Source organism: Pinus tabuliformis, chromosome 9, assembly GCF_031772625.1.
Source record: "Pinus tabuliformis cultivar Carrire ecotype Pingquan chromosome 9, CPIR1, whole genome shotgun sequence".
NCBI lineage: Eukaryota > Viridiplantae > Streptophyta > Pinopsida > Pinales > Pinaceae > Pinus > Pinus tabuliformis.
In genome coordinates, this window is record NC_142307.1 from 405,382,571 (window position 1) to 405,454,659 (window position 72,089).

At 36.9% G+C, this 72,089-nt stretch overlaps 1 protein-coding gene and 1 pseudogene across 1 annotated transcript; both read right to left on the bottom strand.

Annotated features, from left to right (window-relative positions):
* Positions 1 to 20,717: 20,717 nt before the first annotated feature.
* Positions 20,718 to 21,445, bottom strand: LOC149148867 (CMP-sialic acid transporter 3 pseudogene; annotated as a pseudogene).
* A 17,257-nt stretch (positions 21,446 to 38,702) lies between these two features.
* On the bottom strand, positions 38,703 to 42,965 carry LOC149148868 (cyclin-dependent kinase B2-2-like). The gene is made up of 8 exons (XM_089441290.1): positions 42,528 to 42,965; positions 42,283 to 42,424; positions 42,107 to 42,168; positions 41,210 to 41,330; positions 41,013 to 41,106; positions 39,510 to 39,579; positions 39,169 to 39,307; positions 38,703 to 39,048 (listed from the first exon to the last, which is right to left on the bottom strand). The coding sequence occupies exons 1-8, from the start codon at positions 42,737 to 42,739 to the stop codon at positions 38,962 to 38,964; spliced, it is 927 nt and encodes a 308-aa protein (XP_089297416.1). The 5' UTR covers positions 42,740 to 42,965; the 3' UTR covers positions 38,703 to 38,961.
* Positions 42,966 to 72,089: the final 29,124 nt, after the last annotated feature.

Sequence of the window (72,089 nt, forward strand, 5' to 3'; positions counted from 1 at the left end):
CGAATTGAGTTTCTACACACTCTAGAAGGTGATCAAGTCAAAGATAATGAGGATTAGGGTTTTGTATTGATTGCATATTTCTTCATTGATAAAATGCCAAAGTTTGTAGTTGAAGGGGTTATACTGAGAAAGAATGTGAGCTTCAATATTGCAGATAGAGTGAAAACCATATATCATATTTGTAGTAATATTGTAGACATGTTGAGAGTATTGATGGAGAATAAATTATTAGAATTTGTATGCAGATTACAATATTAGGTTGTTTCTGATATCGAGAATAGAGTAATGCTATAGTTGTTGGAGTTGAAAATCAAAGATAATATTACTAACAATGTGTTACAGAAATGATTAGTTGAGCATGTCATATATTGTTGTAGAAATCATACGTTGTATATATTGCTTCTTGTTGTTGATGTTGTAGAGATTTATATATGCTACCATGGATGTATTTGTATGTTCCTATTATCATGTGTTGATGATGTTGTGTTGATATATTGGTTGAGTTTGTATTCCAAAGGTTGATTGTGTTGGAGAGGGTTGTGTTGTAGATGTTGGTATTTAGTTTTTAATGATCTTATTCTCTATATGGGTCTAGTATGAAAATGGGATGAAATTAGGCCCCAAATTTTGTATGAGTTTATAGAGTGGATCCAATACGAAATATTGTGAAATAAGGTCCATGAGAGGAGCTTAAAGGTTGGGGCCTTTGGTGAGGCAAGTTTTGAATTGCATATCTAGGTTATAGCAACATCCTTTAGGTAGTGGTATGAGAACTTGGGAGTGGTTATTAGGGCATCTAGCATGTGGTGGATTGAAAAGTCATGGGAGTGATGGCTTCTAGCATATGGCGGCCTACAAAGTTCATACAGATAGTGGCCTAGAGAATGTAGTGGCTCATGTGATTGACAAGTTGTGGATTGCACATTGGTGGTGGCTAATGATCATATGTAAAAGAAAGATTTTAATTAATAGAATAAAAGAGAAGAAAAACACCTGACGACAATTTTGTCCCTTTGGATTTCCACCTAACATTTGGTGTCTCTATGTGTGGAGATGTGCTTTGATGTGTTGCTGATGGTTATTTATTAATTTTATATATGTTCATGTGGTTTAATTGTTTATATTTATATATTCTCTTATACTATGTTGTTAATGAATGAATGAATCAGGGTTTGGGAAAAGAAAGGAAAAATTTGGTAAAAATTGATCATAGAGTACAAATATTAAATCACCCCCCCCAGTATTGTTCACACTTCCAACATGTAATGGAGCATTCATAAAACTAATTTTTTGGTCCAATGACCAATGGCTCATTGGACTAAAGCCTTAGAAAAATCAGTGAAGATGTTATCAGAAGATATTATCGACATGTATTGTTCTAACTAAGACCTCAATCCAAAGGCATATTTTTTTCATGTCCTAATGGCCTATAAATTTTCTCCTTTATATTGGAGTTTAGTCATTGTGACAATTTATTGATTTTCTAATGGATGATGGATAGGGTTCCATTTTCACTAATGGGTGACTAGATATTTAGCCCATTTTTGTTTCAAATTACATATATCCCTCTAGTAGTATGATAAAGGAACTGTCCTTTTCTCATAAGATTTATCTAGGTATTTCTATTTAGAAAGTTGATCCCATTGACCAAACTTTGTCAATAATCCAAGAAGTAGAGTACAAAGTAGAAGATGCATTTTTTCAAAGATCAAAGTCATAAATCAACATTATTATTGTCACTGTAAACCCAAGTTCTACAAAATTATTGTAAATGTTTCTTGTATGACTATGAAACCATGTAACAACACCTAGGTAAGCCTATGATTTTTTTAAAGGATTTCATCCTATGGGGATTTTTAACCTCCCTGAATTATGTATGTTTGTAAACATGCATATTCAACATAGTTTTTCTCCTAGTTTAACCCCAAATCTCGGGTGGAATTCACTAACAAGGTCTTAGGTTAGTCCTAGTGTTTATTGAGTCTATGTATTTTTCATATTAGATCATATTATGTCATGGAATTGGGTAGTGTCTTAAGGCTCTATGTCTAAATGTGTATTTCCCCTTCTAAGGTTTGAATTAACTTGTAATATCTTGATGTAAAAATATTTTAGTGCATGGTTACCCATAACCAAACACCATGGCTAAGTGGAAAATCATCAAAAAATTCATGGGTCAAAAAGGAATTAATTTTTGTAAGTCCTCCACCAAGGGAAAAAATGATTTTTGAGGAAACTTTAACCCCTTGGGCTTCGGTGATTAAGTCAAAGTGAGTTTTTTGAGGATATTAGTCCAAAATATTATTTTTGAATTACTAAAAAAAGGGTTTTAAGAGAAATTCGAATTTTCCCTCAAAAATAAAAAATCAACAGTGGAGATAAAGTTATTTTCAAAGGAAGATCAATGGATGACATTATTTTGATGAGGATGAAGCCAATTAGTCTTTATTTCCACTTGGAGGAGTTTTTTTCTCATTTTCTATATAAGGAAGCTATGAAGCTCCTCATTTCTTCATTGGATGATGTAATTTTGTAATGCATGTGGTGAGCCTCGCTCTGCTGGAATTGTATTTCCTATAATAGAAACATTTTTGGGTTTAATTCATGGTGTTCTTTTATTTACTAATCTATGGTATGTGCTAGTAAATTTCCGTGCTCTATATTATATGTCCTTCATCATTGTTATTTCATTTGTTGCAAGGCAAAACATTTATTGGTATATGTATCTTACCTTAGGTGTTGGGTTTATATTTACACCCATGGATCTGAATCTCTCATGATATAACAATTCATATTTTAAGTTTGAATAGAGATTTACAAGTATGCTAGCCCTTAGTCTCCAAGTTCACAAACTATGGGAAAGAATCGACCATGTTTGGATTCTAAGCTTTCATTTTGTAGGAGGGTTTGGGTTGGTGACCCATTTACATACATCGTTCATTTTAAAATATCTCAAAACATTAATCTATTTCTCTTGTGCTATAATGGAATTTACATGTTATTAAGGGTAACCTTTATTTTGTAAATATTGTAATTATTTGTAAATAGTTTTTCTAATCCTTGTTTTTTTTCTTTCAAATATAACCCATTCATTTTTGCATAGAATTTGGAGTTTGGGGCTTTAAATTTTTATTTTATATATTGGGTCTTTGGGATCTCCATTTTTTCATTTATGCAAGTGATAGGTCAAGAGTTTGAAGCAATGATTGATTTTTGGGATATGCATTCAAGAGCAGAAGGTTGATCTAGGCCCTAGAGGGTAAGATGTAGCCTTCTAGCTCCCAAAAACCCAATGTCCAGCTGAATAAAGGAATACAAAACCATTGTAGGATGGTTTCATCAAATTTTTGAGGGGTTTTCTTTGTTTCCAAGGACCTAAGTCCCTTTTAGGGTAGCCACAAGCCCTAGGAGGGCTTTTCTCCCTTAACCACAGACTCTAGGAGCCTTGTTGGCCTAGTGGCAACATTTTAGGTCTAGTCGCAACCCTTTGGGTCCTCCAAACCCTAGTGACAACCTTATTTGGGCTTCTAGACCCTCAACGTAGACCTTATTGGTCTTTATTTCTTAGCCGCAATGATTTTTTGGCATATTTGTGGGGTTTTCACATCTAATTTAACACTAATATTTATGGTTGAAGGCATACAATAATTTTGGAAAATATTTGTAAATGTTTTCTATCATCTTGAGCCATAAATATTGGGTTTCCTTACTAACTATTTGTTTTTTGGACTTACTAGCCTCTGTGGCAAGGGTTTCAAGGCTTATAAGTGCTCAACAATCCATCAACCGACCATTTAATCCCTAGCTTCAGTCATAAGAGGGATGATCTATTTCATTTCAAGGATAATCATTATGTTTTAGGTGTTTCAAGGTGTTCTAGCCCATTGGAAGGTCAACTAGCCATCAAACTAGGCCTCTAGCCTCTAGCCACCAAACTAGGCCTCATACCCTCCTCACTATTTTGCAATCAAATATGAAGCATTCAATTTAATAGTGGTAAAATATGGTCCAAACACTTTAATAATCTCTAAAATACATTGACATAATTATATAATCATTTCAAAATTTACCTCAAGTAATAAGGAAGACTTGTGTCATTTATCCTAGGGTGTCTAAAGTGATTTTCAAGGTATGATATATAATTTTCTGAGTCTGATATGCATGCTACAACAATAAGGGAATACCTTAAGAAGCATCAAAAATCCATAAGAATTAATTCTCTTAGCTCAAGGTGTTCCTTAATTTAATTTTTTCCTCGTATGCAAATGATAAGTGGGTTTCTCTTGTAATTTTTGTTGGGTTGATCAACAAGCATAAAAGATCATTGTACTTCTAGCATTTTATATCCTCTTGCATTTACATAGTGCATTTCACTTCTATAAGTCGTTATTGGTAACCTCGTCTCAAGAAGATTAACTTGACATTGGCATTGTATTGATATCACTTATTTGGTAATGCTCTTGTGAAGTAATTAGAATACTCTTATATCCTATTTTTTCTAATTGATACGTGACATAAGGAATTGGTTGCTCATTGGACAAGAATATCATCTTTCTTAACATCATTGTGATCAAAAGACAATTTTGTGATATCACCTCCTTTAGGTAATGTTGTAATCAAAATTGTGATATTCACAATTACTAATTTTGTTGTGAAATCATCTTGCTCCATTGGTGTAGTTAATCATTTGGTTTTAATTTACATATCAATTTGTTAAAGGATTGATTTGAGCACTTGTTATCCCAATATTTCTAATAAAGTGATTTATATTTGGGCACTCTAGTGATCTTGTTTCATTAGCACATTGTTTTGATTTAGATTGTTCCTTATATTGATCTCTAAGAACTTTGCTTATGCTCCTGTATTAAACATTATAGCATCTAATACTAATTAATTTAACTTAAAATGCTTATGAGGCAATTTGATAATATCATTTAAGTAAAGCACACATAACTTGCACTTCATCATGGGATTGTGCATTAATTAATTTACCTCCAAGCATAAGCTTGGTTTAAAGAAGATATGACTACCTTTCTCACACAACTTGCGAAGTTTAGACCCTCAGTTTTGCTTAACACGGTGACCTTGCATTAGCAGTGCCATAGCCCTTGCAACACTAGAGGCATTCGGGTGGTTAGAACTCTAGGGCAGGTATTGTTAATAAGGCCATAGCCTTCTTCCCTTGGGTTTCTCTCCATAACCTACATTTGAGACCGACTTCAAAATAATTGAGAGAAATGATTTACTTAGAATAGACATTCAATCTAAAATTAAATAATATCTTGCATTTCACTTATTCCTAGGTGTCACATCTCATATGTGATAGTTTTCATCCTAGTAAAAATTGTTCATCTGGTAACTTGGAAATTAATCTATATTGTGCAAGTAATTTGACTCTTAAGACACCAGTCTCTAATCAATAATTTTGATAAATCTAATAAAGTTGTGCTAAATAATTAAACTTGCCAATAATATTTAGTGAAGTTGTTAGGCCATTCAGTTCTATCTTTTGAAATCATCATTTCATCCATAGGGACTACCCCTCTTAGCCTTCTGTAGGGAAACAACTTAAATGAAGAGGCTTGGGATCAAAGTGACAAACCCTACCCTAAGCATTATCATATTCATGTATACAATTTGAGTGACAACAAATCCTTTAGAAAAACTGTTCTATCATTGCTAGTTTGGGTTTCAACTTCCTAGATAGGAGTTTATACTTCTTCTATTTGAATTTCCTCATCAACATACATAATTTCCTCTTTAACGATATATTGGTGTTTCAACATCCTTGTAAGTGACCTGTGAGGGTGTTGTAAATCGCTCATATTCTTCTAGATATTTATCCACTTGTGCTAAATTTTCTAAGTGCTTCACACTATTATCTACCTCAACCATTCCTTTTTAAATTCTAGTGAATGAAAACTTTGTGTGCCCCATTGACATTCATCCTCTAATTCAAAGGGAATAAATTGAGTTACTATTTTTGTGACCATTATATTCTCTACTAGTTTTTGTGTCACAAAAAGGGTATCTTTTCTTCCTTGCCTTTTGCTACTTTTGGTGTCACAATGGAGGTTTCTTCTTTTTCCACACTCTTTCTTGGTTCTTGTGTTTCTATATAAATTTCCTCTCTTATCCTTCTACTTGTTCTTATGTTGCAAAATGAGTATTTTCGTATTCCTTCCATTCTTCTATTTCTAGTGTTTGTTACAACCTTATCTACCACTCCACTATAGTGAGAGAGACCCTAGTTCAACTTACCTCAATTGTTGGTTAGAATGCATCCCATTTTACCCTTGATTTTACTTATATGGATCTTACATAAAAGTTATTATATGTTATAGGGATCAAACTACATAATTCAATAGTTTTTCATAATTATTTTGTTACAATTTCATAGTTATGAAATAAGAATTATTTCATGACGCAGAAGTGTTCCGAGTGAGTTGGAAAAAGATCATAATTAAGCATGAAACTTTTTCATGACTCATAGTTGGTTGACTCACATGCCATCAAGTCTTTCCATGACTTGTATCGACCCAACTCATACGTTATCAAGCCTAACTTTGTATGGACCTAAGTGTCTAGGTACATCCTCATGAGTCTAAGAAAGGCCTATATAGTGATATCCTCTCAAGAAAATAGGAGGTGATAGAGAGTATTTATCAGTTACTCTAGTGGATTTCTACTAGAAATTCCTTTAGATGTGAGATGATCATAGCCTTACAGTAAGTCAAGGGAGAAGTCATATTAAGGATTGATGATGAGAGTAGCTATATGCCAAGGTATAAAGTTTATCTCCCATTTTGATTAATAAAAACATTTATGAATTATCCCCATATCTTTTAAGTATTTTCATATATATATGTAGCTTTGATTATTGTTTGTACATGCTAATATGCCCTTTGGGGAAGAAAAAGAATGTTTGTTTGACTATGCTTGTGTTTAGGGGCTTGGATCAAGGATTTAATAGTAGCATATTCAAGTGGAATTAGGATATCTAAAGGTGTATTCAAGATCCACAATCTTTACCAACATGTGAGGGATTAGGTATGCATGCTTTTTCTCTCTCGATAAGATGTTTGGTATGTACTTGCTTTGAATGTTGGGAGTTCATGTACACTATGCCACACATTTCTTGACATATATAAGGGAAAGATCCATGGATAAATCAATTCCTTACATCCTAATAATTTGTTGATGTAACAGAACTAGAAACTCCTTTGGGATTCGTATATCCCTAGTTTTTGGTTTCTCTTTCTAGAGTATTAAGTTTTGAATTCTACCTATTCTTGAGTCTTTCTCTATCTATTTCGACCTTTTCTAGTTCGGTTACAAGATAAAAATTTCTTTATATTATTTAGGTATGAGTTTGATTTTCCTTTAGATCTCAACCTTGGGTGTTGGTCAACCCCTGTTATCCATTTATAGAGTGACCTCAAGGCTTGGTCACTTGCTAGTTATTCTCCTTCTAGAAACTGATCCCTAGTCGCCCACTATCTAGGAGCAACTGCCTATGTAGATTTATCTTTTGGTAGGGTTTCCTTCAATCCATATTACTAGGGCTCTAGATATTTAATTATATGTATATTTCTTATCTGATCTTCTTGTGATATAGTCAAATTGGATTTGTATTGGTCTGATCTATTTACTTGTTTCCAATTTTGGTTTGTTTTTTAAAGATTGCATTGTTTGTTTAATTTCTTTTGATATTGATTGTTGTTTATTTTAATTTTGTAACATTGTAAGCTTGACATGAGTGGTGAAGTGAATCTTTATGATATGTTTTCTTTTTTGGTTCATAGATAAATCCAAGTTTTGTGGCCTCTCAAGACTTATTTCCTTTGTCTAGGGTTTGGATTTCTTTCCCATGTAGTTCATTGTAGGTTTATGTTTGCTTTCTTCCTACATTTAACTATAAATTGAAACTTCCTATGGTTTTGAACTTATTGTCTATCCAAGTGTGATAAGCCATAGTTCATAAATTTTCTTTCCAAAGCCTTAGCTTCTTCCATTTGAGTGTTCATTGGTGCTCTTGCTTTAGCATTGTTTAACAGTATTTTTCCTTTTTATCACAAGTTGTTTTATGGGTTTATTATTTTTTGAATTTGGTGAATTTAAGAGTGATTATTGAGAGTGAATGTAAGGCTTTATTTATTTCTTTGAACAACGAAAATATCTCCTCTACCCTTCGTTAGATATTTTTCATTGAATTGCAAATGAAAAATTGCACTTCATTTAGCTTGCATTAGGATTTCTATTGAGTATTTTTCACACAATTTCATTTTCACTTCATACCCTTGCATAATTTACTACCATAAAATAATGCATAATAAAAATTTATTACACATTTTTTTGTTATAGAAAACCAACAATAGCTTATGGTTTTAAGCCCTAGAGTAGGGTTTGGAGAGGAAACTCTTCAAGGCTATCAAACTAAAATTAGATCTACTAAAGATTTTAAATCCAGTTTCACTTTAGATACTTGCTTAAAATATTCTCTCACAAAGGAGTTAAGCATGTGATCATATCGGGAATTGGTGGAGTGACATCCCTGCTCTCAAGCTACTGGCGTCCAGAATTGTGCGCCTTACAATGAAATGTGTTTGAGAGGTGTACAAATTGCTTTGAGAAATATCTCAAGAGGTTTCGTGCTTAGTTTTCTATTGTAGCGGCTACAACAACCCACCAATTTTTTTCCTATGCTTCATTTTGGAGCCTCCCTCCTAAATCATAACAACTTATATCGCACTGACCTAGGTACTTGTGCTTTCATTAAGCTTTATTTTTTGATTTATGGCTTGTGTTTTCTTACTGGCTTTGTTGTCTAACCACAAGCCGATCTATTGACTTGGTTTCAAGCCAGTTCGAGAATTTCCTTAGTAAGTTGCACAATCCTTGAGGGCAACCAGCCTTTCTCTCAGGAATTGTGTAGTTCGAGCCAACAATGAGCTTTCATCTCTAGAATTTCGCAGACCCAGATAATAGTCTACCTTCAGCTGGGAAACTACACAGAGTATGAGAGATGTCCAGAGCCACTCAGCCAAGAAATTGCGCAGAATATTTTCCCTCGTTAGTTGCCCGATGCATGTGATGGTGAGTTGTCCAGTTCTTCCTAGAAATGTGAATTCTCCCTGAGAATGCATGGAAGATTTTCCAAAAAAAGAAAAAAGAAAGAAAAAAATTCAAAAAAACATCCCTAGAAAATAGGGATCTATTTTTAGAAATCTAGAGGTGGCGCTTGAGTTATTTTGCAAACCACCACCAAGTGTCGTTTTTCCCTAGATTTTTTTCTTTCACGTCATAAACCCTAAATCCATCCAATATATTTAATGGAATTTGTTAGAGCTCATTTTAAAATTTGATCTTGGAGCTTTAGAATTCCCAAGGAGATCTAAGAACCTTCAACACAATCGTTGCAGCTTTTCTGGGTAAGCCTTACTTTTCTAGTCTTTTGTTGTTTTTTCTGTCACTTTTGTTTTCTTGGCTTGTGAGAATGTTTTATTGAATGACCACTGGAATTTTGATTTGTTTTAGCTTGTAGAAGTGTTTTTTAAGGTTTTCATTTCCTTTCCCAAGTATCACATGCATTACCCAATTTCTGCACTAACAATCGTCATTGTTTGCATGCATCATCATTCACTTAGATTTGTACCAACCATCACTCCCTCCTTCAAATCTACTCATATTCATGCTCCCATTGGGTAGATATGGGATTCCTTGGCTTAGATCTTTCTCCTCCTCGGCATGCGCTTCACATTTATGGATCTCAAGGCTTTGCCTTGGCTCCAAAAATTATGCAAAGGCTTCCAAGGCCTAGCTTCAACTGTGCACTAAATAGTGCCAAGATCCAATCCTGAGCCTTGGCCACTGGGATTACACAATGCACATTCCCAACTAGCCCAAGCCAAAATAAATTGCACATTGTGTAGTTCCAGTCAACAGCACCTCCCATTGGGATCTGGGACTGCACAATGCTTAGAACCAGCTGGAAGTTGGTCATCTCTGAGAGCCAGAGTTCTGCAATTCTTCCCAGCAGTTTCCTACTTTGTTTCTTGGTATGTTCTTGAAGTTATTTTGGTTTCAAGCTAACATTTGCATGCCATGAGTGTCCCCTTTGTCTCCAAGTACAACAGTTGTTGAGAAGCTCTCAAGCAATACAAGTAACATGGATTTCAAGAAAGCTTCATCAAAGGATACTGTCGAGAGTAGCACTAGAGAAGCAATTGAGCAGGTGTTAGTGAATTTTCTAGTCTATGAAGACACTCAGTTGTTCATTGAGAAGAGCATGAAGATAACATCATAGGAAATCAAGGATATATTTGTAGGGAACTTTAAGGAATATCTAGAAGATCAGTAGGTTTATGTCAATATCCATTAGTCAGGCTTACATAAGGCTGCATGTAGGTACCCCACCTTCCCATGTGAAAAAATCACCCACTGGATTATCTAACACACAAATCTTGAGGCTATGACATTGAGAAGTGCCAGTGAAACACATATTTCTACCTTCGGGATGAAGAAATATCATTATATGTATCACTTACCTCAACCAGTGAACCACATGGATGCACTTTTCTATTCCACATACAACTATGTGAACACCAGAGACATCATAAAGCATTGGGTGAAAGAGTATTTGAAGTTTAGATTGTCACCCACTCATGTTTACAAGGCCGAGTCACTCAGAAATGCCTACCAACTCTTGATCACATTTGCATGTCGATTGTACAGTCAAGAGAGCATGAATACCTTTCCACAGAATTGGGTGGTTGTGTTGGATCAGTTGGTCAATGATGGAAGGCCATTCAACTGGTCGGATCTGTTGGCTCTTCAGTTGAAAATCCATGTGACTAACACCCTAAATCCTCCTAAGGATAATCATGCAAGATACTACATGTTCGTGTATCTACTTGATGTAATCTATGCCCAACATCATTTTCCTGGCATGGGTTGGATATGGACACCGTCAAAGATTGTCCTCAACATTTAATGCAAGTTGATTTCTGATTGAAGCTACCGAGGAGTAATGGAAAGGCTAACTAAACATTTTATTATCATAATGTACAAGTTTATCTTTGAGTAGGATCCACCTTGAATGTCCCAAGAAGCGACGGAGGAAATACTCAACATTTCAAATTGGTATGCCTCACCCGATGGCACTTTCATCAGGATGTTTGGTAGAGAGAAGGCTCTGCATGTTCTACCAATGTTTTCCATGGACAACTTGGTCATGCAAGAGGTTGCATATCACATCTCCATAGGATTAGAGCTTGAAGGATGCAGATGCCAAAGCTAAGAAAATAGAAAATTTCGAGTTTGGCACCAAAGGCTATCACCCGTACAATCCCCACACTATTTGCAAGAACCACTCTCTGAAGGTGTACTTTCCGTGGATCCATGGGATATTTCATTTGGCAGAGGAGGACCCTTAGAGGAACTTTTATTACTCCTCCAAGCTTAATGAACCAAATAGTATGGCCACAACATGGAAAGTTTCTCTACAGGTAGTAGCACCACAGGAAGCAACAACAACAATATGTAGAAAAATGGCGCAGGAAAAGAGTAAGAGGAATATTTTCGAGAATCCAAAGGTTGAGAAAATCTACAAGCTCAAAGAAGATCCTCTCATTGGGAAATAAGCTTTGGCAGTGGAGGAAAATAGGAAATAGTGCATAAAGTGAACATAGCGAAGGAAGAGAGAAAACAAAAGGCTAGAGGAAGAAGAAAGGAAGTTGTAGGAAACAGAGAAGAAAATGAAAGAAGAAGAAGAGATAAGAAGGAGAGAGAGGGAAGAGAAGCAGAAACAAGAAAAAGAAGAAGGGAAAGGTGCAATTTAGAGAAAATTGCACCCATATAGGTTGAGGAGTTAGAACAACTAGCAGATGAAGAAGAGGGTGAGCAGATGTAGGATCAAGAACTTTTTCAACATATTGAGAAAATAGTTAAAGAAATGGACATGGAGTTGGCACAAGAGCCACAAGACCAAGATACATACCTCATTTCCAGAGTACCCAAGGTCACCCTGCGGTATCCACCACCTCCAGTATCAGAACCAGTCCCAAGCGACCAAGGAGAGGCTATTATCCTTGATGATGATTTGGTGATGGACGTGTACAATCTATCATTTGATTATTTGTGGCAAAAGACTGTACAGGCGCAGAGAAATAATTTCCTGGATAATCACACATCACCTGCATTTGTAAAGGAAAGGCTGATAGTGTCAGATGTTAGAAAACATCTAGCTTCAATGGTCAATGCCACTATGTCTTATGTAGGAGCCACGAGCTCAAATTTCAAGTTCTTGTTAGTAGAGAATGAATAGATGGCAAAGAACTTGCAAGAAACTAGGCAGAAGGAAGAACAATCTGCAAGATCCGCAATGGAAAAGATGAGGAAAGCGATACTTACTAAAGTATCAACTCTTGAGGCCACCATGTAGAAACTCTATGACATATTTTCCACCATGCATAAGGCGGTTGCCCATCTATATGGTTTTTGGTAGTGGAGCATAAAGATTGTCCAAACTCTCAAGGACATAGATGCTGCTATCATCCATGTGCAATAATAGACCACGAGGTACAAGGGAGCCTCGCTTCACTTTCCCAAGATGATGAAGCTGCAGGCAGATCTTAACAAAGAAAGGATCCAAAAGTTGATCAAGAAATATGAGCACCTCACCCCATTCATCAGTAGCATACAGGGTTCCTGTGCACGGTCGTATAAGAGTTTGGATGTCATGTTGACAACACATAGGATCTCGTCACTCGATTCTCTCACCAAAGCGATTGAGAAGAACAAAGTCTGGCTAGAATTTGAAAGGTGCATGGAAAATTTTATGTGAAAGGCCACCAATGATGACTTGGAGCTAAACAAAAAAAACACATAGAAGTACATTGGTGGTACTTCTGTACTCAAGACCACATTGTGCCTTCCTTAGGATGAGTTGAACAAGGGTTCCAAGACCATATACCTAGAAGCTATGGAGGCAAGAGTCTGTTTCTAGAAAGACATCACCAAGTAGTTTGGGGACACCATAGCATAGTACTGAGCTTAGTATTAATTCATCACCAAGGATCATCAAGAGGATGCTTTCTAGTTGGTATTTACCCAAAATTCCGAGTCATGGTGTTTTATCTTATTAGGATGACTCTAGCCTATTTTGTCTCGCATGGGTATATGTGGAAAATGCATATTATTTTTAAATGGTTGTAAATGAAATTCCAAGTGTCATTAGTGGAATGTGAATAGTCACTATCTAATGTAATGAGTTATTTGTAAAGAATTTGAAGAGTTATGAGGGTAGTCAAAGAGTCAAAGGGGGAACCTCAAGAGTCACCCCAACCTTCGTTATAAATAGAACCTCATAACTCATAGAAGAAGCTTTTGGGAGCCAAGATTTTGGCTAGGCTTAGGCTTAGAGAAGGCTTGGGAAATATTGTGACGAGCCTTGGCTTCTCCACAACATAGAGTGAGTATAATTCTTTGGACAAGTAGGTGTACATGATTGTATTGTTCCACTATTGGGTCTAGTGGTTGTCAATGGTGTATGTATGGATGGAACTCTCACTTATAATAATAATAACTCAGCCATCATGCTTTCATGCATATGTTTTTATTATAGATGGACTATTCTGGTTTCTTTAGAAATGTATGTTGTTTAACTTACACATTTTGTTATGAACTAATTTGTATGCAATTGTATGAATCGTGCTGAATGAATGTTGTTGGATTAACCCGTCACTTTGATTTGTGGGCTATTCCTCTTCCAGCTTGTGCTGTCATTCCACTCGTGTGTTCCTTTCAAGCTGCATATTATTACAAGATTCTAAGGGGCACACATCATATTCCCTTATGTGTGTTAAAACCCCCATGCATCTCACTTGATTTGCTGCAAGGTCACACACTTGCTTCCGACCAAAGTCATCATACTTACCTTTATGCACTACCGCGATAAAGGCACTATATTACCACCCACTACTAGGACTCCTACTCCAAACATTCTAAGGTCTAGTTGGGAATTCTTACTAGGGAGATTCCCTTTAATTTTGGTGGGTCCAACACCATCAACATTTCTAACACTAGAAGGACGGCCTGATGACAAGTTGAGCCCTTAAAGTCTATTTTGAATCATTGCACATCATTCATGACTTACATCACAATATCCACTCCAACATGTTTTCCTCATGCTCATAATTTCGAAGCGTTGGAGGATTTCATAGATGACTTGTCAGAACTTAAATGCGATGGTGAAAGTGAAGAATCCTTATTAATTCACGTAGTTTCCTTTTTGGGTTTCTGTGATAGGAATGAAGTCCCCTCAGATGACATTTCCTGTGGGTTGTTCAATACATGTTCGAAGAGCATGTTAAGCAATGGTGTCTCACATTGCATGCAACCTCTATACACTATTTCAACCACATGATCATAGAGTTACGTCATGATTTATTTCAATATGATTGTAAAGCACTTAACCATAAAATTTTGGAATTACGAAAAGCACCTGACAAATCTATTGCACGCTTTTGTGATTGTTTTTGTCATTACTGTTTTGAATTTTCGGAAGATGAAGTTGGTTGGAAATTTTTGACTGAAAGATCTCAATATCTTGTTCAGATATCAAAGAATCCACATGAGTTATAATCTTTTGAACCCCTCCCAGCATAGCTTGGTGTTAGAGCTTATAAATTTGAGGTGAACAAGGGTTTTGTCCCAAGTGAGCCTCCGTCCCCTTCTCATCAAATAGCTCTAGCTCCATAGGACGAGGTGGAAGAAGTTGTGAACCCACTTGTTGAATTGTCACCATCTCCTTTCACCCCACCTACTCTAGATTTATGCACAGATTTGGATTGCAATCCTGATGGTTGTCACGTGTTTCAAGCTAACATTTGCATGCCATGAGTGTCCCCTATATGGTTATTTTCATTAGTTGTCCATCTATATGGTTTTCAACAACGGAGAATAAATATTGTCAATACTCTAAAGGACATACATGATGTTATCTCCCATGTGCATGAATGGACCATGAGGTACAAGGGAGCCCCTCTTCACTTAGCCAAGATGATGAAGCCACAAGCAGTGCTCAACATAGAATAGATCAACTATGAGAAGCTCATCCTATTCGTTAATAGCATATAGGCTTCCTATGCATGATTATATAAGAGTTTGGATGTCATGGTGATAACACATAAGATCCTGTCAATCAGTTTTCTCACCAAAGCTATTGACAAGAACCAAGTTTGGATAGAGGTTGACAGGTACAAGGAGCAGCTAAGGAAAGAAGCCACCAATGATGACTTGGAGATAAACACAGAAAACATGCAGAATTACATTAGTGGTCTTGTTGTACTCAAGACCATGTTGTGCATGCTTCAGGATGAGTTAGACAAAGGTTCAAAGACCATATACCCAGAAGCTATGGAGGCAAGGGTCATTTTTTAGAAAGACATCACCAAGCAATTTGGGGACACCATAGTACAATACCAAGCTTGGTATCAGTTCATCACTGAGGATCATCAAGAGGATGTTGTCAAGTTGGTCTTTCCCCAAATTTCTTATTCATAGTGTTTTGTCTTGTTAGGGTGACTCTAGCCTAATTTGTCTCACATTGGTATATGTGGAAAATGTATACTATTTGTAAATATGTTGCAAGTGAAATTCCAAGTGTCATTATTGGAATGTGAACAATCACTATGTAATGTAATAAGTTATTTGTAAAGAAGTTAAAGAGTCATGAGGGTAGTCAAGGAGTCAAAGGGGGAATGTCAAGTGTCACCCCTCTTTGTTATAAATAGAACCTCATAACTCATAGAAGATGCTTTTGGGAGCCAAGCTTTTGGCTAGGCTTAGGCTTAGAGAAGGCTTGGGAGCATTGTGACGGGCGTTGGCTTCTCCACAATGTAGAGTGAGTCTACTTATTCAGAAAAGTAGGTGTCCATGACTGTAATGTTCCACTATTGAGGTTAGTGGATTTCAATGGTGTATGTATCAATAAAACCCTCACTAATAGTAATAATAATGAAGCCAACATGCTTTCATGCATATGTTGTTATTGTAGTTGGACTATTCTGGTTGCTTTAGCGATGTATGTTGTTTAACTAACACATTTTCTTATGAACTAATTTTTATGCAATTGTATGAATCATGTTCAACGAGTGTTGTTGGATTAACCCGTCACTTTGGTTTGTGGACTATTACGCTTCCATCTTGTCATGTCATTTCACTCATGTGTTCCTTTCAAGGTGTGTACTATTAAAGGCTTCTAATGGGCACACTTCCTTTTCCCCTTTGTGTGTTAGAACCCCCATGCATCTCAATTGACTCATTGCAAGGTCACACATTTGCTTCTGACCAAAGTTATCATGATTACCTATGCATGCTACTGTAGTCAATCCACTACATTACCACCCACGTTTTGGACTCCTACTCCAAATAGTCTGAGGTCTAGTTGGGAATTCTTATCGGTGAGATCCCCTTGAATGTTGGTGTGTCCAACACCATCAACATTTCCCTACCTACATGTATGGTTCTAATCACATGTATCCCCTTGTTCATTTGATTGTGAAGTAGTAACCTTCGTGGCCTATATTCTAGGGCTCTTACCTAGGTGATTGTGGGTGGGATGTCCCCATAGTACCTAAGGTAGATTTCAATCTCCATATTAATGTTCTTGGAGGGTGACACTCAGCCCCATCGAGGTCTCTTGTATTGATTAAGGTTGATATAATGAGGTCGGGGTAACTACTTCTCTAGTCCTTTGTTAGTCCAAGGTCCTTACAGGCTTCACCTCCTCAAGCATCTCAAATTTCAGGAGGTACCTATTTTAATTAGCTTGATTATTGCATCTTTTAGGGGGTTTATAATGCATGATGTTTGGTCCAAGTCTAGTTGGTCATAGGGTGTCTAAAATAAATTGATTAACTAATAAAAACATATTTACAATGGCTAACCAAATTGTCCATTGTTCTCGAATACTTTTAAACTTTTCTCATTAAGAGGAAGGTCCACCACCTAGAAGATGTAGGATAACTTCAGTATTGGAAGCCTTAGATCGACCTCAAGTTGGGGGGGATAAGCTTGGTTCTAGGGGAGAATTCTTGGTCATTATTGAGGTTATAGATGAATTTTTGTTGGCACACTTTAACCCACCTTTAACTAACCCTCTCAACCCCATGCATGTACAACTAAGTGTCTTTTTCCATGTCACCTTTACCACTGACCTATGTGATAGGGCCCATTACCTCAATTTTGACTACGTCTCTATCCTTACAGTACATTCCACCAATTTCTACTGCAATCCCAACAAGTTTTTTGAGTTTGTTTTTCTATCCTTCCACCTAGATTTGTGTTTGGAATGGGGGAAATATGTACCAATCTACGAGAGTTGGGTGTTTCCACCTAGTGCATTTATCCCTTTAGTCTCTATCTCTAGTATGGGTCATTTGTCTTCAGCAAAATTTTTGTGGGGGTCTATGTCTATCCCTGGTCCATCTAGGGGAAATCCTATTTTTAGGGAACCTTTAATCCTTGGTGTACTTATGTGTTTGGAGGAATCTAGTTATATCAAGGTTTTTAAAACTTCAGATGGGTTAATTTTCTTGGGGTTAATATTCCTGTTAGCACCACTATGCCCATGATTTTTGTAATTTACGATGATATTTTTGCACTAGGAGGTATTCCATTTAGTGCTAGGTAAAATCCCATTAGTAGTCATGCTTTACATAGTTCCTTTATCTTTAGGGGAAATCCCTTGACGGAAATCATCCTTTCATTATGATGGTTAGTCGAAGGCCTTAATACTTTAATTATGTTCAACCCTCATCTTTTGGAAACTTTTCTATGGGGAGACTACAAGGTTCATCTGGGTGTCCTTCTGTACCTTCAAATCCATTTAACCAAAATTAGCTTCCATTCTTAGCATCTCTTGATTTTCTAGACTTTGAAAAGCCAACTAACAACCCCATATACCATGATCATGTGTCATCTCTAGTGCTCGCCAAATTACTATATGAAATTCTCAAGTTTGAAGGAAACTTGGGAGAGCACGTGACTACACAAATTACCACTTATTATCTATGATTTTCTTCTAATTCCTTGGTGGATGATTTTGTGAGGTTGAATCTCTTCTAAGGAACCCTAACTGGAGATGCCACAAAATGGTATATTGAGTTGGATAAGGCATCATATAGTGACTACACTTCCTTAGTGCTAACATTATTGGACAAATTTTAATTACCTTCATGACAAGTGGTTGGAATTGATCCCTAATCTACCTTTAAGTAGGAAACCCCTACCCATATTTCTTACCAGATTAATGAGTGGAGGCATAAGAAGTGATAGATTAGGACCAATATTGCTGACTAGTTTCTCAAAATTTGGTTTACTAGATACTTGCTACTACCTATAGCCAATAATGTCACTATGGCCAAGGAAAATATTAAGGAACAAGCCATTTTACGTGCCCGACATCTTGACTTGATTTATTCTTAGTTAGGAACTTTACATGACATTAGCCCTAATGCTCCTCATCATTAAATTGACCCACATAAGCCTAAACTAGGACCAAGTTATATGGTGTAGTTGGTTTTGTATCTTTTGATGTTGTGAACTAATTTTCTGCTCAATTGGGGCAATCGGTCACCACTTCACAAGCCCCCAAAATTGTGCCCATTTATTAATAAGCCTAGTCTTCTGAGAAAAACACTAAGATTCATATGGTGTAGTCCATGCAGCCTAAGAATCCTCAACACCTAGTGGGAAAAAGAAGGAAAACAAGTAGAAAAACACTTCTAAACCTACTCAAGATACTAAAAAATCCCAACCTAATTAGGGTGGAGGCACAAATGAGTGATGCCAAAAGGTTAAATTCCCTTCCAATATTTATTGTGGGGGTCACTTAACTCATGATTTCTTGTGAATGGATGAGATTCATCATCTGCTTGTGTAACCAACTTCCACTTATTATTTGGTTATTTTGACACATTTATTCCCTGGTCAAACTCAACTAATGTTTTCACAACCTCCTCCACCTCTGCTTAGGGTGATTTAGGTATTAGAGGATAAGATCTAGGAATCATGAATGTTGAGAGAAAGGAGAGAAAATATACAGATCTACCTACACATTGAACATAAACTACACAAATAAATGCCTCACAACATAAGAAAAGAAGATAAAATTTGTATCAAATGGAGAAATCATTTATAATTATATTGTTGTAGACCATTTTGTCTTTTTACAAGGTGAGGCATGTTACTTATAGTATTACTGGTGCCTTAACTAGTTACATGATTCAATACCATGGGTAAATACCATGCGTGGATACCACCTTCCATTCAGATCAATCCTCCCCCATTAGGAAGTAGTGGTCATCATTGCATCAAGTTCCCTTCTTAGAATATTTTGTTGAATATGAGCTAATGAAGAGAAGGGTTTTGTGTGGTTGACCCATAACTGTGGGTTTGTGGATGATCCAAAACCAAGCGTTGTTGAAGACAAGGGTTTTGTGTGGTTGACCCATAATTGTGGGTTTGTGGATGACCCATAAGCATGATGAATGAAGGTTTGTGGATAGAGTTACCCTATAATTCTTGCGGGCCAATTATGACACTAACAATGTACGACTTGGAAATGGACTTCAACAGAAATGGTTTTGAGCAGTTTACTCATAACCGTGAGTTTGTGGGTGATGCATAACCATGATGAAAGAAGTTCCAAGGATAGAGATACTCTGTAATTCTTGTGGGCCAAATCTAATACTGACATTGCATGGCCTAGAAAATGGACTTCGAGATAGTGCACTTGTCGGTATGCCAATGTAGAGTATAAATATGGTGGCTTATCTCAAGACTATATTTGTAAATTCTCACTATCCAATGAGATGTTGTATAACCTTCCTCCAAGTACTCAAGTTTCACATTTTTTATTCCCATTGTTGTTATTTGATAATACTACCATGACATTACATTTGCATTGATAGGGGTATTTTTTCATAGCCATAAGTATGCTTTAATATAGTCAACAAAAATAACCCTATCACCATGGGCATCCCTATTTGATAAATGCATAGCTAGAAAGGAAAAATACAAAGCTCCAACATGTCTTGCCTAGCTTGCTTGATGCATGAGGCATGATGCTTGAAGGATGCCAAATGTCACTGCCAGCTAGCCAATTTAAAGAGAATGATTTAGATAACTATGCAATGTTAGTAACCACTTTTGAGTCTATCCTAGAAGCACCATGTACCTCCTACATAGAATTCCCATTTTCATATAAAAACAAGTTTTGAAGGTAGATACTGTTATAGCACCATTTACCACTCTTGGTAGATCTGATGCTCTAATTATGGCCTAGGGCAACCCTTCCTTCCAGACTTGGTCCAAAATTTAAAAAATAGTGTTGTATTCCCTATATGCTATCCCTATGATAAAAGCGTGTACACGCGGGTCGGAATATACCCAACCCACGTACATATGTTAAAACACTTGAAAAATAAGTAAATTTCCTTAATTTCAGATGGAGTTCACGGCTTTTACCTATTACTTGCCTCTTATTTCCCATGGTCCAATTGTTTCCAAACTGAAAAAACTAATTTAGAGAATTATAAATAAACCTCCATGGGAAGGCCTTAAGGAAGAAGAGATAAAATATTGATACTATAGTGAGATTATCCTTGATCGAGTCTGATGAAATCCCTGTGCCTCTTACACTCCCCAAAGCTTCAGGAAACCCTTGTTTCCTTGTTGGAGATATCCTTCATCTTTCTTGATTGGCTCTTTACAACATATTCATTATAAACCAAGGCCAAAGATGACATAATAAAAAAAAGTAATGTACATAGATATGCATTAGTTGCAACTGAAAGACCTAACCTAGTGGTATCCTATAGCAACGGACGAATTTGATTCATAGTGATCCTCTTCAACCAAAGAGGCAGTGCTTCCCTCGACATTATTAAGAACTCTTGGCACACGATGAATTTTAACAGCAATGCAAACTTAATTACTAACGATGGATTGGAATGAAGTTGCATGACGGACTTCATATAATATTAATAATATACAATAATGTTGGAACAGTAAGAATGTAATTTGAACGAGGTAACTGCAATATTTCGGATGGTGAGAGGATAGATTTCTCTCTGACCTTTCATCCTTAGGCCTGGCACAGAAGCATGATAATGGAAAATAGAAATTATGTTGCCTCTATGAGGAAATTAACACTTAAATGATTAAAATTGAACTTGCCATCAACTTTAGACATGTAAACCAAAATTGGTTGAAGGTTGACTAGAATGCAATCACTTGCAACCAAAATAATATTCAAAGAGCGCGACTTGGAAAATATCTTGCTATGATGCTGATCATATGCCCTCAGAATAAGGTGATAAGTTTGGGAAAAACCTAATGTGGAGTGGAAAACATTGCATTCTATCACCCCATTCTTCATATTGCTTGAGAGTGGACCCTGAGACTGACACAGTGAAAATAAAGATCAAGAGCATGATTCCAATGCCATATCTAATCATAATATTCTCCTCTTTACCGAATTTCATTTCGAGAAAAATCCTCATAATGATATGGAAGAGAATCAGGCGAGTTCCACAAGAGGAATCTCCTCCCAACCTAGTCGACCATGAACATTGAGACAAGAGCACTGAACATAATGACTGCATCTATCATGATTGCAGAGTAGAGTGAGGCATCATTCACCATACCCAGATTCTAGAATATCCGTGGTGCATAGAGCAAAAAGGAGTTGTTGAGAGAAAATTAAAATTGTTGAGAAGAGGCTTGATTATTCTCAAATTATGAATCGGTTAAATAAGATTACATTAGGGAAATCAACATTAAATGATTACAATGTGACTGAACTAAACAGGACTAACTGAAACTAGACTAGGACACATGGATGGATGGTTTTGACACCCAGTAGGTGGTTGGAATTAGATTCTCCAACACTCCCCCTTAATTACAACCACATAAAAATTTAATTAAGATGTTTGTTGGTCTATATCTTAGCAAGGCTTACAATTTAAAAAATTGACTAACTACATTTACTTTCTTCTTCTCTTCTTCTAGGTCCTATAGCCTCTAAATTGTTTTAGCTTTTTCTTCTTGTTGTTTCTTTAAACCTTAGTTTCTTCATTTGCTAGTGTAGGTCTTCTATCATTTCAAGTTGTCTAAACATGTCCCGAACTTCTGCAAAAAATGACTTATATGTGGGTTGTTGCCACATATTATCTTCTGTAGTGCACTTTTGATCATCAATTCGCTGCAACATAAGAGGAGAATAAAATTTTATTTCTTCAAAACTCTAATCCTTGAAAATTTCATTGATGTGTTCATCATGTATGTTGTCCTCAACATTCTTTCTGCAACTTCTATGCAGACATCATTTAGACATGGTGTTGCAAGCCATGCTTCAAGGAAAGTTAACTCTTCTTCATATTCATCTTGTTTACCCGCACATTGACAATCAATGGTAAATGTAAAAACATTTGTAGAACCACATTGGTTATGTTCCTTCTGCTTTACAATGAGATATTTCTACTATTGTGCTTCCTTCTCTTCTTTTGTCTCTATCTTTGTTTTCTCTTTGTGGTCTTCCTTCTTTGTCTCTACATCTGTCTCTTTGACTACTTTACTAACATGTGTTGCAAAAAACAAGTTGTTTTTCTCTTGGTTTTCATATTCAAGTGAGCTTCTCTGACCGAATAAAATCATGTTAATATGATGTTTCTGTTGCATCATCCACAACCATTCATCTTTAGGTAACAAGTCTTCATCAGAATTTACATCAACAATATTAATTGTTGGATTCAACGTAGTATTTACTACTCCAATGGAAATTTCATTGTCATTAGCAAGCTCCTTTGTTGGATTCACCAAATCGTCATTAGCGAGCTCTGTTATTGGAATGAGAATTTACGTGCTCTTTCTCTTCTTTTGGAAATTATTTAGTCATCATCCACTTGTGGCTGAGCATAGTGGGATTCACAAATTATTCATCTTCAAATGGATTACTCCCCCTTATATGAAAAATAATATTAAGGGTATCCCAAGCCTCCTTGGTTGTCTCTTCTTCATTCATTCTCACTGTTGCTTATCATCATCAATAAAAAATTCAAATATCTCTTGTTGTTGCTTCAACTTTCTTAGCCTCTTGGTTATTTCCATCAAACTTTAACCATAGCAATTGGCTTCTTTGCTACACAACTTCTGACTCTTAAAATTAATTATAGTTATTGCTTACAATGAGAGCATATAGTAATGGTGGCTCAAAAATCCCAAATAAATTTTCCTTCACTTAATTTAAAAAAATCACAAATATCAAATAAATTCACTTTTTTTATTCAAATAAACCATTCAAACACTCCACCACTCAAACATATTTTTTCCCTTTTTCATAAACGTCCCCCTTTTTAATAGACCTTTGAAACAAATATCCGTTTCTTTTAAAATTCCCTTTTTAAAAGATTTTTTTTTTTAACTCTTCTTCATAATCATCTTGTTTACCCGCACATTGACAATCAATGGTAAATGTAAAAACATTTGTAGAGCCACATTGATTATGTTCCTTCCACTTGACAATGAGATATTTCTACTATTGTGTTTCCTTCTCTACTTTTGTCTCTATATTTGTTTTCTCTTTGTGGTCTTCCTTCTTTGCCTTTGCCTCTATCCCTTTGACTACTTTACTAACATGTGTTGTTGAAAACAGGTTGCCTTGCTCTTGGTTTACATATTCAAGTGAGCTTCTCTGACCGAATAACATCATGTTAATATGATTTTTCTGTTGCATCATCCACAACCATTCATATTTAGGTAACAAGTCTTCATCAAACTTTACATCAACAATATTAATTGTTGGATTCACCATAGTATTTACTGCTCCAATGGAGATTTCATTGTAATTAACAAGCTCCATTGTTGGATTCACCATCAAGCAAGTTTTGTTGTTGGAGTCACCAAATCGTCATCAACAAGCTTTGTTATTGGAATGAGCATTTATGTGCTCTTTCTCTGCTTCTTTTGGAAAGTCTTCACTCATCATCCACTTGTGGCTGAGCATAGTGGGATTCACCAAATTCTTCATCTTCAAATGGATTACTCCCCCTTACATGAAAACTCATCTTAAGGGTATCCCAAGCCTCCTTGGTTGTCTTCTCTTCATTCATTCTGGATGTTGCTTCTCATCATCAATAAAAAAATTCAAACATCTCCTGTTGTTGCTTCAACTTTCTTAGCCTCTTGGTTATTTCCATCAAACTTTAACCATAGAAATTGGCTTCTCTACTACTCAACTTCTAACTCTAAAAATAATAGTTATAGTTATTGCTTACAGTGGGAGCATATAGTAATGGTGGCTCAAAAATCCCAAATAAATTTTCCTTCACTTAATTAAAAAAAAATCACAAATATCAAATAAATTCACTTTTATTATTCAAATAAACCATTCAAACGCTCCACCACTCAAACATATTTTTTCCCTTTTTCATAAATGTCCCCCTTTTTAATAGACCTTTGAAACAAATATTTGTTTCTTTTAAAATTCCCTTTTTAAAAGATTTAAGTTTTTGTTTAACTCTTCTTCATAGTCATCTTGTTTACCTGCATATTGAAAACCAATGGTAAATGTAAAAACATTTGTAGAACCACATTGGTTATGTTCCTTCCGCTTTACAATGAGAGATTTCTACTATTGTGCTTCCTTCTCTGCTTTTGTCTCTATCTTTATTTTCTCTTTGTGGTCTTCCTTCTTTGCCTCTACCTCTGTCTCTTCGACTACTTTACTAACATGTGTTGCTGAAAACAAGTTTTCTTGCTCTTGGTTTTCATATTCAAGTGAGCTTCTCTGACATATTAACTCTCTTATGGCATCCACTATGAACTTGATAGGAAGTGACCTGGACTTCCCCCCATCAAATGGACCACTTTCTCATTAATGTACCTATTACGAATCTCTCCTCCCCTAGGACTCTTAGAGAATGACAACTCGTCGAACCTTTTCCATGACTCGCATCATATCCATAAATATCAAGGGGCTGGGAGTTGAACCCAAATATATAGCTCTCAAAGATTTGTTCCATTTCTTACATCCATACAACATCCTCATTCAGGAAATGATGCACAGAAGTTTTGAAGTTGTTACATATTTTTGGAAAATGTTTCCTAGCTGGCACATATCTGTAACTGACTCAATTGGCCTCTCGGGAGGATCGGTGGCCTTATGGGATCCATCCTAGGTTGCAGTTAAGGCATTCTGATGTTTTGCAAGCATTCTGCTGGAAACCAGATTTCGTGGAATACCTAAAAAAATCCATATTCTCAAAGTATATTCTCCTTATAAGGACCATTTTGCTTTCTGGAATCGGGTCCTCTCTTCTGTAATGATGGAACTAGTGTCCTTGATCATTGCAAGAGATTTAAACTACACTCTAAGTAGTGATGAAGTATGGGGTTGTGGCAGGAAGATAGATCCTCTGGCTGGTCCTCTCTAAGACGCCCTACTTACATACAATTTTGTAGACATCTACCCTGCCAAAATTGCTCCCACCTAGGATAATGGCAAATCTAGAACTACATATCTGGCAAAGAGGCTGGATCATTTCTTAGTCCATGAAAAGTTGATTGAACAACTGGGAATTTTATATACCGAAATCATTAGAAACTTCACATCTGACCACAGACCCATTACTCTGCAATGGAACAACATTTCTATATTTAAGGGCTTCCCTTTTAAATTTAACAAAACTTGGCCGAAAGACCCATAATTTAATGACCTTGTACAGGAAACCTAGAAAGGACATTCACTTTTCCCAAAGTCCTCTCCCTCTAAGAATCTCCATGATAAATTAGAATCCCTTCGGGAGGCAGTAAAGCCCTGGAAAATATGGAATTAAAAAGCAAATATGAAAGACCTAGAATACATTTAGAAGGAATTGGATGGGATTTTCTTGAAGATTCTCTCAATGCCTTCCCTTGAAGGTCTGCTTTTGTATATAGGAACTTGAAATTAGAAAAATATATATATTGTCTATTGAAGAAGCCATATGGAGATTAAAAAGCAAGGCAATCTGGATCAGCGAGGATGATCTCAATACAAAATTCTTTTATCATTTTGCAAACCATTGCTGCAACATAAATACAACCTAGGAAATTAGGGACAAGGATAGGGAAACACATCAATCTCATGAGGATATAAGTAATGTGGTTGTATGGTATTTCCAGGGAACATTAAGTAGAAATGAAAATATAATGGCAGAAGATATTATATGGGGAATAAAACCTTATCCCACAATGTTCAAAGATGAGCAGAATGAAGAACTTTACAAACATGTTTCCAAAGAAGAACTTCTGTAAGTGATGAAGTCATCCAAAATGGATAAATGTCCAGGCTTGATGGATGGACAATTGAATTCTTCCTTCATTTTTTTGAACCGGTAAAGAAGGGCCTTCTGAGTATGGTCAATGAATCCAGAACTACGGGTAGAATTCACTAATACATCTCATCAACTTACATTGCCCTTATTCCAAAAAAAAATGCTAACTCTTTCTCAGATTTTAGACCTCTCCCTATGAAATTCCATCTACAAAATCATCTCTAAGATTATTGCTGGCAAAATATAGAATACTCTTTCATGCTTCATCTCATAGGAACAACATGGATTCCTAAAAGATAGGCTTATACATGATGTTGTTGCAAATACTCAAGAAAGTCTGCATTCGATCCATAAAAAAATTTAGATGCGGCCATCTTTCAAATTGATCTAAAGAAGGCATATGATTTCTTGGATTGGGGCTTTCTAAGTTGTGTTCTTACCAAAATTGGTCTCAGTCCCAGATGTTCAAATTGGATAATGGCATGTGTAGACATGGTAAATTTTTCCATCCTCACTAATGGACACCCAACTAATTTCTTTCGAGCTGCTAGAGGACCATGTTGGGTGTGGAGCCTGATTATATTCTATAGTACCGGCATATTGGACCCCAGTTCAAAATGGGGCGGTAACGCCGCCTGTAAAATAATCGCTGCCTTGGGGGTCCAGGGGGGGGGGCGGCAGCGACTTTTGGGAGCCCCCCCCTGGCGGGGGGTTTCGGGGGCAGCGCCCCCGAAGCTAAAAACAGCTGTAAAATTGCCTTGTAAAAGTATAGTAATTTCTAGTCAATCTGGGCCGTTCATTAGGCGGATGATCTGACGGTAGAACTTATGTTTAGTTTAGGGTTTTTTGCCCTAGAAGGCAACCCCTCTCTTTATATGAGGGCATTGTATTTGAGGTTGTGTGATAGATGTGTATTCTGTGAGCGAGAAATAGAGAGGTGAGACTGTGAGAGAAAACAGAGGATATTACAGCGGATTTGCTGTAGGTTGTGTCTCTTCATTTTGCTGGATAATAGAAAGGAAGGACTGGTTGTTCGGGGTGGACGTAGCCCAAACTGGGTGAACCACGTATATCTGTGTCTCTCTTGTTTTGTGCGTTTTCTGTGTTTATATTTCTGCAATATTTTATGTGTTCCATTGCTCCGTAATATATAATTTTCTAACAACTGGTATCAGAGCCGAAGGTCTATTTGGCTGATAAACTCACAGGAAAGAAGGGTTCCTGGTTCGAGGGGGAGCAATGGCGGAAGATGGTAAGTTTAGGGTCGAGAAATTTAACGGCCAAAACTTCTCGCTGTGGAAGATGCAGATGGAAGATTATCTGTATCAGAAAGATCTATACCTACCATTGGGCGGAAAAACAAAGATGCCGACGGGTATGAAAGACGAAGAATGGAACCTTCTCGATAGAAAGGCACTCGGAACAATACGGTTGTGCCTTGCTGCGTCAGTCGCCTTCAACATTTCGAAGGAAACCACGACAGAGGGTTTGATGCAGACGTTGTCGAAACTATATGAAAAACCCTCGGCCTCAAACAAGGTATTTCTTATGAAACGGTTATTTAATATGAATATGTCGGAAGGTGGATCTGTTGCAAACCATTTAAATGATTTTAATACAGTTACAAGCCAGTTAAGTTCTGTAGGGGTAAACTTTGATGATGAAGTTAGAGCTCTGTTATTCTTGTGCTCATTACCAGAAAGTTGGAATGGTTTGGTAATGGCCATTAGTAACTCCGTTTCTGGATCTAGTACTTTAAAGTTTGATGATGTTGTCGGTACTATCCTTAGCGAGGAAATGCGACGGAAAAGCTCCGGTGAGACATCGGGAAATGCTTTGAGTGCAGATTCTAGAGGAAGAAAAATGGAAAGAGGAAAGAGCTCAGGATATCGCAGTAAATCAAGGAAAGGCAGGTCCAAGTCCAGATCGGGGATAGTGTGCTGGAAATGTGGAAAGAAAGGACACCTAAAGAAAGACTGTAGATCTCAGAAGGGAAAAGAAGGAGATGCACAGCAAGAAAACAATCATGAAGCAAATGTGACAGGTGAGGTGTTACAAGATGCTTTGATTCTTTCTTTTGAAAATATTACTGATTCCTGGGTGGTAGATTCAGGGGCTTCATTCCATGCCACACCTGATAAGAAATACTTTCATGACTATGTTCAATGAGATTTTGGACAAGTTCGTTTGGGTGATGATAAACCTTGTAAAATCGTTGGAATGGGTAAGGTTCTTGTAAAACAGCAGAATGGAAACCAATGGCTATTAAAGGAGGTAAGGCATGTTCCAGATCTAAAGAAAAATCTGATTTCAATAGGGCAGTTAGGCGGTGAAGGTTGTGTGACAACTTTCACAGATAAAACTTGGAAGGTCACCAAAGGAGTCCTGGTAATAGCAAAAGGCGAAAAGGTTGGTACATTGTATTTATGCAATGGTATTTCTAACTCTGTTAATGCTTTAACTTCCAGAGGAGCAGATGCAGCATTATGGCATCATAGGCTCGGACACATGAGTGAAAAGGGGATGAAGATTCTTCACTCAAGGAATTTGTTGCCGGGTTTGAAGAATGTTGATTTGGACTTCTGTGAGAACTGCATTTATGGAAAACAGAAGAGAGTCAGATTTCTCAGAGTTGGGAAAGAAAAGAAGAACGAAAAATTAGAGCTTGTGCATACAGACGTATGGGGACCTGCTCAGGTATCATCTCTCGGTGGCTCTCGTTATTATGTTACTTTTATTGATGATGCAACTAGAAAAACTTGGATTTATTGTATTAAGAATAAATCTGATGTATTTGATACTTTCAAGAAATGGAAAGCTTTGGTTGAGATTGAGACAGGAAAGAAATTGAAGTGTCTTAGATCAGACAATGGAGGTGAATATTGCAGCAAAGAGTTTGATAGGTACTGTTCAGAGCATGGAATTCGCAGAGAGAAGACAGTTCCAAGAACACCACAAGAAAATGGTGTATCAGAAAGGATGAACAGAACAATCATGGAGTGTGCAAGGTGCATGAGATTGCATGCAGGATTGCCTTTACAGTTTTGGGCAGATGCTGTAGATACTGTTGTTTATCTAATAAATAGAGGGCCTTCAAGTTCCTTGGATGGTGGTGTTCCAGAGGAAGCATGGACAGGTAAAAAGGTAAACTACTCTATTTTAAAGCCTTTTGGTTGTGAGGCCTTTGTCCATATTGATAAAGAAAATAGAACAAAGCTTGAGGCAAAGTCAAAGAAATGTACCTTTATTGGATATGGTGTTAATGATTTTGGTTATCGCTTATATGATTACGAAAATCACAAAATCATTAGGAGCAGAGATGTAATATTCAATGAAAAGGTCTTGTATAAGAATCAGTTGCAGGAAAAGAAACAGGAAAAGGAAAACAAGGAATACGCAGTTCTTGATGAAATCACTGAAAAAGTAAAGGTGCCTGAAAATAATAATAATAACCAACCACAACAACAGCAACCACCACAACAGCAACAGACACCCCAAACACCTGAAAGTGGTGTTAGAAGATCTACCAGGATAGGTAGACCCCCTGAACGATACTCTCCTTCATTATATTATTTATTGTTGACTGATTCCGGTGAACCCGAATGTTATGAAGAAGCAATGCAGGTTGAAAGCAGGAAGAAGTGGGAGGTAGCCATGGAAGAAGATATGGACTCCTTAATGCATAATCAGACTTGGGATTTAGTCAGGTTGCCTGTAGGAAAAACTCCATTGAAGAATAAATGGGTTTACAGGCTGAAGGAAGAAGATGGAGGAAAACAGAGGTATAAAGCTAGACTTGTGGTGAAGGGGTTTGCATAGAAGAAAGGTATTGATTTTGATGAAATATTTTCTCCTGTTGTTAAAATGACTTCAATCAGAACTATTTTAAGTCTTGTAGCAGCTGAAGATTTGCATCTTGAGCAGTTAGATGTAAAGACAGCCTTTCTCCATGGGGATTTGGAGGAAGAGATATATATGCAGCAGCCACAAGGATATGAGGTGAAAGGGAAGGAGAAACTTGTGTGCAGGTTGAAGAAGAGCTTGTATGGTTTAAAACAGGCTCCAAGGCAGTGGTATCTAAAATTTGACAAGTTTATGTCTGAACAAGGTTATACTAGATGTCACTCTGATCATTGTGTTTGTCTGAAAAAGCAAAATGATGGCAGCTATATTATATTGTTATTGTATGTAGATGACATGCTTGTTGCAGGATCTAAAATGCAGGAAATAAATGTGCTCAAAAGAAAATTGGCAAATTCATTTGCAATGAAGGATTTGGGTGCTGCAAAACAAATCCTTGGTATGAGAATAACTAGAGACAGGAAAAATAGAAAATTAACATTGTCTCAGAATGAGTACATACAAAAGGTGTTGAAAAGATTTAACATGCAAAATGCAAAACCAGTTAGTACACCTTTTGCTAGCCATTTCAAACTTAGCAAAGAAATGTGCCCAAAGACCCAAGAAGACATGGATTATATGTCTAAAGTTCCATATGCATCAGCAGTTGGAAGTTTAATGTATGCAATGGTCTGCACAAGGCCTGATATTGCACATGCAGTGGGAGTTGTAAGCAGGTACATGAACAATCCAGGAAAGGAACATTGGATGGCAGTGAAATGGATTCTCAGATATTTGAGAGGTACCACAAATCAGGCATTATGCTTTGGTGGTTCAAACATATCCCTACAAGGATATGTTGATGCAGATATGGCAGGTGACAGAGATAATAGGAGGAGCACTACAGGATATGTATTTACTGTCGGAGGAACAGCTGTTAGTTGGGTTTCAAAAATCCAAAGTGTTGTTGCACTTTCAACAACAGAAGCAGAGTATGTTGCTGCTACAGAGGCTAGTAAAGAAATGATTTGGTTACAAAGGTTTATGGGTGAATTGGGTAAGGAGCATGATATGGGCACGTTATACAGTGATAGTCAAAGTGCCATTCATCTTGCAAAGAACTCAACATTTCATTCCAGGACAAAACACATACAGCTCAAGTACCATTTCATACGATCAGTGTTGGAAGATGGAGAGTTGAAGCTGGAAAAGATACACACTAGCCAGAACCCTGCAGATATGCTAACAAAAGTTGTAACTAGGGAGAAACTGAGAATATGCTCAGTTTCAGTTGGTCTTCAAGGATGATGATGAAGATGAGAAACAGCCAGGTCCAAAGAGGAGTCATTGTCCAGCAAATGGAGCAGCGGTGGAGTTGCTACAATCAGTCTCCAAGTGGGAGATTGTTGGGTGTGGAGCCTGATTATCTTCTATAGTACCGGCATATTGGACCCCAGTTCAAAATGGGGCGGCAACGCCGCCCGTAAAATAATCGCTGCCGGCGGGGGGTTTCGGGGGCAGCGCCCCCGAAGCTAAAAACAGCTGTAAAATTTCCTTGTAAAAGTATAGTAATTTCTAGTCAATCTGGGCCGTTCATTAGGCGGATGATCTGACGGTAGAACTTATGTTTAGTTTAGGGTTTTTTGCCCTAGAAGGCAACCCCTCTCTTTATATGAGGGCATTGTATTTGAGGATATGTGATAGATGTGTATTCTGTGAGCGAGAAACAGAGAGGTGAGACTGTGAGAGAAAACAGAGGATATTACAGCGGATTTGCTGTAGGTTGTGTCTCTTTATTTTGCTGGATAATAGAAAGGAAGGACTGGCTGTTCGGGGTGGACGTAGCCCAAACTGGGTGAACCACGTATATCTGTGTCTCTCTTGTTTTGTGCATTTTCTGTGTTTATATTTCTGAAATATTTTATGTGTTCCATTGCTCCATAATATATAATTTTCTAACAGACCAAGGCAAGGATGCTCATTATCCCCACTACTATTCAACCTGGCAATGGACTGCCTAAGCTTGCACATCAAAAAAGCAGTTATGGAGGGACATTTTCAGTCTACGATGATAAGCAAAAAGAACAGCATATCACATAGTCTATTTGTTGATGACATTTTGATTCTAGGTATGCTCTGTCAATTCACTTGGCTATGTCTTTATAATATCCTGAAGAAATTTACAATGGCTACAGGATTACAAATTAATGAAAGAAAATATGTAATCTATCATGGGAAATGCGATAGGGAAACCATTGACTACATTGTAGGATTATTTAATATCAAAGTTGCTCCTATCCAGGAGGGAATGAAGTATCTCGGATTCCACCTAAAGCCTGCTTCTTATAATAGAGTGGATTGGCAATGGATCATTGATCGATATTATAAAAGGATATTGGGATGGGAGTGCAAATGTCTGTCGATGGGGGGAGAGCTACTCTTGCCCAAGCAGTCTTAGCACAACTAACTGTATATTGGGCTCACCTTTTTCACACACCAACAAGCATTATTAAGGAACTAAATCGCCTCACAACAAATTTCATTTGGAGAGGCTGTCATGAAAGAAAGAAATTTCATCTTTCCAAACTGGCCAAGATTACTCTCCCAAAAGAATTGGGAGGATGGAGGATTATCGATCTACAAAAATTTGGAGGAGATTTATTGTTGAAATCAATATGGAGGGGATTATTTAGGAAAGCTACCTAGAGAAATACCATAAAAAAAAGTACATGGGCAATAAAGACTTTGATTTCTGGTATAGGAAACGTACCATTGGCATCAAACAAGGCTCAGCAGTTTGGAAAAGTTTCCAGAAAATGAATTATTTTTTTATTACAACACCTCACATGAAGATTTCAGAACAGGAACAATATTTTAATCGCAGTAGATCCAATCCTTGGAGCTGGGGAGGAATGTTATATACCTGAGGAAATAAAAAATACTTTACATGGTGTAGGAATCTTCATATGGAGCCAAGCTATTATGGGTTGGCAAGGCCCTTTACCGATCTGGAAAGAAGCACACAGTATGGGCCTATATGGCCAAGCGGCCCTACAATGGAACAAGATCTTGGAAAACATAAAAAATATTGGTATTTTCTGCACAGAGCCCAAGGATTATCTCACATGGAAAGGTAAGATGAGGATTGATAGTATAAGTGTAGCTGATACATATTTATCCTTTTCCAGAATATCAACACCTCAATCAGGTCGACAATTCCCCACAGCTTTCTGGAAAATAGGAATTCCAAGCAAAATCATAATTTTCTCTTGGCTAGTTTTTCATAACAAAAGCCTCATCTAGGAAAATCTGCAGAAGAGACAGTGGAAAGGGTCGGGTATTTTCTATATTTGCAAAGCTAAAGCTGAAAACAACAAACATATCTTCTTGTAATGCAAGCTCAACACTTAGGTATGGAAAAATTTATCTAATTTTTTTGGTTTCTGTTTTATAATAAATCCGTCCATTAAGGACTCACTGGAATGGTGGAGTGAACAGAAGTCCTCCTGGAGACCCATACCCTTAATATGTTTATGGACAATTTTGAAATGGAGGAACAACTTCTTGTTCCAAAACAAGAAAAAGGAGTTTCAGCAAGTCTTTCACAAAATTACTTCAAAATACAACGTCTTTCTTCCCCAGCCCAAACAACCAAGTAGTAATCCCTGTGGGCACAAAAACTCATTGCTATAGTATCCAATGGGTTTTTTTGATGGTGCTTCACAAAAAGACGTATGTGCTTGTGGGGTTTGGATATCCATTAATGAACAACTAAACTACAATCTCTACTAGAGTTGAGGAAATGAAACCAACAACAAAGCGGAAGCAATGGCACTTTGGGGTCTATTATGGTTCAGTAATTTCTTAAACATCCCCATCTTACATGTACATGGAGATTCCAAGATCATAATCAATCATGTATTAGGAAAGGCTTCCATTAACAACCCTCTTTTAATAGAATGGATGAAGAGAATTGAGATCTACTGGGAACTTCAAAATGGATACTCAATCTAACACATAAGAAGATCTCAAAACCAGCAAGCTAACAGATTATCAAAAAAGGTTTGTCTCAAGAACTTGGTAAATGGCATATGGACATCTTCTGGGAGAACAACGTCTATGTCATGGATGACCTTCTTCTTCCAGGGATATAGACTTCTATTGGGCAATACTGGTTTTTGTTCTTGACCCTGTTGATGGATAATCGGCTCCCTGGCCACTAGGCATAAAACAGTGTCCTCTGCAATGGGGAATTTTTTCTCCTTCATAGATTGTGCTTTTTTTTTTCAACAGGAATATAATGTAGCACTGTGGGCTGTAATCTTGTTAATTTTGCTTTCAGTTCATATTTTACAATCCCCTATACATAGTTTGTTCAATGAATAGACCACTATGTTATATCCTTATTGAGGGTAGGTGGTACCTGCATTTACAACATGTTGCTACTTCCTATGACAATTTGGTAATTGTTTTGTTGGAACAACTACTATTTTTGTAAATTCCACTGTGATAATAATATAAATTGTGCTTTTTTTCATACTAAGAAAAAAAAAAAAAAAGTGATCACTGTGTAACAGGGAGGTTTCAAAAAATGATCACCTTCTTAAATTCCTAGAGGGTGACTTATGACACCTTTGAATAAACATATACCATGGACATGGAATGTCGACCTTTCTTGTAGAGCCCGTGCATGAATGAAGTTGAGCTAATGACTCGTCTTGGAGGTAAACTTCGAGCTATGTCATGGTGACTGTGACTTGGAGGCTACACAGTGCAACGCTATTCACAATGGTATTCGTAACCTTCCTTTGGTCAACAAATTTACTCTTCCTTTAAAAATTGTTGAATAAAGGATTGTTTTCTTCAATATTACTAATCAGTTAAAGAAGATTACATTAGGGACATCATCATTAAATCACTTGAGTGACATTAAATTAAACAAGACTAATTCACAAAAACTGAACTAGGACACTTGGATGGATAGTTATGGTTGGAATTAGATTCTCCAACATTTGTTTCCTGACAGTTGTTGTTATGCCAAAATGCAAGTTCCCATAATAAGCTACAACATATTTCTCCTATTCAGAAGATTCCAAAATGAATGCTTCATAACCTGGGAAATCTCATTGACCTCAAATAGGTTATTGACTCTAAACTATTGTGATCCATATTATTATTGTAAATGTCTTTCTTATTAATCACATCATTAGTTTTTGGTCAACAATTCGAACCATCTAATGTGGTTCATCTGTAGGACGAAGGTATATTGTCAACTTTAATGTGCATGTTCTAGATAATTCTTACTAACGCATATGAAAGGTTTTAATCCTGGGATTGAATGCGTACCTGAAATCCCTGCACACCACCATTCTCTTTGTAATGCTGCTAAAATGTGACGTCAATAGCAGCTTCCTGCACAACATGGATTCCATGAGCATGTGGTTAAGTCCCTAGGCTCTCAGCTTTAGGTTTACAAATACATCTAGGCCATATAGAAATCCCTTAGCTGAGCTGAGCCCAATGGCCCCATGGTCTTCACATTCAATGCCAATTCTTTGCATTGCAAACTCCAAGTTACATCACCAACAATCAAGATGAAAATATCAAAATAATTTATGATCTGTAGGAGGGTTCTTAGGGCTTCAAAGACGAGAAAAAGGCTCTTATCCTTCATAAATTGGTCAATCATGCCCATAATTAGTTGGGCTTCCATTGACACATCATTCTTTAATTGGAAAGCAACATCGAAATCCTTAGCTAGAATGAAGAAACCTTCATCGACACCATTAATGACAATGTTGGCATTTTGCAGTGGTAGTAGGTACATATTTGTGGCATACCATCCCATTCAGTTCCAAATCAAAGTACGAAATCCTGATTTCCAATGTGCTGGTAGAAATCAAGCCACATTACAAACTTGCCAGTATTTTTGATACTACATGATCCACTGCCATTCAAGGCCACCTAGCTATTTATTGATAGATATCCAAGGAAGAAGAATTGCAAGGTCATATGGCCCAAGAAAATGAAAACCAACAACATGGAGCACGAGACTGTAGGCCAGTATTTCCAGTATGCCCTTGCGATCTTCATCTTGATCTTGTTCATTCAATCACGTTCTAGAGTCTCTAATATGGGCTTCTCTGATTTGATCATGGTTGTTGAAAGCCATCATTGTTGTCAGAAATATATATGAAATTTACCATTCATTTAGATGTATGGGTTGTCTCAACCTCTAAGATGATTGCTAGAGATATTCAAGACTTAGAGAGAATGAATCATGGATCCACCCTAGACCCTTATAAAACCTTAATTGTCATGGAGTCATAACTTGCTTTGATACCACTTATCCAGATCTTGGAGGCTAATATCCATGAACCATGAATGTTGAGAGAAAGAGGAGATAAAACTTACACATCTACCCAAATATTAAATAGAAACTACATAGTGAATGCCTCATAAGAAAAGAAGATAAATTTGTATTAAATGCTATGTTGTTGTGGACTAATTTATTCTTTTGTAAGGCGAGGCATGTTACTGATAATATTCCCAATTCCTTATTGAGTTACAAAATTCAATACCATCGGTAAATATCATGGGTGGATACCATTTTCCATTCAAATCACGAGGGAATGGGAGGAAAAATATTTCTCGGAGAACAAGTTAACTTGTCTACAAGAGCCAAATCTTATGGCACTCATGGGTCAACTTCTGTTGTTGAGGATCTAGTCATCTCCACTATGATCAATGGACCTTTCATGCTAGCTAAGTCTTTGGAGCTAATTTTTTTCCCACCTAAGGGTGTTCTCTACAAATCAACACATAACCCCAATGCAAGGGCTACTCGACACTACAATATTGTTCAAGACTTACCCCATGTTCCCTATGTCATGTTTTCCTTGGAGATGTTGCAGGGATTTCCTATGCAATGTAGATCCTTCTTGACTTCTATTAGAGGGGTTGACCCCTCAGAGTCAAATTTGATAACAGTTGACGTCGATACCCATCATTTCAAATTATCCCATTAGGTCACTTTTCTAATGTCGATGCACGTGTTTATGTGAGATGTACATTGCACTCTTGTGGATAAGGTATTTTCCACTTGTAACACTGAATCATCATGCTGGAAATCCCTCAGTTCTCCAAAACTCATTAAGTCAAGTACCATGCTTCAATCCTTTGATGGACATACCTTCGTGCCTCAAGGTGTTCTTCTAGCATTTTCCATCGAGCTCTGGGGAAAGACAGTTACTATCAATATAGAAGTTGTTAACACCCAATTGGATTATGATTTTCTCCTTGGTTGTAGTTAGTTCTATGCTATATCTGTTGTCATGTTATTGGTTTTTTGTATCTTCACGTTCCCCATGAAGGCAAGATCATCACAATTGATCAACTTGATTACTCTATAACAATGACCAAGTACACCACTATATAGACAATACAATGCTAGAACCCTCCAACCTATGAAAATGTCGACATGGGTCTATTTAAAATCTCATCACTCATTTGTGTCTTTCCTATACTCCCACCCGACATTCCTTCTACTTTTGGGGCTCCCATGCACATGATCTCTTCCTTCAGTAGTGGATCCTATCAGTCATCTAATCCTTGGGTGGTGCCTTCTCCTTTGGATGTTGATTTGTATGGTGAGCATATGTTGTCTTTAGTGGAAGAGATTATCTCTCCCACAATCCTATTAATACCTCTTGACACTAATAAGAAACTCCATCCCAATATGAAACTTGATTTGTATTCATTTTCCATAAGGGTCATCACTCTGCCAATTCCACATGACTCCCTAGACTCAAGGGAGGCCATGGAATGACTTTCTAATTCGATAGAGAATGTAATGCCTTTTGATGCCTCTATTCTCCCTCTATTCAAATTTGACGTTGTTGTAGTAGGGTCAAATCACTAAATCACTTTTTTTCTCAAGTGTTACTCTTTGTAATCTAAACAAAGGAGTTTGTGTTTAGCCATATGCCTCACACCTCTAGAATAAAAAATGTTCCCACATAAAGGAGAAATGCCAATATGTAAATGACACATTCAAATATACATTATGAAGAGATCCTTTTTTTCTTCAAAAAAACATCTTTATTATAAATTGTTTTCCTCACAAGATTTTCATTTTTTAAAGATAATGGAGGCAAATATTTAATGCATGGCCCTCCTTGTGATAGTTAATGCATATGAGTTTCTTCTTCTAAGAGGACTTAGAATTCTCCTCCTTAAGGTAGTCATATAGGAGGTCAAAAAAACTGATGTGATTACGATTAGGGAATTAATAAAATAAGATAACCAAACCTTATTCTGCTTTAAAATCACCAAAAACAAATTATGAATATTATATATAATCATTGAAAATTTCAATATTTTTATAAAAATATAACCAAACCTTTTATATTTTACATATGAAAACTAATGGAATTCACAATTCACAGCACAATCTTAAAAAAAACCCTTCAAACTTATAATAACAAACTTGTAATAATAAATTAACAAATGTATCACATGAATTAAAACAACTTTAACCGACAAAAGACGGTCCACTCAACCATCAAACCATATTTTCTTTCACATGTTCACGTAGTTTCAAGACTAGTACTGCTACATCGACATTTTATACTTAGTATTCATTACCTTCGAACAGTGGAAACCCACTCAAACTATGTTTTGCATCTACCCGTTCAATTTTAAATGTTGGAGAGGGACACATTCTAAAAATACTGTGTAGCTATGCTTTACTCAACTCAGAGAAATAAGGATGCAACAGAGCACGCTTGGCAGAGATTCTCTTCGAAGGGTCACATACCAGCAGTTTCTGCAGTAATAACAAAACATACATTTGTTTAGAAAAAGCTCCTACACATTTATAAAAATGAAATAGAACTAATAATTATTTGACAAGATTAAGCTCATTTGAATCAATGAGACGAGTTACCGATAACAAATCGAAAGCATCATCATCTAAATCCGGGACTTTGGTTCTGAGATCACAGGCCTCCCATTGAGGAAAAGGATGCCAATAACTGAGTTGTGAAACTCCCGGCCAAACTTCTTCATTTGGAGTTCCGAGTAAGCTTTAAAAATAAAGAATAAAAATGCTTTTAACTCTTGGAGACCATTTAAAAACATTGGTAGACAAATTCAAATTTCAGTAGTAACCGATGTCCGCTCCCTTTCACTCTGTATCAACAATCTTTTACAACATAAAAACTTCCCAAAATATCCGTGACTCCAGAAATATGATGAAAAACGGTTAGAAGAGGACTTGAAGCTTACCTGAAGATCTCCTTAAGAATCTCGAAATCTTTCCATCCCATAAAGAGAGCCTTCCTTCTATACAATTCAGCTAATTCAATACAAAATAGAAGGTAAATATATCTAATAAATATATTAAAAATAAAATTATAAAAATGTTAGATAGTCAAACTGTATCTTAAAAAGGTCCATTCTTTTATATGGGTTTAGACATCCGTTGGAGCCGTTTGACATGCTCTAGGGACTTGCATGAGTATAAGAGCTAAAAAGCAGAGCGACCAAAAACCATAATCCGAGGGGATAGAGTTGTCACACCCTCCTAAGAAAGGTCCATTCTTTTATATGGGTTTAGACATCCGTTGGAGCCGTTTGACATGCTCTAGGGACTTGCATGAGTATAAGAGCTAAAAAGCAGAGCGACCAAAAACCATAATCCGAGGGGATAGAGTTGTCACACCCTCCTAAGAAAGTCATGGCAGCCTGGAAATGTTATTGCAAGGGGCACATACATGATGATTTTCTTGCTTCAATGTCATGTCATGGTTTTAAGCTCTGAGCTTATTTCGATGGTTCATTCCCTGAATGTCCAGCAATCAGACGAATATGGGAGCCCATGGCCGTCTCATGGCCGAATATTTGGATAAGGATGCCGGGTATCCAAAAGCAGCATGAAACACACAAGTTGAAATAAAAACAGTATAACAAAGACAAGTTGAATCAAGAAAGAGATGCTTGCTTCTATGTTGCAGCATGAATGACGTAATTTGGATTCAAAAAGACAAAATCCAATCCATTCCGGTACAAGAAAGGAAAATGAGATTTTTGGAACCTCCGTTGGATTTATTCGTTCTAAGGAAAAGTGTGTTGGAAATAATAATCTCGATCACCGCCTTAAACACAATAACAAACACCATGTTTGCCCAGTGAACTTTTTCACGGTTGCAATTTTGTTTGCAAGCTAAAGGATTAATGTCAGAGCAGAACTTAGAAGTACATAGCTGATCATTTCGCAACACAGCAGATAGTTTAAGATATTTCATGAATTTTAATAAATAGATATGGGCAAACATTTAATCCACAACTCTTGCTCACACTTCACAACACTTGCAAGTTCAGATATTGGTAGGTGCATGAAAACCAGTTTTACAGATTTACAGATATTTACTTCGCAACCCCATCCCATTAATATGTAAATCACAATAATCAAGAATATGTTATGATTGCATGTGGTTTTCATGAATAAATTTACTGCAACCCTTTTTCTTTTTACTCTGTTCATGAATTATTTCATGTGTTTTATTAAGCCTTAGTTAAAGTTTCCATACCCAACCAAAAAAAATCTACCTTGAACCAACTGAATTCACGTAAGACTTACCTTCCCGTAAAATTTCCTATAACAAAGTGAATAAAGTAAAATCTTCCACCTAAAAAGTTGGCTAAGTTTCAAAAGAAAAATTTAAAAGTACATTTAAAAAAAACACAAAGATATCTGAGAAAAACCTAGTAATGGCCAGAGAAATGTACCAAAAATGCAGCCGACATTCCACATGTCAACAGAAAGAGAGTAGGTATCCTGACCCAAGAGCAGTTCCGGAGATCTGTACCAAAACACCCCTACCTGCAAGAATGCTCGATTTGTTATTAAATGATATTCATGAATAAATACCGGTATTTTTATCCTTTTAACTGCAATAAGCATTCTTATTCAATCGGCTCTTTACCCCGTTCGTATAAGCCTGGCTAGATAAATCGGTAGCTCTTCCAAGACAAAACCTTGCGATCTTCAGTGACACAAATTCCTCGGCCGCCGTTTCCATCCATATAGCCTTGGGAGTCAGGTTTCTGCAAAATGGCAGACAAATTCATCGTAAGTGGCATGATAATAATGTCAGACAAATTCATTGTAAGTGTCATGATAATAATGTCAGATAAATTCACAATCATAATAATCACAAGCAAATTCACTGGCTGCAATTATAATAACTTCTTGACTGTAACTACATTGTAGAATCGAAAGGGACAGCCGCAAACTCAACCGTAGACTTTGCGGCCGGTTCTCCGATAACCGAAGAGTTAAGAATGACCCTTTCCGAATCCAGATTTGGGTTAATATGATGGCCCTTTTGAAGAGCCAACAGGATAATGCCAGATTAATTCAAATTCAATGCAACAAAAAAATAACGAGTACAGATAGATTCACTATAAAAACAAATGTAGGTTTTAAAGACCTGAACAAAATATACAAGTAAATTTACCGGTAATAATGTAAGGGTTTTAAGAGCCGGACAAATTCACCAAAGTAATAATTTTACAAATTAACCGTTATAATAATATAAGGTTTTTAAAGGGCCAGGACAAATTCTCTGTAAGAGCTTCCGTAAATATGATAAAAGAGACGAGAGACGAGACAATTTTACCTTTACAACATATTTTTAGTTTTTAAGTTTTAAAGAGCCGAGAAGAACCGAGTCGAATTTGCTTTAATACTTAATTTTAAAGTTTAAAAGAGCCAAATTCAATATAAGGAAGTTCTTAGACAAATCCACTGTAAAGCTTTAACAGGTACACACAAATTCATAGTGGCAGCTTCAATAAAGATTTTAAAAAGACTAGATAACCTGTGGATGACGCCATGGCAGTGCATAGAAGCAACGCCTTTCACCAGCTCGTACATAATTTTCTGTAAAATATCACACCGTTAACCCTCAAAACTACAGTTTTCACATACAATCCCACAGGTTCGGTTAAAGCTTCAAATCTCCATGCAGAAATCGACAAAATCGCCTCGCCGCACCTTGATAACCAGGGGCGGTATTGTGAGCGACCGCTCCCGATATCTTTTGATAAATAAATAGAGATTCGACTTCATATCGTCAAATACCATATGAAGGCGAAAATTGCCAGTTACACACTTACGGCGTTCCACATCTCGCAACCTACAGACATAGATGTCGACAAAACGAGCAAACTGAAATTAACATCCCCGGTCCTGAATGAATTAGTGAGCGAATTCTGCTAAAAATAATAAAATAGTTATACTTGACTATGTTGCAGGCACTGTCCGACAGCATCCGTAAAATTGATATCTCTCTGATATAAGTGGGAGGAATGCCTTGATCATAGTCAGTGTAAACGACCTTGAGAATCACTTCCTCCTGAGTTCCTCGCTTTATGCCCTTATAAATATTTCCTTCCACATCATCTTCTAACAACAGGCACCTACTATACTTCGGAGTGTTATCAAGATTCATGTTACTGCTAAAAATTGAAAACTATAAGCTGATTTTCCCTTCAAACTATGGCGGAGCAGGGTGAAAGCACGCTTTTAAAGGCCCTTAGGGGTGACTCTTCGCCTTCGCTTTCCTGTAGCCATGTCATCCATGGCGTGTTTTGGTTCCTGAAATACAAATATTATTCATTACTGCGAGGAGTTTATGGATTTCACGGCTGTAACCTTACATGTGTTTTATTTCAGTTTGAAATTTGGGAATGATAAATATTTTGTTTTAGAATGATAAAGATTTTGCTTTAAGAAAGAAAGAAAGAAATTATTTTAATGTCCACAAGGCTAAAGATAGCCTATGGGACAGATTGCTTTTTCATCTGCTTGATGTATTCGGCCTTTTTTTTTGTGAAGCTTCACAATAAATGCTCCCGTCTTCTCGACAAACTCGACAAACCCCTCGTTAAATAGATTATCCCAAGAGCTAGCTGCCAGCGTATCTGCATAACTTTCCCTGTTGTCTTTGAAGGCCTCACATTCTAAAATGAAATGTTTTTCTGTTTCCACTTTTCCGGAAGAACAAAAAATGCATACCCTTTCCTCCCACACTTCCTTTGGCCTTTTCCAACGCCCTGTTTCACAACGGAGTTGATGAAAATTAGTCCTTAACTGAGCAATAAGAATTTTGGCTCTCCAAGAGATATTGGCCTCTATGTATGCTTTTGGTTGATGATTATGAGTGGGATTAAACACTTCAATATAGTAATTTTTCTTTCTTCCTAGCTCGTTCTACCAAGTACGTTTGTGGAACTTTTCCATAACAAAAGCTTTTATCTCTTTGCTATTTATGGGGCACGCGTTCAAGCAAATATCCCATTTACTAAACCATTTGTTATTTTGTTGCATCCAAGTTTTTTTGCTCTTGCACAATCTATCATTAAAGACAACCTTAGGCCATCTACCCTCTTCCATTTGCTCAATTTTTTTTAAATAACTTATGACTCGCACCATAGCAATTGCTTCAATAGGAGCAGCCCATGTTTCACTTAACAAGATATCATAAGGCACTGCACTTTTAATCTTAAATTTGTTTGTAATCAAACGCTTCTGAATTTTCTCAATTTGTCTCCACTGCATGTCGGAAGTACTGCTAGCCCACAGTTCACAACCATATAGAATCACTGGAATCACTAGAAGCCCAAAAAGAGTTTGAGTGGTCTTCCAGTCCCATAACTCTGCCTCTCTACACCTATTTTGAAAAGCATAAAATGCTTTCCAACCCCCCAAAGTTCTTTTCTTTCTACAACCATTCCAGCTTAGATTTTTGTTGAAGTCAACTCCGAGGTATTTGTATTCCGCAACTTCTTCCAGAATGTTGCCTTCAAAGTAGAACTTATGTTGGTTATGTTTTCTTTTCTTAGAGAAGACCACTACTTTCGTTTTGCTGATATTGACTTGCATCCCCACACTTCTACAAAAATGCTCAAGGGATAGTAAGTGCTCTTGCAGACCAAGCGTCGATTTAGCAATTAGAATAAGGTCATATGCATACAAAAGAAGCCTCATAACAAACTTGCACAAATAGATACCATCACCCCCTTGCGAATTTAATCACTCCTCAAGCTTGTCGATATATAAACCAAAAAGGGTAGGAGACAGTGGACAACCTTGCTTGACCCCGATATTGCTTCTAAAACTTTCAGAAATGTATGCCGAAGTTCTAATTTTGACTTTCACCTCTTCATACAGCCTATGCACAGCTGCTCTCAAATGTTTAGGAACCCCAAGTTCCTCCATTCTTTTCCAAAGTTTATCCCTAGGAACCGAGTCAAACGCTTTTCTGAAATCAAAAAAGCAACAAAAGAATTCTTCCTTATTCTCCCAAACTTTTTCAATGATGTGCCTTAAAGTTATGCAATGATCAACTGTTGAATGCTTAGGTCTAAAACCTGCTTGCCCTTTAGCACGCTTATTTCTTTCTTCTGGCCACTTGCTAATTTTGTTTTCTAGCATGCTTCCAAATAGCTTTGCAAACAAAGGGTTTATCATGATGGTCCTATAATTGGAGGGATTATTGATGTCACCGCTCTTGAAAAGAGGTATTGCCAGAGTAGTTGTCCAATTTGTGGGGAGCCCTTGTTGTATGATGTTGTTGAAGATTTTTGTAATGTGAGGTGCAAGGATCTTTGAGCCCCACTTTAGATATTCTGCTTGGAGCTCAGCTAAGTCTTTTGCTTTTCCAACACCCAACTTCTTGATACCCATCTCTACCTCTTGTACCGTGAAGAGCTTAGTATCCGTGTTGACCAAGGGGGGAGAGTCAACCTTGGGAACCTGCTCATAGAGTTGTCTTGCATAGTCAAACCATTTAGAAGCTGTAATATTATTTCCAATTTGTATCTTTTTCGGTTGGAGCTCCTTCCAAAATAATTTGGGATTATTTTTCCCAAGGAAGATTAGTTCTTCCCTCCTTGAAACCATGAAATCAGCCTTTTTCTTGCTTAATAAATGCTTGTAAGATTTGAGCTTTATGTTGTCCTTGTTTGACTCTTTCCAGATTCTCCTTGCCTTTTTGCATTCCTCGTCAAACCAAGCATTAACCGGAAAGCAATTTGTTTCATACTTCTTAATTTTTGTTCTTTTTCACTTTGCAAGTGCGCACTGAATTAAATGTGTTAATTCATGACTATGAAGGCTGTGAATTGTAATTTTCTCCTTCTCAAAGAGCCTCTCTAACGTCATTTTGAAGGTATTACAATTTTTTGGGGTCAAAAGAATTATGCCCTGTGGGAGATTTTGTTGGACATGCTGAATTTTTGACTCTAATTGTTTCTTTCCAATCCAAGAGAAACATAAATAAATTGGCTTGTGATCTGATTTCAAATCCCACAGCTGATCTCCAACCAGAACTTCGTCCATTTTCTCACACAAACCATGCGAGCAAATTACATAATCTACCACACTTGCTCCATTGTAAGTATTGCAAGTGAAATTACCGGACTTTGCCCATCTAGTCAAGCCATTACAAATGACTAAATGAAAGGCCCCACATAGAGTAAGCAATTGTTCACCAAAGAGATTGCAGCCCTTGTCCTCTGAAATTCTTTCCCACTGATGATTGCTTTCTTCTGTAAGCCAAATAGGGTCACAATCATCTTTACAACAAAGAATGCTAGCTTGCTCACTTGCAGTCCTAGCAGTGAAATCACCCACTATAAGGACTTCACCTAGCTGAGAATATGTTGCAATATCCGCTTTTAAAGCTGCAAATGGATCTTTGTGGTCAAGCCCTCTACCTTTGTAGATTTTTGAGACCTGTGGCGCAAAACAGCATGCTGCAATTCTGATGTGGTTTCCATTTTCTGATATTTTGAACCAAATGAATTGCTTATTTGAGTCTTCTTTTTCTAACTGAATGAGACGACCTTCTTTCTCCCTTACTAAAACCGTGATACCCCCATGCCCTTTGCCATTCCCTGCTGCCTTGTTCCACACTGCCATCTTCCAGTATCCTTCAAACAAAGGTGTCTTGCACCCTTCATGCTCATGTGTTTCTATGAGGCAAATTATGTCTCTATGTCTCTATTAATAAAGCTACAAAATTTTATTGTGTTTTTAGGTATTTGAATAAGTTAAACCAATTTATATGTTAAAAAAATAATAATAATATACTTAATAAAAAAATTATAAATTAAAAATGTTCATAACTCTTTATTTAAGATTGTTTTTACGATAGATATTGAATAAGCATGAATACTAATGATAAGTTTTAGATGGCACTCACAAAAGTGAAATAATGGGATTAAAATAATATCATAGGACCCTAATTATCATTTTTGGTTTTGGGGAAATGTAGGGTTTTTTTTGTTGTTTTTTGGTTCAACGATTTTGATGCAACAATGGTGTTGGTGTTCTCAACATGTGACTATGGGTGAGGTTATCAATCTTTCTCTCGTCTTATGGGTGAGGTTACCAAATCTTCTCCTTCTCTTTTGGCATCATAAGATCCTTAAATAGGGAACACTTAGGGCTCATTCAAAAATATGGACACACAAAGAAAGAGTTATTTACCTTGACCAAAATCTATATAAAAATAGACCTAAGTAAAGGTTTCTTGATTGCATTCAACTTAAACATAAAAACTTCTACTGGACCCAACTTATGGATTATGAAAATATAACATTCAGATGTCAATCATGCTATAAAACTTGACACTTGTAGGACATATACCCTTGGGTAAAAAGGTACTAAAAAGGAAAAATGGGTAGGCCCACAAAACAAAAGGATGACAGCGTTCCCTACTTCACAGAGGAAGAAGTAGGGGAGCCAACAATCTCCCCCCCAATGCGAGCCCAGTGTGTTTTGAACTCAAGGCCTATGGCTCTGATACCACTTGTTGGGGTCATGATTGCCATTACACCAAAACCCACAGGTATTAGTAAACAGACACATCGCTAGATTTAAGCACATGCCACGAAACACATGGGAGTGTTGACCTTCTATATTGCAATTAACGAGGAGCCAACATACAAGGCTTGAACTTCTTCATTGCTCACAAGTTCTCTAATAAAGTTATATCTAATATCAATATGCTTGCTCTTTTGATGAAACACACTATTCTTGGATAGTGCAATCGCTGAGGTGTTTTCACAATATATTATTGTTGGTCCTTGTTTTTTTTACTTGAGTCCATCGAATACTCTTCTTAACCACGCTGATTCACATTTTGTTTATGTTGCTACTACATATTCTGCTTCTATTAGTAAACAGACACATCGCTAGATTTAAGCACAGGCCACGAAACACATGGGAGTGTTGACCTTGTACACTGCAATTAACGAGGAGCCAACATACAAGGCTTCAAGTGAACTTCTTCATTGCTCACAAGTTCTCTAATAAAGTTATATCTAATATCAATATGCTTGCTCTTTTGATGAAACACACTATTCTTGGATAGTGCAATTGCTGAGGTGTTGTCACAATATATTATTGTTGGTCCTTGTTGTTTTTACTTGAGTCCATCGAATACTCTTCTTAACCACACTGATTGACATTTTGTTTATGTTGCTACTACATATTCTGCTTCTGCTAATGAAAGTGTCACAATGGGCTACTTCTTAAATGACCATGAAATCACACCTGAACCAAGGTGGAATACAAAACCAAAAGTGCTCTTTCTATCATCCAAACTACTGTAAATCGCTATCTGTGTATCCAATCAAATCCTTCTTTTTTATTGCTTGCATACATAATGCCACAATCTCTAGTTCCTGCTATGTATCTCATAATTCTTTTTCCTACACTCAAATGTGTGTATTTTGGAGTCTCCATAAATCTAGAAATCAAACTCACTCCTTGCATGATATCCGATCTTGTAGCTGTGAGATACATGAGGCTACCAACCAATCTTTTGAATAAAGTTGGATTGACATCTAATCCTTCATCATCCTTGCTTAACTTTGCACCTATTGCAATTAGTGTAGGGACAGGTTTTCAATTTTCCATCCTGAATCTTTTCAATAAATCTTTGAATATTTATTTTGACAAATAAAAATTCATTTTTCAGATTGCTCAACTTCTATGCTAAGAAAATATTTCATGAGACCAAGATCTGTCATCTCAAATTCTTTCATCATGGCTACTTTAAATTCACCTATGTCAAAATCACCTGTAAAAATGATGTCATCAACATATAAACAAACAATCAAAATCATTCCATGCTCATTTATCTTTGTGTATAAGGTAGGTTCAATGTTGCTTTTGCAAAATCCATTCTTAATCATGTAGCTATCGATTCTTCTATACCAAGCTCTAGGTGCTTGCTTTAGTCCATAGAGCACTTTCTTCCACCTGTAAACTTTCTCTTCATTACTCTCAAGTTCATCTCCTGGAGGTTGCTACACATAAATTTCTTCTTCTAGAATTCCATTCAGGAAGGTTGATTTCACGTCCATCTGATATACTTTCCACTTGTTCTGAGTTGTTGTGGCTAGAACTACTCTTACAGTATCTGGATACTGGATCAAATGTTTCTTCAAAGTCTATTCTTGGTTGTTGTGAGAATCCTTTTGCTACAAGTTTTGCTTTAAATCTGTCAATTTCACATTTTTCATTCAACTTTGTTTTGTACACCCACTTCACACCAATGAGATTTTTGTCCTTTTGTAAATCAACCAAATCCCATGTGTCATTCTTTTCAATAGCTTCAATTTCTTCATCCATGGCTTGCACCCAATTTTCATCTCTAATTGCTTCTTCAAATGAAGAAGGTTGGAATGACAACAATGCAAAATTTGAACTAACATCCAAATCATCATAAATATCTTTCAAACTTCTCATCTTTCTCTTACCATTGGTTGATTCATCCCTTGATTGATTATTGGGAGAATCTCAATCTGTTGATATGCTTGAGGATCCATGCTACTCTAAAAATCTTGGATTTCTTGTTGGTGTGTTTCTATTTGGTGTCTTCACCTATGATTCTTGTTGCTCCTTTTCTACTACATCATCTTCTTCCATCAATGACACTTGTGCATCAACTATTTTGTCTACAGTTCCATTTCATGACTCTTGCTCTTTGAACATAACATCTATGCTAATTATGGTCTTCTTTGTGATAGGGTTATACAGTTTGTAAGCTTTTGATTGCTCACTATAACCAGTGAATATGTATTTTTCACTTTTATCATTCAATTTGCCTCTTCACTGCTTAGGCACATGAGCATAAGCTACACATCCAAATACTCTGAGATGAGATACGCTGCAATACATACCTAACCATGCTTGTTATGGTACTTTGTTCATTACACTCTTTGTAGGAGATATATTGATCACAGAAATAGCACATGCAACTACTTCTGCCCAATACTCATTAGACAAGTTTCTGCCTTTCAACATGCTTCTTACCATGTTCATAATTTTCTTGTTTTTTCTCTCTGCTACACCATTTTGCTGCGGTGTGCAGCTGGTTGTAAACTGTCTTCTGATCCCATTTTGTTTGCAGTAATCATGGGATGCCTTTGAGTCATATTCTCCACCACAATCTGACCTCAATACATTGATCTGTCAATCACTTTGGCTCTCTACTAAGGGTTTGAATTCTTTGAACTTTGAAAAAGTTTCAGATTTCTACTTCAAAAAGTAAACCCAAGTCTTTCTGTTGTAGTCATCAATGAAAGTGAGGAAGTAGCAACTTCCACCAATCGACTATGTCCTCATAGGTCCACACAAGTCTGTATGCACTAGCTCAAGAGGTTGCTTTGCTCTGTATGCAACTCCCTTTGGAAAACTTCACAGTGTTGTTTTCCCAAGATGCAACACTCACAAGTACTAGCAAGCTCTTTGATGGGAGGTAATCCTTTGACCATCTGTTTCTATTGCAACAATCTTAAACCAAAAAAGTGCAAGTGTCCAAATCGAAAGTGCCATAGCCAATAAACATCAGAGAATGCAACTGTAAAAGAACTCACCTAACCACTGTAATTCAAAATTAGAGGAAAGAGTTTGTACCTCATCATTTGCACCTTTTCTATCAGCTGATTTCTTGGGGGCTTGTCATATATAACACATTCTTGACCTTGAAAGATAACTTTGTATCATTTCTGTGTCAATTTACCAACACTTAACAAATTATGTTTGAGACTACCAATATAATATACCTCTGAGATTGTCTTCGACTCCCTCTGCTTGGTCAGAATGTTGACCACTCCTTTGCCATCTACTTCCACAGTCTTGTCAGTCCCCAACTTTACCTCTATTTTCGCATATTGATTGAAATTTGCAACCAAATCCTTACTGCCTGTCATGTGGTTACTGCAACAACTGTCTAATAGCCATACACTAGTAGAAGCTTCATGCATGGTATGGAAAGCTAGGAACATGGAGTTAGTACTCTCTGTAGTGACATTAGCTCTCAGGTTCCCTTGATTATCTATCTTCTTCATGCAATCGCAAGCATAGTGACCAAATTTGTTGCAATAATAACATCTCACCTTTGATTTGCCAACCCTTTGATTATCGTTGAAGCTTATGTAGTTGCTTCCTCTTGGATGTTCATGCTCTTCTTGGCCATCTTTCTAACCACCATATCTTCCACTTTGTCCTCTGCCTCTTGATCTACTTCTATCTCGACCTCTGTCTCTTGAAATAGAAACCTGAATTTTGAAAACGGTCTCTAAAGTGGAATCCTTATTTCTGTCTATCCTTGCCTCATGCGATATAAGTGATCCCATCAGCTCATCAACTGTCAATGATGCCAAATCATTGGCTTCTTCTATGGCTGCTACCACAACATCAAATTTGGTAGACAAAGATCAGAGGACCTTCTCAACCATTCTCTGATATTTTATATCTTCACCATAAATATTTAACTGATTTACGACAGTTATGATCTTATTCATGAAATAATCGATGTCCTCTGTCTCCTTCATCTACAAACTTTCAAAATCTTTCCTAGTATTTTGCAACTTAACAATATTGACTTTGGCCATACCTGTATAGTTTGTCGCCAAAGTATCCCATGCTACTTTTGTTGAAGATGTGATCATAATCTTCTGAAACACTGCTTGGTCCACTCCGTGTTGAATAAGCTACAATGCATGTGTATTCTTCTTCTTGTCTTTCTTCCATTGTTCCCTCTCTATATTACTGAGAGCTTGTTCTTCTTCTTTGTTCTTAGGTTCTGAAAACCCAAACTTGACATAATCCCAAACATCATGTGCCTACAATGTGGTCGCCATATTAATGGCCCACACATCATAATCTTTCCCTGTAAACAGTGGGAACTGGGGCTGGAAATTTGAGAAAGCCATCTTTCTCTAAAAAAAAACCCTTAAATTTTCTCTTTTAATAAGCTTTGCAAAGTTCCTTTTTCAAAACAAAATCTCTTATCTTCAAAAAAATTCCTTTTTATAATAAAACCCTTATTTTTTTAATATAAAAGATCTTTTATATAATAAAAAAATATTTATATAAAAAAAAACTCTTTATAATCACTTTCAAATATCATATGATAAAACCACCGTGAGAAAATGGTACCCACTTTGCTTTATGCATTTGGAAAAACTCACATGACTTTTAAATCCTACATTTCGACTTTCAAACATGTTGACTCAAAATTGAGTTTCAGAAAACACTGACTGATCTGATAAAATGAGTGTCGACTCGAGATTATGGCGGCGGAAACAAAAAAATACTTTCAACTTCCTCACACTGCTCTGCAAGCTACAGCTGCAGGCTCTCTTACTCCTTCGACGTTAACTACAGCGTTAGTCATCTAACACTTCCAATCACAGATGGAATCTGAAAAATATGAATTTCTCTCCTCTCACATAGACTACTGAAAATATGTTCTTAGTATCTCTTTGTAACCTCACTTTGATACCAATTTGTTGGAAAGATGAAGGAGACAAAGCATGAATTCACACAAAACACGAGTTGTTGCTCTTTTATTGATCACACAAAACATGATGATTACAATTATCTCCTGAAATAAAATTGTCAATTTTATTTCATTAGGTGATAGAAGGTCTTTTTATGAAAGAGTTTTATTTAATATTTAGACACATTTCATTGAGTCTTAAGCTTGTAATCATGTTACTAAACTTTCTAGTCAGCTCATTTTTGAAAAATCAACTTTCAGTAGCTAACCAACATTCTCGACAAACCTCTTAGCTACTGAAATTGTAGGTTTTTCAAACGATAAACTGCTTTGGGAAAACTCAATTTTCTCAGCTGTGGAGAGGCCATTTTACACGCTCAAATAGTCGATTGAAAACTATACATCCTAATTAAGCTATATAATGGTACTTTCAGATCTGCATTTAGAGCTTAGGAAGGTAGTAAAAATTCCCCTGCAAGATGAGGCAACATTCTCATAAATGTGGCATTTCTACTGTGCTGAGTCATCATTTTCAAATGATGATTCTGAGCGACTGGAGGATAATTTTGAGAAATTTTCAAAGGCTTTTGTGCCTAAAATTTCACAGAACAATAACCCCTTTGGGTTTATACATAGGTGTCACAGATGCGGAGAACTGAATCCATCTCTGAGCCCTAGTTTTTCAACAGTCTGGCCCAATTTTTGTGGCAAACAATTTCAGAAATTGATTGTAACTAATTGTTACCTTTAGGATTTGGGAACATTTAGGCCTCATCCATAAGATCTTGAGAAATATACAACTGTTGAAGATTATGAAGACCATTTGTACAAGATTTGAGGTCAATTAAATAAGATCTATTCCTATCTGTTTTAACTTTTCTATTTCCTAGTTGTTTTAACTTCATTATTTTAGGTGTTTCAGATCCATTTTTATAGGATCTTGACCTTGATGTAATGGCTATAAGGCCTAGAACTCTAGAGATGAGAAGGGTTCAACTTTGGAGACTTTTCATACTTTGTAATCTCAAGCTTCTCATTTTCATATTAGTAATACAATCTTCTTTTGTTATTATCTGTTCAGTTTTACGTCTTCTTATCTGTTCTCTGCTTGCACCTAAATATGTTATTCATGTTATTCCTATTTGTATAATGCCAGATAACTGTCACCTTATCTTTGCATTGATGAATTAGAATTGCAAGTTTCATTTACCTTTTGTAATTGGCCATTCATATGTGTTAATGTATGATTTTGTTGGTACATTAAGGATTCTTCATACATCCACTTATTTATAAACCCTCTAAACAGTAGTAGTTGAAAGTCTTATCAATCTAAGAGTGTTTATGTATGTCTTGAGTGAATAAGATTTGATTTAATCATCTGACTTGATCCAAACACATTCCCATAATTGAGAGAACCATTGAGGGATATTTATATGTTACCAGGCATCTTCGAACTACAACCTAGAAGAGTTTCCTGGAGTGCTAACATAATTGGTGCCGCTGCCGGGGAACGACGATTGAAGCTCAGCTTCCCTGGGAGACAACAAAGACCCAACTTTGATGATAGACAAAGTCTGGATACTATCTCGGTTGTAATCATCTATCTGGCGACTCCACTGGGGGACGAATCTGTTGGCAACTCTATTGGGTAATTGTGGCTCAGTGTAGGAGGCATACTTGACGAAATCCTTAGAAGCCACCAACTGACCCAGTACCTAATCCTAAACAGATCATCAAATAAGTAACAACATTATAGAAAGGAGCTTCAAGTTCAAAATCATATCAGTCTAAAACTGAATGCCACTTAGCTTACATTCGTACCAATCTTCCTATTGTTGAGCTTATACAAGAATTGTCATCAAAAGGAGAAGAAAGCCTTGCAAAGTTATTATCTGGTTTTTATAGAGCTTCTTACTCTTTAGATTCTTCTTTCATTGTAAGTCCAAAGAAATCTTCCCCTCCTATCCATCATACTCCCTTAGTCATATCAGCTCCTCCTCAACCCTCGGTTGTTCAAGCTTCCAGTACTTTCATATCTACCACAGCCATGGTAGCACCACAAGCACCTACCAAGATAGAAAGAATCATAGCTGCTAGGTATGGACCATTAGTATTGCCCACTCCCTTGAGTGCAATGCCTATTGGAGAATATCAAATGTACATGCCTAAATTTACAGGGACAGAGGGGATTATAGCTGAAAAACATCTAGAATTATTCTATAGATATGTAGACAATTTGGATATTAGTGAAGCTGATGTATGGATGAGAGTTTTTTTTAAAGCCTAGATGGAGAGGCTAGGAAATGGTTCAGAGAATTGACAATAAGGTCTATAGCAGACATTGAGGCTTTAGATGATGCTTTCCTCAAACATTGGGGAGATAAGAAAGATCTGCTCTACTACCATACAAAATTTGTGAATTTAAAGAGAGAAAGTGGTGAGTCATTGTATGATTTCAACAAAATATTTAACCGTATGTACAATAAGATACCATCAAAGGTGAAACCTACCACTACATCCACAAACTCACCTATGCAAATGCCTTTGATGCTAAATTTTGTTTACTATTGAGAGAGAGAAGATGTACTACCTTGGCTGACATGCAAGATGCAACATTGGCGGTAGAATCAAATATTATGGCTACAAAAAAACTTAAGGGAAAAGTTGATAGGAGAAAATAGAAGGATGAATCCTCATCATCTTCAGATCCTAATATTGATAAAATGACTAAGATGATAGAGTCATTAACCTCTGAAATCTCCAAATTAAAGATTGAGAATCAGTAGCCTGGAAGAGGAAGAGGTCTTAATACCTTTGCTCCTCAGAACCCAGATCCATATAGGAGAAACAATGAGCAGTTGCATATTTTGCAAATAAATAGAAACACTAATGAAGATCAAAAGTTAAAGGCACCTTTCCATAATTCAGTAATGGAATAAGAGCAATCTAAAGAAAATGATGAAATCCATTGTCTAGAAGACAAAGGCAGTGCATCCTTCTTAACCTTAGCTACCTATGAAGAGTCATTATTCAATGACCAAATCAGTCAAGAGTGGGATGATGGAGCTATTCTACAGGCTGATGATCAGCACAAGTATAATCTGAGGTCAAAGACAAATACTGCCAAGCAAGCTCATGTTCAGAAAGTTGTTGTCCCTGCAAAACAACAAGCTAGTAAGTAGCAAATTCCAGCAGCTGATCCAATCATCCTCAAAGCTCCAGCTCATGAGGTAAGAGGCTTTGACAAGATTTCTTCTCCCTTCAGTTTTGAAGCAGAAATTCAGAAATTAAAAATACCTATACCTCTAATCAAACTGATCAAGAATGAGGCTTTCAAAAGAACTATTTTCAAAGCCCTTAAACCTAAAGCTACCCAAGCCACTACTGATTATGTCAATCTGCAAGATGACAAACCAGTTGTTGTTCTTAGTCCTATGGTTGAAAATTTAGATGAAAACTCCCCATCATTTTATGTCTCTTTAAGTATCCATGATAAAATCCTACAACAGAGGAGCTAGTCATAATCTAATGCCCAAGTCTGTCATGGATGAGTTAGGTATTGACATCACCAAATATTATCATGACCTGTTCTCTTTTGATTTTAGGAAAGTAAAATGTCTGGGACTAATCAAATATTTAGCCATCACCTTGTCTCAGTTACCCATGAAAAGCATGATGATGGATATTGTGGTAGTAGATGTGCCTCCCAAATTTGGCATGTTGTTATCTAGAGGTTGGATCAAGAGATTAGGGGGAACATTGCAGAATGACCTTTCCTATGCTACTGTTCCAGTTTTCAGAGGTCAAAATAGGAGATTGTACAGAGAGGCTCAGTTGGCTTACATCATCAGTGATGAAAGGAATCCCACAAATCACCCCATTTATTTTGTTGACACTGATTTTGGAGCCTGTATTCTTCAGATTGAAGAATCCCATTTGTCCTCTATGCAGGTTAGAAAACTAGTTTGTCAAATCATAGAGAAAGAGGGCACACCAATTTGGGATATGTTCTTTGATGGAGCTTACTCTAAGGAAGCTGCAGGAGCAGGTGTAGTTCTTGTGTCACCCACAAAAGAAGTCATTCATTTATCTTTCAAACTAAATTTTCAGGTCACCAATAACATAGCAGAATATGAAGCCTTGATATTGGGCTTAAATGATTCTAAAGAAATGGGCATCAAAGGTCTCAAAGTGTTTGGGGATACAAATCTTATCATTCAGCAAGTAAACAACACTTTCGAGGCAAAGCATCAGAGGTTGAAGGCATACAAAGATGAGGTATGGAAGCTTAGGGATTCTTTTAGTGAATGCAATATTTCTTATATCCCTAGAACAATGAACCAACTAGCTGATACCCTTGTTGTGTCTGCTAGCATGTTTATTCCTTCTTTGCCTCCCAAGTTGACTTATGAAGTTCAGGTGAAATATAGACCATCTCTACCTGATAATGTCAAATACTAGAAAGTATTTGAAGATGATGATGAGATTAATAGATTTCTTCAAGTCATTGATGAGTTTTCTGAAATGCACATTGACCAAGATAAGGAAACTGTTGAGGAGTCCAACAAGACCAAGTTGAAAGATAAAATTGGTTAGGATAATATTGTTTAGTTACCAAGTACCTTTATGCCCAAATGTTTAGTGCCTCTAGAGAAATTGTTTGATCATAATGATGTACCTTATAAACCTGTCAAAAAAGAAAATTAGTCTGTTGTCCATAAACATAACATTGGAAGTCAAGCTCATACAAAGTTCATAAATCTGTCTACTCAGTTGTCTTCTGCACAAAGTTCAAAGTATTGCACCTAGATGAAGCAATTTGCTTATGTTTTTGCTTGAGAGTATAATGATCTTAAAACCTATGACACCAACGTCATTCAACATAAGGTTCACCTTGAAAATAACACCATTCCTTTTAGGCAGAAATTAAGGCCTATGAACCCTCTTTATTGTCTTTGATTGAAAAGGAAATCAAGAAGCTTTTGGATGCCAAGATCATAGTTCCACTAAGGTATTCAAAATGGATAGCCAACCTTGTGATAGTGAGAAAGAAGAATGAGGAAATCAAGCTTTGTGTTGACTTCAAAAATCTGAAAAAATGTTCTAAAAAAGATAACTACCCCCTCCCTAAGATGGAAGACTTGTTGAAAAAGGTTTCAGGGGCCAAATTCATGTCTTTCTTAGATGGCTTTTCAGGTTATAACTAGATTTTTGTACATCTTGATGACCAAGAAAAAACTACCTTCACTACTCCTTGGGGTACTTTCATGTACTCCAAAATGCCTTTTGGACTGATGAATGCAAGGGCCATTTTTTAGAGGGCCATGGACATAGCATTTGTGGGAGAGAAGGACGGGTTTGTCCTTATTTACCTTGATGATATTACTATATTTTCCAGCAGTCACAAAGATCACTTGCAGCATTGGAAAAGAGTGTTTCTAAAGTATAGATAATTTGGGAGTTCTTTAAACCCAAAGAAGTCTCAGTTCGCTCTTGAAGAAGGTAAAATTTTGGGACATATTGTTTCCGATGAAGGTGTAAAAAATGATCCAACTCGAGTTGAAGCAATTTAGAAATTATCTATTCCAAGGTCAAAGAAGGACATTCAATCTTTTCTTAGTAAGATTAACTTTGTCAGAAGTTTTATTCCAAACTTTGTTGAACTAGTAAAGCACATCACTTTTATGTTGAAGAAAGGATCAGAAATAAAATGGACAGATAGTGCAAGAATCTCTTTTGAAGCCATCAAACAGGCTATCATGGAAGCTCCTACTCTGATCAGTCCAGATTATACCAGAGAGTTTTATATTTTCTCTTTTTCTTCTTATGATACACTTGTAGCAGTTTTGCTGCAGAAAAATGATGAAGGGATGGATCATCTAGTGGCCTTTTTCAGCAAAACTTTGAGGGATGCTGAATTGAGGTATGATAATATTGAAAAACAGGAATATGCTCTCATCAAATCTTTAAAATCATCTAGAGTTTATATTCTTCCTTCCAATGTTATTGCATATGTTTCTTCAACCTCAGTGAAAGATGTTTTAACTCAGCCAGATATTGATGGAAAGAGAGCTAAATGGATTGCAAAATTCATTGAGTTCAACATAGAGGTGAAGTCCACTAAGCTTGTCAAAGGCCAAGGCTTGGCCAAGCTTATGGCTGAGAAAAATTGTAACATGTTAGATATTAACTTTATTGGTTTAAATTAAAATGATGAGCAGATAGAGGGAACAACAGAAGAGTAGGACCATATTCGATCTTTGGCTGAAAATTTAGACACTTGTGAATGGTATTCCAACATGGTTCATTTTTTGCAAAAATTAGAAGTTCCTCCAAGGCTCAGCTCAAGTCAAGCTTGAGCCCTTAAGCTCAAACCAGTAAAAATTTGCATCAGCAAAAATCTGCTTTATTGGAAAGATCCATCAAGAATCCTTTTGAGATGTCTAGACAAAGAACAATCTTTGGAAGTCATGCACCAACTTCATTCTAGCATTTGTGGAGGTCACTACTACTAGAAGACTACAACCCACAAAATTCTAAGGGTTGGATATATTTGGCCTACTCTCTTTTTTGATGTATGTGCTTTTGTCAAATCTTGTGACAAGTGTCAAAGGTTCGCAGGGAGACAACAACGAAAATCTCTACCCTTGAAACCAATACATGCCAATGGTCCTTTCCAGCAGTGGAGCTTGTACTTCATAGGTGAGATCAATACAAGTTCTAGTGGCCAGCACAAGTGGATCTTGGTAGCCACTGATTACTTTACCAAGTGGATAGATCCTATACCCACTAGAAATGATAATCATCAAGTTATTATGAAGTTCTTGTATGAAAATATTTTTACTAGATTTGGTTGCCCAAAGAAACTAGTCACTGATAGTGTTGCAACTTTCAAAGCAGATGAATTCGTTGATATGTGTGAATCAATGGGCATTCAATTGGCACATTCTACTCCATATTATCCTCAAGGCAATGGCCTTGCAGAATCATCTAACAAGAGTCTTGTGAGGATCATCAAAAAACTGTTAGAAGCCAATCAAAGGAGCTGGGATTCCAAGTTGAAGTTTTCCCTTTGGGCTGACAGAGTTACCAACAAAAAATCAATAGGAACTTCTCCATTTAAGTTGGTTTATGGCACTGATGTTGTTTTTCCTATCCAGCTAATTCTCCCTGTGGCAAAATTATTTCAAGAAGAACATGATGAAACGAATGACATGGTAAGGAGAATGAATAACCTGGTTGAATTACAGTAGATCAGAGAGTAGCTAGTTGAGAAGTCAAAATTTCATCAGAAGAAAATCAAAGAAACGTTTGACAGGAAGGCAAAAGTGGACAATTTCTAATTTGGTGACTGGGTTCTCAAATGGGATGCATTGAAGGAAAAGAAAGGTAATCATGGTAAGTTTGACTCCTTATGGACATGTCCGTTTGTCATCGCTCAAATTCAGCAGAACAATACCTTTATTCTGCACAGTCTGGAAGGAGAAGATGTTTTTGGTGGCCCAGTCAATGGGTGGTTCTTGAAACTTTATTTCATTTAAGGCTTTAAAGCATTGATATTGTAAATATGTTTTTTTAGTTTTTATTTTCTATGCAAAATAAACTCCATGCCAAATGGAACACTAGGAGATAGATTTGATTTTGGTTTTACAAGAAAGGCATTGGTTTATGGTTCTTGAAACCTCATAGGAAGGCTTTCATCCCTAGAAAAAGCCAGTGTTATCTCCTGAAATAAAATTGTCAATTTTATTTCATTAGGTGATAGAAGGTCTTTTAAGGAAAGAGTTTTATTTAAATTTTAGACTCATTTAATTGAGTCTTAAGCTTGTAATCATGTTAATAAACCTTATAGTTAGCTCATTTTTTAAAAATAAACTTTCAATAGCTAACCTGCATTCTCAGGAGACCTTTTAGCTACCGAAATCGCATGTTTTTCAAATGATAAATTGCTTTGGGAAAAATCGATTTTCTCAGCCGTGGAGAGGCCGTTTTACACGCTCAAATAGTCCATTGACAACTAGAAATCCTAAGCTATATAATGTTACTTTAATATCTGCATTTAGAGCTTAAGGAGGTAGTAAAAAGTTCCCTGCAAGATGAGGCAACCTTTTCAGAAATGTGGCGTTTCTACTGTGCTGAGTCATCATTTTCAAATGATGATTCTGAGCAACTGGATGATCATTTTTAGAAATGGTCAGAGACTTTTTTGCCTAACATTTCGAAGAAAAATAACCTCTTTGGGTTCATACACAGGTTTCACAGATGTGGAGAACCAAATCCACCTATAAGCCCTATTTTTTCAACAATTTGGGCCAATTTTTGTGGCTCACAGTTTCAGCAATTGATTGTAACTGATTGTTAACTTTGGGATTTGGGAAGATTTCGACCTCATCCATTAGATCTTGAGAAATCTGTAGCTGTTGAATATTATGAAGACCATTTTTACAAGAATTGACCAGTTAAATAGGATCTATTCCTATCTATTTTAACTTTTCTATTTCCTAGTTGTTTTAACTTTTCTATTTTAGGTGCTGCAGATCCATTTTTATAGGATCTTGACTTTGATTTAATGGCTATAAAGCCTAGAACTCTAGAGATGAGAAGGGTTCAACTTTGGAGACTTTTCATACTTCATAATCTCAAGCTTCTCATTTTCATATTACTATACAAGCTTCTTTTGCTATTATCTATTTAGGTTTACATCTTCTTATATGTTCTCTACTTGCACTTGAATATGTTATTCATGTTATTCCTATTTGTCTAACGCCAAATAACTATCACCTTATCTTTGCATTGATGAATTAGAATTGCAAGTTTCATTTACCTTTTGTAATTGGCCATTCATATGTGTTAATGTATGATTCTACTGGTACAGTAAGGATTCTTCATACATCCACTTATTTATAAACCCTCTGAACAGTATTAGTTAAAAGCCTTGTCAATATAAGAGTATTTATGTATGTCTTGAGTGAATAATATTTGATTCAATCATCTAACCCTATCCAAACACATTCCCATAATTGAGAGAACCATTGAGGAATATTTATACGTTACCAGGCATCTTTGAACTACAACGTATAAGAGTTTCCTGGAGTGCTAACAATTATAATGAACCCAGTGAAGGGTATTTAACCTTTTCCAACTAGCTAATTGCCTAAAATATCTTAACATGCAACCACATGCAATCACACACTCAAAGTTGTCTCTATCACTTGACTTGACTCAACACTCAACCACTCAATCACTCAGTTAACTGACTCTCGATGTTTAGCCAACTCCTCATGCAGAGTAATTATCTTATTTTAATACTCTTGGTCAAGATACCTACTCTCTTTTGTTGACATGTGGAATGTCAGCTGCATTTTTGGTAGATTTCTCTAGCCATTACTACGTATTTCTTAGTTGTCTTTTATGTAGTTTTTTTTTTTTTGAAACTTGGCCAACCTTTGCATGGAAGATTTTACTTTATTTCACTTTTCCTTTGGACGAATGAAGCCAACAGTGTTTCCAAAAATCTCAAATTCCTTTCTTGGACCGGAATGGATTGGATTCTGTCTTTTTTGAATCCAAATTACCTAATTCATGATGCCACATGGAATCAAGCATTTCTTTCTTGATTCAACTTGTCTTTGTCATATTGTTTTTATTTCAACTTGTCTATTTGATGTTGCTTCTTGAACCATGACATGACATTGAAGCAAGAAAATCATCATGTATATGCCCCTTCCAATAACACTTCCAGGTTGCCCTGACTTCCTTGAGAGGGTGTGACTACTCTACCCCTCGGATTATGGTTTTTGGTCACTCTGCCTTTTAGCTCTTGCATTCAAAATCATTTAAAATATTGCATCCAATTTCAACACAAAATCTAGTATAAAACATTATACTCATGCAAGTCCCTAGTGCTTGTTAAATGGCTCCAACGGATGTCTAAACCCATATAAAAGAATGGCCCTTTTTAAGATACAGTTTGACTAGCTAACCTTTTTATAATTTTTTTAATATGTTTATTAGATATATTTACCTTCTCTTTTCTATTGAATTAGTTGAATTGTATAGAAGGAAGGCTCTCTTTGTGGGATGGAATGATTTCGAGATTCTTAAGGTGATCTTCAGGTAAGCTTTAAGTCCTCTTCTAACCGTTTCTTCGTCATATTTGTGGAGTCACGAATATTTTGGGAAGCTTTTATGTTGTAAAAGATTGTTGATACAGAGTGAAAGGGAGGGGACATTGGTGACTGTTGGAATTTGAATTTTCTACCAATGTTTTTTAATGGTTTCAAAGAGTCAAAAGCATTTTTATTCTTTATTTTTAATCTTACTCGGAACTCCGAATGAAGAAGTTTGGTCGGGAGTTTCACAACTTAGTTATTGGCATATTTTTCCTCAATGGGTATGTGACCCTTCAAAGAGAATCTCTACCAAGCATTCTCTGTTGCATCCTTATTTCTCTGAGTTGGGTAAAGCATAGCTACACAATACTTTGAGAATGTGTCCCTCTCCAACATTTAAAACGTCATAGGGAAGTTTGTGAACGGGTAGATGCAAAATATAGTTTGAGTGGGTTTCCACTGCTCAAATTAATGAATACTAAGTATACAATGGGGATGCAGCAGTACTAGGCTTGAAACTACTTGAACATGTGAAAGAAAATATGGTTTGATGGTTTGACTAGGCTTGAAACTACTTGAACATGTGAAAGAAAATATGGTTTGATGGTTTGACTGGACCGTATTTTGTCCATTAAAGTAGTTGTTTTAATTCATGTGATACATTTGTTATTTTATTATTATACGTCTATTAATTTATTATTATAAGTTTGAAGGAATTTTTTATATTATGTTGTGCATTATTAGCTTTAATGTGTAAATTGTAAAAGGTTTGGTTATATATTTAAAAATATATTGAAGTTTTTAATGATTATATATAGTTTTTATAATTTTGCTTTGGTGATTTTAAGGTAAAATAAGGTTTAGTTATCTTATTTTATAAATTCCCTAATATTAATCACATCCTAAGGCTACCTTGACCTTTTGTATGACAACCTTAGGGAGGAGGATTCAGGATCTTCCTAGAAGAAGAAACTCATATGCATTAATTATCACAAGGAGGGTCATGCATTAAATATTTGCCTCCATTCTCTTAAAAAAATGAAAAATATCGTGAGGAAAACAATTGATGTTTTTTGAAAAAAAAAGATCTCTTCATAATGTATATTCGAATGTGTGCTCTACATATTGTCATTCCTCCTCTATGTAGGAACAATTTTTTTATTCTAGAGATGTGAGGCATATGGCCAAACACGTACTCCTTTGCTTAAATTATAAAGAGAAAAAAGTGATTAAGTTAGTGATTTGACCCTACTACTTTTAGGTTTTAGCAATGCCATTGTTTGGCAATGTTAACATTTTTCCTTTTTTTGAGTTGGATTAAATCTAATTTTTTTCAATCTCTAACAATCTCTATTATTTCCTATTAAGGGATAATAGATGCATCAAAATGCATAGTCTCTATGGGATTAGAAAGTGAATCCATGACCTCCCTTGACATTGAAGGAATCATGTGGAATAGGCAGAGTGATGACCCATATGGACGAAGAATGCATATCTAGTTTCATATTGACATGGAGTTTCTTATTAGTGTCAATAGGTACTAATAGGATTGTAGGAGAGGGAATCTCTTCCACTAAAGACAACATTTTCTCATCATATAGATCAACTTCCAAAGGAGAAGGCAACACCCAAGGATTAGATGATTGATAGGATTCACTACTGATGGAAGAGATCATGTGCATGGGAGACACAAAAGTAGAAGGAATTTCAGGTGGAAGTATAGGAAAGACACAAATGAGTGATGAGCTTTTAAATAGATCCACATTGACACTTTCATAGGTTGGAGGGTGTCTAGCATTGTAGTGTATGTAGTGGTGTAATCGGTCATTGGCATACATTAAACAAGTTGATCAATTGTGATGATCTTGCCTTCATGGGGAAAATGAAGAATGCATAAGACCAATAACATGACTAGATTAAAGGATTGAAGCATAGTACTTTAAATATGGATAATTGAGGGCTTTCCAACATGATGATTCAATGTTACATGTGGAAAATTCCTTATCCACAAGAGTTTAGTGTACATCTCACCTAAACATGTCCATCGAGATTTAAAAATTGACCTAATGGGATAATATAAAACAATGGGCATCAATGTTAACTGTTATTAAATTTGACTCTAAGGGTTCAACCCTTCTAATAGAATCAACAAGGATATGCATTACATAGGAAATCCCTGTAACATATCCAAGGAAAAAATGGCATAGGGAGCTTGGGGTAAGCCTTCAATAATATTATAGTGTTGAGAAACCCTTGTATTGGGGTTATGTGTCCAAAGGCTTAGCGAGCATGAAAGGTCCTACTGGGACAAGGTACCCTAGGGTCAATTTTGGGGCAAAAGCCCAAGTTTTGGGGTAGAAATCCCAAGTTTTGTTATGTAAAATGTAAAGTCTCCACAAGTTGTGGTCGCGGATTGCGTAGATGGTAAAGTGTCATAAATGGTTTTGCCCTTTGTTTATGTAAGCTATGTCGGCTTTTATAGATCCACCCATGGTCCGAGGACCGTGGGATTGTATAAAAACAAGAGTCTTAGAGAGTCTAAGGAAGCTCATAAGTAAGATATTGATGAAGACGAATGTAATGGGTCAGTAGAAGTGAAGAGCGAAGAGTATTAGAGTAGAAGGGAGGCTCTACAGTTGAGTGCATAGAGGCCTAGAGTAGACTGCGCAACTGAGTGCGTGGACCCCTACAGCTGAGTGCGCAGGGTAGTTTGAGTCTGTAAGCAGAACTGAAGTATCAATAAAGATATTATTCTAGAAATCTGTGGTTTGTCTATTTACTTATGTTATGAATGAATACAATTATGCTATGGTGGATAATGGGTTTATGATTTAATACTATATTGATGCGTGAATCTGCCTGTTTTACATTGTTATAAGAATGCAAGTAATAATATCTATTTACGTGAAGAATATCTTAATGCATGTTGAAGTATCATACACTTAATTCGATCTAGGTAAATACAGAAGTATGAGCAATCACTTAGGCTCATAACTGGTGGATTCACTTGTTCAAGGTCTGCGAAAGACAGTCGTAGACCTTCACGAAGGTCTAGAGGTCGATTAAGAGAAGTATATATATAGGCCCTAAAAGGCTTATCAATCTACACAAAGGCAGAGTTATGGCATAAAACGACATTATGCTAATATCTGGATGTAGAAACTTGGTTCCAACAGCCCCCCATACTGCTTCGGGTGAGACTACAGTCCACGCTTTGCGAATTGATGCCAAAAGGGCCAATAGTGTAGGGATTTGTTTGGAAAACTTAACTTTGAACCTGGGTCAGGACCCCCTAAACCAACAAATGGTTCCGTTGTCAAGACCAAGATCTGCATAAAGAGATGTGTGATGTCGCATCACTAGAATCTAACTAAGAAGGAAATTGAAGATTGGTTGGATAGAAAGATCCACAAATTCGCGGCACAAGAAAAAAGAAACCCATGATTGAAAAAAGAACAGTGGTTGGATAGATATATGTACATAGAGATACATGAAATCTTCTTTGGTTCCTTCCCAATCAAACTATATGAGTGGATCACTAATTGGCAGGCAGTAAAGGAAGGTGGAGACTTGACGGTCTGATAGTGTGGACCCCGTAGTTAGTGCGGAGATAGGAAGCCTCTAAATATAAGATAGTGTGTGCTTTCAATCACCAGTTGGATTGAATCGTAGGAGGATTTGTGACAGAATTCGTGGTTGATACCTCGGTCAACAACAGTGAAGCAAAACGACGCTTCCTCAAGGGATCGTGAGGTAAGCATTTAACGTCTTTGAATACTTGGATTAAGATGTTATTGTGTGAAAAGCGAGTTATGCAGTTACCTTGATGTTTGGAGCTACATCAAGTGGAAAGATCTTCAGGGATAGAGGAAGAACATGCCTTAAATATAGCTCGGTGATTGAACCTACTATGAGTGATGACGAGGAAGCAGCATAGGCTTCACCGCAGAGCGTTGTCTAGTTGATAAGGCGGGAGTTCCTGTGAATACCCTATCCACCCACACCACCACCACCTCCACCACCATTCAATATGGTGAATACAATGAAGTTTCTCATTTTTAGGGGATTAGGAAATGAGGACCCGAACCAATTCTGGTTCATTACAAAGGTTGTGTGGCAAGCATAGAATATTACGAATAATTGAATAAAGAAAGAAACGTTGGTTACTTATTTATAGGATCGCGCGCTAATGTGGTACATTAAGTAGTGCACTAATAACCTGATGGCCGCATTGATAGACATTCGAATAGAACTGAACAATGAGTTCAGTAGGCTGAAGTCTGAAGTGCAATCGGTTTTTGGATTCAAGGAAATTATGATGTGGCCTGGTGAAACACCGTCAGAACTGGATCACTGATTGAAATGCTAGATCCACGAAGCTACTATGAATCTTACAGATGGGTAGCACCACAAATGGTTTGTGGCTTCTCTCTTGCCTCATCTAAGGGTTTCATTCTCACAGCAAAAGATTGGGACCCGGGCGGAGGCCCTAGAAATTGTGATGAGATTACATGAGACGTTGATTCAAGATGCTTCTTTGGGAGTTCAACAGATCCATGTGGAGTTACAGAATCTTTGCCTTGAGTTTCAAAGTTTGAAGAATGATAGAGTGGCTTGACCAAAGGAGCGCGAAGAATTTTTGTTCTTGAAATGCAAGAGTTAGGGGCATGACAAAGATCATTGCCCAGTCTTTGCAAATTCTGTTGAAGGAGGAGGGTCGATGCCTCTGAGGCTGGAAGCTCAAGTAGGGCCAAGTACAGGGCCCGTGTTGTGGTGCGCTATTTGTCAGGTAGCTAGAAAGCATGTGATAGACAATTGTCACTTACTGTAGAAATTCGTACAGACACTGCAACAACTCTTTTGCAACTTATATAAATCGGTGTGTAATGATGAGCGTAATTGTCGTAGCTATGAGCTAATGATGGATAGGATGCCCACATATCGACTGCAGGCAGAAACTTGGCCTCCAGATCAAGGCATTGGGGGAGTGTCTAGAGGATATCAAGGGCATGGACAAGGCCGAGGTGGAGGAGGACCTAGTAGAGGTCGAGGATAGATTATCTGCTACAACTGCAGAGTGCCGGGACACTACGCGAGAGAATGTACAAACCCAACACGACTATCATGCAAATACTATACTCAGTTTGATCATGTGATATAGGATTGCCCTATATTAATAGCTAAGATGCGAGAAAAGGGGACACGGCCTCATCATCCTACCTAGAACCTGCAGATGATGAGGGTTGAAGCCCACGAAGAGGATCCTAATGTGAATATTGTGCTGCAAAGCAGAATGACGACTAGCGAAGATAAAGAAAAGCAACCTAAAGAAAGTGAGTGGGTCCACAAAGCTCCAAAAAGGAGGTGGGGTTTTATCTAGAGCATGCAAAGGAAACGTTCATGGAAGAAAAAAAAATCTTCACTGAGGCCTCTACCTCAGGAATTCAAGATAAGCTATCTAAAGAAATGGACCCCTCTATGCTTACTACCTTCTTGGAGACCTATATGAAGTTGTTGCATGATAGAAAGGCTATAAAAGGATTACAATAATTAATAAATAAGTGTTCCGAAAAAGAAAATGACCATGAGGGACCTCGTGTAGTCAGGAAAATTGGTAAGCATAAGGTAAGAACAGGGCGCAGGATGAGGCTCATTGTGCAAATAGGAGAATATGAGATTGATCAAGTTATTCTAGATTTGGGTTCAAATGCAGATGCTTTGCCTAAAAAAGCATGGGAGAGAATAGGGAGACCTTCTCTACAGTGGTCCCCGATTCAATTAAGGATGGAAAATCAATAGAAGATTATCCCCATGGGAATATTGCAGGGGGTAACAGTAGATATTGAAGGCGCAAGCATGTCAACTGATTTTGAAGTGATAGAGATTGTGGATGACAACAATCCCTACCCTACGCTCCTTGGGATTGATTGGGCTATTGACATGAATGGGGTGATCAATTTGAAGAAGCAGACAATATCATTTGAAATCAAATCACTCCGCATAGCAGTACTTTTGGACCCTGCTAAAGGACCATGCTATACTGAACTGGTCTGCGATTCTAAAAGTGACAATGATTTGGACAAAATTTATAAGATAACAGTGTGAGATCATGATTGGGTGAATCCAATAGCTGATGGACATATTTTATGGGACTACGAAACTTCCTATACATCATATTTAGATGAGGAGTTGGAACAATAGAAGAATTGGTTGCCCGAAGTGTCTACGATGCGTTGTAACATGATGACTAAATTGTTGTGATGTGTATTGTCAGAGGTAGATGTCTGCTTTATTATGATGGTTTAACTCATGTCAATAAATTTTTGGATGCATTTGAAAGGGAAGTGTCGGAGAAGCATCGCTTCCAAGCCTTGGATTTGGCATTGTGTGCTACACCTACAAGATGGTGGGGTACGCACAAAGACAATTTTGATGATTGGCACGAGTACAAAAAAATGATGAGAATGCGGTTTGGTCACTTGAAAGTTCAATTAACGGAAAAATATGATGGAGGAATGATTCGTGTGATCATTTGGAAAAATGAACTAAGGCTTATGGAGTAGAGCCACAACCTAAGTGGGTGCATTTTTTTTGTCATACTTTGGATGTGATACCAATGAATTGGTACTTGGAAACAGATCTCCGCCATGGAACTGAAAAGTGGGACGTTTTGTGACAGATATTTTTGATGACATTTAGCTTTGAGGATCGATTTGAATGTATTGATGAAGCATTGTAGGAGGTCAAGGCATCAATCTTTAGAATACTGCAAGATCCTTTGGATTTGATTCAACCAGATTGGACCACACAGCTGCACCATGCACTGGAGTGCTACAATGTGACGGCTGAAGAGGAAGACGAGGATCCGAGGAACATTAATATCCCAGAGGCAAAAGGCCACCGTGAAGTTCAGGGACTGCAAATAGAGAATCTAGATATCACCGCGCCACTAAAGACTAGACAAGTGAACATTGGCATGGAAGCGGAGCCGAAATTTGCAAAGATTGGGGACTATTGGGATGATGTCGCGATAGATAAGGTCACTAAGTTGCTCTGAAAATATCATGACTTGTTACCTACAAAGTTTTCAAACTTGAAAGGAATAATAGGAGACTTGGCTGTTGTAAAAGTTATGTTGAAGTCAGATGCAAAGCCGATTAAGCAAAGGCCTTATCACCTCAATCTGAAGTATAAAGAAAAGGTTCGATTGGAGTTAGATAGAATGCTTGCTATAGGTATTATTGAACCAGTGGAGGAATATAATTGGGTGAGCCCAATGGTAGTTTAGGAAAGGAAGCAGAAGGATGAAATAAGGATATGTTTAGATGTCAAGAAGTTGCATGATTCTTGCGTGTATGATCTATTCCCAACACCATTCACAAATGAAGTACTAGATAATGTAGGAAGGCGGGAAGTGTATTCATTCACTGATGGGTTCTTTGGGTACCATCAGATCAAGATTGTGTCAGAATATATAAGTAAGACAACCTTTGCAACCAAATGGGTATGCTTCCAGTATACTGTAATGCCTTTTGGACTGAAGAACGAGCTGACGATATTTTCACGCATAGTCATCGCTGCGTTCAAGGAATTAATTCACAAGTTTTTGGAGGTATACTTTGATGATTGGATGATGTTTGGATTGGTAAAGCTCCATGTAGCTAGTTTACACTTGATGCTAGATACATGCTAGAGGTATCAGATTGTGCTAAACTTGAAGAAATGTTTGTTCTATGTTCCTTTCAGAATCTTTTTAGGTCATGCAGTATGGAGGTAAGGATTAATGGTGTACTCTGCTAAGATTGTGGTTATAATCAATTTGGAAACACCAAGAAGTGTTAAACAGTTGCATGCAACGCTAGGGCATATTGGATATTATCTAAAGTTCATCAAGAGTTATACCTAGATTACTGCGCAAATGGAAAAGTTGCTAAAGAAGGATGCTACATTCTGTTAGGATGAAGAATGTCAATGCAGTCTGGATCAATTAAAGGAAAAAATGGTCACTGCATTGACCCTAGTCTTCCTGGATTGGAAGAAGGAATTTCATGTGCATGTGGATGCGTCATGTATTGTGTTGGGAGTAGTGCAGACATAGGCTGGTGAGGGAGAATTGGATCACCCTATAGCATTTTCAAGCAATAAGTTTTCTAAGGCTAAGAAGAATTATTCAACAACAAAGCGTGAAGGTTTGGCTATGGTGTACACACTCTAGAAGTTCAGACACTACTTGTTAGGTGGCCACTTTAAGATGTATACAGACCATTCTACATTAAAGTACCTGGTTAGCAAGCCTGTGTTGGGGGGGGGGGGGGGGGGAATATGCAAATGGTTGTTGTTGTTTCAGGAGTGCGACTTCAAAGTAATTGTGAATCCAGGATGATAAAATACAAGGCCAGATCATTTGTCGCGCATTGAAATAGGAGAGGTGCCTACCAATTTAGAGGAGGGGTTGCCTGAATTGTAGCTCTTCACAGTACACATAGAAAACAATCACTTTACAGATATTATACACTTCCTAACTACAAGAACGACTCGAGAAGGATATACTAGTCAAACGAAAAAGGAATTGGTGGTGCACGTTGTAGACTTTTCTATCATTGCAGGACATTTGTATAAAATGGGATCGGATGAAATATTGCGACATTATGTGCCTGAGTTTGAACGAGACATTGTCCTCGCTAAGGCTCATGGAGGAGTTGCAGGAGGCAATTATGCAGGGAAAGCAACAGCGTAGAAGATTTTACATGTTGGGTTGTGGTGGCCAACACTACATAAGGATTCCAAAATATATTGTATGGCGTGCAATGTATGTCACAGAACTGGTAGGCCATCATGGAGAGATGAGCTGCTCTGAATCCACATATGTCATTATAGTCATTTGAGAAATGAGCGATTGATTTTTTAGGATCGATCCAGCCTCGAGAAGAGAAGATGGGTGCATGGTATATCATCACTGCGACTGAGTATTTGACCAGATGGGAAGAGGCACAGCCCGTGAAGGACTATACAGGGGCAACAACAACGAAGTTCCTATTTGAATATGTGTTGACCAAGTTTGGTCACCCGAATATTTTGATGAGTGATCGTGGTACGCATTTCCCTAATGAAACAATCAGCACGCTAACAAAGTAATTCCAAGTTTATCATCAGAAGAGTATGTCGTATCATCCTCAGGCCAATGGGACGGTTGAAACATTTAATAAGATATGAGAGAACACACTGAAAAAGGTTTGTAATTAACAGAGGAATGATTGGGACATACGCATACCAACAGTGCTATGGGCTTACAAAACTACTTGTAAGAAGTTGACTGGACAGACACCTTTCAAGCTGGTCTATGGTGTGGAAGTTGTGATGCCAATGGAGTACATTGTGCCTACTCTACACATAGCAATGTTCATGGGAATGGTGGACTGCAAAGCCTTAGAAGAAAGGCTCAGCAACTAACAGAGCTCGAGGAAGATAGATTTCTATTTGGATTCCATCAGCAAGTTAAGAAGATCACGAAAAAACATGGCACGATCGGCACATCAAAATACATACCTTCAAGGTAAACGATTTAGTTTTATTATATGACATTAATTTTGATAAGTTTCCATGAAAATTTCAGATGCATTGGCTAGGGCCATATGTTATCAAAGAGATTACCGATGGTGGAGCAGTTCAGCTCATGAAATTGAATGGAGATCTATTTTCGGGAAAGGTAAATGGAAGCCAATTGAAGCCATACCCTAAGGATCCAGCCAAATGACTACATGATGGTAGCACAATCTTAGCACTCGAGGCAGCTGCAAGGAGGAGTAGGACTATAAACTACACTGGCGAGGTTATAGAACTGCACGACAAGGGGACTCTGCGGAATGGAAGAGTGTCAGTATTGGTAG

Excerpts from the sequence above, each read along its gene's own strand:
- LOC149148868 (XM_089441290.1), bottom strand. The coding sequence starts at position 42,739 with ATGAATCTTGATAACACTCCGAAGTATAGTAGGTGCCTGTTGTTAGAA. Across the intron at positions 42,425-42,527 it reads AGTGCCTGCAACATAGTCAA|GTTGCGAGATGTGGAACGCC; the intron begins GTATAACTATTT and ends CTATGTCTGTAG. Across the intron at positions 39,308-39,509 it reads ATTCTTAAGGAGATCTTCAG|CTTACTCGGAACTCCAAATG; the intron begins GTAAGCTTCAAG and ends TTATTTTTAAAG.